This window comes from Ranitomeya imitator, chromosome 10 (genome assembly GCF_032444005.1).
Source record: "Ranitomeya imitator isolate aRanImi1 chromosome 10, aRanImi1.pri, whole genome shotgun sequence".
Classification (NCBI taxonomy): Eukaryota; Metazoa; Chordata; class Amphibia; order Anura; family Dendrobatidae; genus Ranitomeya; species Ranitomeya imitator.
In genome coordinates this window covers 137,819,213-137,885,272 of record NC_091291.1, presented here as the reverse complement: position 1 = coordinate 137,885,272, position 66,060 = coordinate 137,819,213, and the positions used below count along the sequence as shown (strand labels likewise).

Genomic DNA, 66,060 nt, shown 5'->3' with positions numbered 1-66,060 from the left:
TCATGCTCTTCCCTATCGGGAATCCCATCTTCATGCTCTCCCCTATCGGGAATCCCATCTTCATGCTCTCCCCTATCAGGAATCCCATCTTCATGCTCTGCCCTATCAGGAATCCCATCTTCATGCTCTGCCCTATCGGGAATCCCATCTTCATGCTCTGCCTTATCAGGAATCCCATCTTCATGTTCTCCCCTATCAGGAATCCCATCTTCATGCTCTCCCCTATCAGGAATCCCATCTTCATGCTCTCCCCTATCAGGAATCACATCTTCATGCTCTCCCCTATCAGAAATCCCATCTTCATGCTCTGCCCTATCGGGAATCCCATCTTCATGCTCTTCCCTATCGGGAATCCCATCTTCATGCTCTCCCCTATCGGGAATCCCATCTTCATGCTCTCCCCTATCGGGAATCCCATCTTCATGCTCTCCCCTATCAGGAATCCCATCTTCATGCTCTCCCCTATCAGGAATCCCATCTTCATGCTCTGCATTATCAGAAATCCCATCTTCATGCTCTCCCCTATCAGGAATCCCATCTTCATGCTCTGCCCTATCAGGAATCCCATCTTCATGCTCTCCCCTATCAGGAATCCCATCTTCATGCTCTCCCCTATCAGGAATCCCATCTTCATGCTCTGCGCTATCAGAAATCCCATCTTCATGCTCTCCCCTATCAGGAATCCCATCTTCATGCTCTCCCCTATCGGGAATCCCATCTTCATGCTCTCCCCTATCGGGAATCCCATCTTCATGCTCTCCCCTATCAGGAATCCCATCTTCATGCTCTCCCCTATCAGGAATCCCATCTTCATGCTCTGCCTTATCAGGAATCCGATATTCATGCTCTGCCCTATCAGGAATCCCATCTTCATGCTCTCCCCTATCAGGAATCCCATCTTCATGCTCTGCCCTATCAGAAATCCCATCTTCATGCTCTGCCCTATCAGAAATCCCATCTTCATGCTCTGCCCTATCAGAAATCCCATCTTCATGCTCTGCCTTATCAGGAATCACATCTTCATGCTCTCCCCTATCAGAAATCCCATCTTCATGCTCTGCCCTATTGGGAATCCCATCTTCATGCTCTTCCCTATCGGGAATCCCATCTTCATGCTCTCCCCTATCGGGAATCCCATCTTCATGCTCTCCCCTATCAGGAATCCCATCTTCATGCTCTGCCCTATCAGGAATCCCATCTTCATGCTCTGCCCTATCGGGAATCCCATCTTCATGCTCTGCCTTATCAGGAATCCCATCTTCATGTTCTCCCCTATCAGGAATCCCATCTTCATGCTCTCCCCTATCAGGAATCCCATCTTCATGCTCTCCCCTATCAGGAATCACATCTTCATGCTCTCCCCTATCAGAAATCCCATCTTCATGCTCTGCCCTATCGGGAATCCCATCTTCATGCTCTTCCCTATCGGGAATCCCATCTTCATGCTCTCCCCTATCGGGAATCCCATCTTCATGCTCTCCCCTATCGGGAATCCCATCTTCATGCTCTCCCCTATCAGGAATCCCATCTTCATGCTCTCCCCTATCAGGAATCCCATCTTCATGCTCTGCATTATCAGAAATCCCATCTTCATGCTCTCCCCTATCAGGAATCCCATCTTCATGCTCTGCCCTATCAGGAATCCCATCTTCATGCTCTCCCCTATCAGGAATCCCATCTTCATGCTCTCCCCTATCAGGAATCCCATCTTCATGCTCTGCGCTATCAGAAATCCCATCTTCATGCTCTCCCCTATCAGGAATCCCATCTTCATGCTCTCCCCTATCGGGAATCCCATCTTCATGCTCTCCCCTATCAGGAATCCCATCTTCATGCCCTTAAACTATATCACAGACAAGACTTAGATACACCTGTATATTTTGCTCTCCTCAGACTGTATCACACACAAGGCTTAGATACACCTGTACATTCTGGTCGTGTATCACACACAAGGCTTAGATACACCTGTATATTCTGCTCCCCTCAGACTGTATCACACACAAGGCTTAGATACACCTGTATATTCTGCTCCCCTCAGACTGTATCACACACAAGGCTTAGATACACCTGTATATTCTGCTCCCCTCAGACTGTATCACACACACTTGGCTTAGATACACCTGTATATTCTGCTCCCCTCAGACTGTATCACACACAAGGCTTAGATACACCTGTATATTCTGCTCCCCTCAGACTGTATCACACACAAGGCTTAGATACACCTGTATATTCTGCTCCCTCAGACTGTATCACACACAAGGCTTAGATACACCTGTATATTCTGCTCCCCTCAGACTGTATCACACACAAGGCTTAGATACACCTGTATATTCTGCTCCCCTCAGACTGTATCACACACACTTGGCTTAGATACACCTGTATATTCTGCTCCCCTCAGACTGTATCACACACAAGGCTTAGATACACCTGTATATTCTGCTCCCCTCAGACTGTATCACACACAAGGCTTAGATACACCTGTATATTCTGCTCCCTCAGACTGTATCACACACAAGGCTTAGATACACCTGTATATTCTGCTCCCCTCAGACTGTACCACACACAAGGCTTAGATACACCTGTATATTCTGCTCCCCTCAGACTGTATCACACACACAAGGCTTAGATACACCTGTATATTCTGCTCCCTCAGACTGTATCACACACAAGGCTTAGATACACCTGTATATTCTGCTACCCTCAGACTGTATCACACACACAAGGCTTAGATACACCTGTATATTCTGCTCCCCTCAGACTGTATCACACACAAGGCTTAGATACACCTGTATATTCTGCTCCCCTCAGACTGTATTACACACAAGGCTTAGATACACCTGTATATTCTGCTCCCCTCAGACTGTATTACACACTAGGCTTAGATACACCTGTATATTCTGCTCCCCTCAGACTGTATCACACACACTTGGCTTAGATACACCTGTATATTCTGCTCCCCTCAGACTGTATCACACACAAGGCTTAGATACACCTGTATATTCTGCTCCCCTAAGACTGTATCACACACAAGGCTTAGATACACCTCTATATTCTGCTCCCCTCAGACTGTATCACACACAAGGCTTAGATACACCTGTATATTCTGTTCCCCTCAGACTGTATCACACACACTTGGCTTAGATACACCTGTATATTCTGCTCCCCTCAGACTGTATCACACACAAGGCTTAGATACACCTGTATATTCTGCTCCCCTCAGACTGTATCACACACAAGGCTTAGATACACCTGTATATTCTGCTCCCCTCAGACTGTACCACACACAAGGCTTAGATACACCTGTATATTCTGCTCCCCTCAGACTGTATCACACACACTTGGCTTAGATACACCTGTATATTCTGTTCCCTCAGACTGTATCACACACAAGGCTTAGATACACCTGTATATTCTGCTCCCTCAGACTGTATCACACACAAGGCTTAGATACACCTGTATATTCTGCTCCCCTCAGACTGTATCACACACACTTGGCTTAGATACACCTGTATATTCTGCTCCCCTCAGACTGTATTACAAACAAGGCTTAGATACACCTGTATATTCTGCTCCCCTCAGACTGTATCACACACACTTGGCTTAGATACACCTGTATATTCTGCTCCCCTCAGACTGTATCACACACAAGGCTTAGATACACCTGTATATTCTGCTCCCCTCAGACTGTATCACACACAAGGCTTAGATACACCTGTATATTCTGCTCCCCTCAGACTGTATCACACACAAGGCTTAGATACACCTGTATATTCTGCTCCCCTCAGACTGTATTACAAACAAGGCTTAGATACACCTGTATATTCTGCTCCCCTCAGACTGTATCACACACACTTGGCTTAGATACACCTGTATATTCTGCTCCCCTCAGACTGTATCACACACACTTGGCTTAGATACACCTGTATATTCTGCTCCCCTCAGACTGTATCACACACAAGGCTTAGATACACCTGTATATTCTGCTCCCCTCAGACTGTATCACACACAAGGCTTAGATACACCTGTATATTCTGCTCCCCTCAGACTGTACCACACACAAGGCTTAGATACACCTGTATATTCTGCTCCCCTCAGACTGTACCACACACAAGGCTTAGATACACCTGTATATTCTGCTCCCCTCAGACTGTATCACACACACAAGGCTTAGATACACCTGTATATTCTGCTCCCTCAGACTGTATCACACACAAGGCTTAGATACACCTGTATATTCTGCTCCCCTCAGACTGTATCACACACACAAGGCTTAGATACACCTGTATATTCTGCTCCCCTCAGACTGTATCACACACAAGGCTTAGATACACCTGTATATTCTGCTCCCCTCAGACTGTATTACACACAAGGCTTAGATACACCTGTATATTCTGCTCCCCTCAGACTGTATCACACACACAAGGCTTAGATACACCTGTATATTCTGCTCCCCTCAGACTGTATCACACACAAGGCTTAGATACACCTGTATATTCTGCTCCCCTCAGACTGTATCACACACAAGGCTTAGATACACCTGTATATTCTGCTCCCCTCAGACTGTACCACACACAAGGCTTAGATACACCTGTATATTCTGCTCCCCTCAGACTGTACCACACACAAGGCTTAGATACACCTGTATATTCTGCTCCCCTCAGACTGTATCACACACACAAGGCTTAGATACACCTGTATATTCTGCTCCCTCAGACTGTATCACACACAAGGCTTAGATACACCTGTATATTCTGCTCCCCTCAGACTGTATCACACACACAAGGCTTAGATACACCTGTATATTCTGCTCCCCTCAGACTGTATCACACACAAGGCTTAGATACACCTGTATATTCTGCTCCCCTCAGACTGTATCACACACACAAGGCTTAGATACACCTGTATATTCTGCTCCCCTCAGACTGTACCACACACAAGGCTTAGATACACCTGTATATTCTGCTCCCCTCAGACTGTATTACACACAAGGCTTAGATACACCTGTATATTCTGCTCCCTCAGACTGTATCACACACAAGGCTTAGATACACCTGTATATTCTGCTCCCCTCAGACTGTATCACACACACAAGGCTTAGATACACCTGTATATTCTGCTCCCCTCAGACTGTATCACACACTAGGCTTAGATACACCTGTATATTCTGGTCGTGTATCACACTCTTGGCTTAGATACACCTGTTCATTCTCCATATTAATATAGCATCATTATGTATAATGCAGCATATTCACACCCGGTGCGGCTCTACAGGAGGACTACAAGTCCCAGACGCACACATCCACCAGCAGCGGCAGTCGGCTCCGTTCTCCGGCGGCGCTAGGACCTGTGGGAGCCTGGGAGAAGGAGGCGGGACTAAGGCGTGTAGGGGGCGGGGCCGTTGTCGTGACGTCATCACTGGTGCGACCGGGTCTCCGTAGATTCGGCGCAGGCGGTGGTCGCAGCCGGTGTCAGGGTCGCTCAGGTCCGTATACGGGGGGCACCGGGGAGAGCAGTGTCTGTGCCCCGTACTCTCTGCCATTAGTTTTCCTCCTGCTTTTATACCCAGGGAAACACATGGGAAGAATAAGAGCAGTGCTGCCACCTGCTGAGCAGAGCGGATACTGCACACAGGCGGCTCCATTGTCACTGCCCGCAGTGTCCTCCTGTAATTGTGTCTGCACCTTTATTTCATAGATGGAACAATGACGACGATCACACGGCAGGACCTGAACTTCGGGCAGGGTAGGTGCGGAGCGGGAGGCGAGGGGGCTGTCTGTGCTGGAGGCGGAGGGGGCTGTCTGTGCTGGAGGCGAGGGGGCTGTCTGTGCTGGAGGCGAGGGGGCTGTCTGTGCTGGAGGCGAGGGGGCTGTCTGTGCTGGAGGCGAGGGGGCTGTCTGTGCTGGAGGCGAGGGGGCTGTCTGTGCTGGAGGCGAGGGGGCGGTGTGTGCTGGAGGCGAGGGGGCTGTCTGTGCTGGACACGAGGGGGCTGTCTGTGCTGGACACGAGGGGGCTGTCTGTGCTGGAGGCGAGGGGGCTGTCTGTGCTGGAGGCGAGGGGGCGGTGTGTGCTGGAGGCGAGGGGGCTGTCTGTGCTGGACACGAGGGGGCTGTCTGTGCTGGACACGAGGGGGCTGTCTGTGCTGGAGGCGAGGGGGCTGTCTGTGCTGGAGGCGAGGGGGCTGTCTGTGCTGGACACGAGGGGGCTGTCTGTGCTGGAGGCGAAGGGGGCGGTCTGTGCTGGAGGCGAGGGGGCTGTCTGTGCTGGACACGAGGGGGCTGTCTGTGCTGGACACGAGGGGGCTGTCTGTGCTGGAGGCGAAGGGGGCGGTCTGTGCTGGAGCCTGGAGGCGAGGGGGCTGTCTGTGCTGGACACGAGGGGGCTGTCTGTGCTGGACACGAGGGGGCTGTCTGTGCTGGAGGCGAGGGGGCTGTCTGTGCTGGAGGCTGTCTGTGCTGGAGGCGAGGGGGCTGTCTGTGCTGGAGGCGAGGGGGCTGTCTGTGCTGGAGGCGAGGGGGCTGTCTGTGCTGGAGGCGAGGGGGCGGTGTGTGCTGGACACGAGGGGGCTGTCTGTGCTGGAGGTGAGGGGGCTGTCTGTGCTGGGGGCGGTGTGTGCTGGACACGAGGGGGCTGTCTGTGCTGGGGGCGGTGTGTGCTGGACACGAGGGGGCTGTCTGTGCTGGAGGCGAGGGGACGGTGTGTGCTGGAGGCGAGGGGACGGTGTGTGCTGGAGGCGAGGGGGCGGTGTGTGCTGGAGGCGAGGGGGCGGTGTGTGCTGGAGGCGAGGGGGCGGTGTGTGCTGGACGCGAGGGGGCTGTCTGTGCTGGACACGAGGGGGTGGTGTGTGCTGGACGCGAGGGGGCTGTCTGTGCTGGAGGCAAGGGGGGCGGTGTGTGCTGGAGGCGAGGGGGGCGGTGTGTGCTGGACGCGAGGGGGCTGTCTGTGCTGGACGCGAGGGGGCTGTCTGTGCTGGACGCGAGGGGGTGGTGTGTGCTGGGGGCGGTCTGTGCTGGACGCGAGGGGGCGGTGTGTGCTGGACGCGAGGGGGCTGTCTGTGCTGGACACGAGGGGGCTGTCTGTGCAGGAGGCGAGGTGGGCGGTGTGTGCTGGAGGCGAGGGGGCGGTCTGTGTGCTGGAGGCGAGGGGGCGGTCTGTGTGCTGGAGGCGAGGGGGCGGTCTGTGTGCTGGAGGCGAGGGGGCGGTCTGTGTGGTGGACGCGAGGGGGCGGTGTGTGCTGGACGCGAGGGGGCTGTGTGTGCTGGAGGCGAGGGGGCGGTGTGTGCTGGAGGCGAGGGGGCGGTGTGTGCTGGAGGCGAGGGGGCGGTGTGTGCTGGAGGCGAGGGGGCGGTGTGTGCTGGAGGCGAGGGGGCGGTGTGTGCTGGAGGCGAGGGGGCGGTGTGTGCTGGAGGCGAGGGGGCGGTGTGTGCTGGAGGCGAGGGGGCGGTGTGTGCTGGAGGCGAGGGGGCGGTGTGTGCTGGAGGCGAGGGGGCGGTGTGTGCTGGAGGCGAGGGTGCTGTGTGTGCTGGAGGCGAGGGGGCGGTGTGTGCTGGAGGCGAGGGGGCGGTGTGTGCTGGAGGCGAGGGGGCGGTGTGTGCTGGAGGCGAGGGGGCGGTGTGTGCTGGAGGCGAGGGGGCGGTGTGTGCTGGAGGCGAGGGGGCGGTGTGTGCTGGAGGCGAGGGGGCGGTGTGTGCTGGAGGCGAGGGGGCTGTCTGTGCTGGAGGCGAGGGGGCTGTCTGTGCTGGAGGCGAGGGGGCTGTCTGTGCTGGAGGCGAGGGGGCTGTCTGTGCTGGAGGCGAGGGGGCTGTCTGTGCTGGAGGCGAGGGGGCGGTCTGTGTGCTGGAGGCGAGGGGGCGGTCTGTGTGCTGGAGGCGAGGGGGCGGTCTGTGTGGTGGACGCGAGGGGGCGGTGTGTGCTGGAGGCGAGGGGGCGGTGTGTGCTGGAGGCGAGGGGGCGGTGTGTGCTGGAGGCGAGGGTGCTGTGTGTGCTGGAGGCGAGGGGGCGGTGTGTGCTGGAGGCGAGGGGGCGGTGTGTGCTGGAGGCGAGGGGGCGGTGTGTGCTGGAGGCGAGGGGGCGGTGTGTGCTGGAGGCGAGGGGGCGGTGTGTGCTGGAGGCGAGGGGGCGGTGTGTGCTGGAGGCGAGGGGGCGGTGTGTGCTGGAGGCGAGGGGGCGGTGTGTGCTGGAGGCGAGGGGGCGGTGTGTGCTGGAGGCGAGGGGGCGGTGTGTGCTGGGGGCGAGGGTGCTGTGTGTGCTGGGGGCGAGGGGGCGGTCCTTTATATAAAGGACTCTGGGTGGGGGTTACAGGGGTAAATCTTGGGTCTAATGGTAAATGTTAACCTTTTCATTGCTGCTCTCCTCAGTGGTGGCAGACATATTGTGTGAGTTTCTGGAGGTGGCCGTCCATCTAATTCTGTACGTCCGAGAAGTCTATCCCATCGGGATCTTCCAGAAGAGGAAGAAGTACAATGTCCCAGTGCAGGTACCTGATCCTCGGGGGTCATTGTGACATTGACCTTACAGCTGGTAAACTTCTGCTCGACCCTCCCCCGTCCTTCCTCCCCCTCCCCCGTCCTTCCTCCCCCTCCCCCGTCCTTCCTCCCCCTCCCCCGTCCTTCCTCCCCCTCCCCCGTCCTTCCTCCCCACCCCCCGCCCTTCCTCCCCACCCCCCGTCCTTCCTCCTCCCTTCCCCCGTCCTTCCTCCTCCCTTCCCCCGTCCTTCCTCCTCCCTTCCCCCGTCCTTCCTCCTCCCTTCCCCCGTCCTTCCTCCTCCCTTCCCCCGTCCTTCCTCCTCCCTTCCCCCGTCCTTCCTCCTCCCTTCCCCCGTCCTTCCTCCTCCCTTTCCCCCGTCCTTCCTCCTCCCTCCTCCCTTCCCCCGTCCTTCCTCCTCCCTTCCCCCGTCCTTCCTCCTCCCTTCCCCCCGTCCTTCCTCCTCCCTTCCCCCCGTCCTTCCTCCTCCCTTCCCCCCGTCCTTCCTCCTCCCTTCCCCCCGTCCTTCCTCCTCCCTTCCCCCGTCCTTCCTCCTCCCTTCCCCCCGTACTTCCTCCTCCCTTCCCCCCGTCCTTCCTCCTCCCTTCCCCCCGTCCTTCCTCCTCCCTTCCCCCCGTCCTTCCTCCTCCCTTCCCCCCGTCCTTCCTCCTCCCTTCCCCCCGTCCTTCCTCCTCCCTTCCCCCCCGTCCTTCCTCCTCCCTTCCCCCCCGTCCTTCCTCCTCCCTTCCCCCCCGTCCTTCCTCCTCCCTTCCCCCCGTCCTTCCTCCTCCCTTCCCCCCCGTCCTTCCTCCTCCCTTCCCCCCCGTCCTTCCTCCTCCCTTCCCCCCCGTCCTTCCTCCTCCCTTCCCCCCCGTCCTTCCTCCTCCCTTCCCCCCCGTCCTTCCTCCTCCCTTCCCCCCCGTCCTTCCTCCTCCCTTCCCCCCCGTCCTTCCTCCTCCCTTCCCCCCCCCGTCCTTCCTCCTCCCTTCCCCCCCGTCCTTCCTCCTCCCTTCCCCCCCGTCCTTCCTCCTCCCTTTCCCCCGTCCTTCCTCCTCCCTTCCCCCCGTCCTTCCTCCTCCCTTCCCCCCGTCCTTCCTCCTCCCTTCTCCCCGTCCTTCCTCCTCCCTTCCCCCCCGTCCTTCCTCCTCCCTTCCCCCCGTCCTTCCTCCTCCCTTTCCCCCGTCCTTCCTCCTCCCTTCCCCCCGTCCTTCCTCCTCCCTTCCCCCCGTCCTTCCTCCTCCCTTCCCCCCGTCCTTCCTCCTCCCTTCCCCCCGTCCTTCCTCCTCCCTTCTCCCCGTCCTTCCTTCCTCCCTTCCCCCGTCCTTCCTGTCCCTGCATATCTCACGGCTGTTAGACAGCAGCAACACATGCAGGCATTTGCTGTTTGTTAGGCGATCCCTGCATGTGTTGTGGATGTCAAACAACTGAGAGACATGGAGCCGCGGGGACTCAAAAATATTATTCGAGCATGTCAGTCACTCATTCACACCAAGCATGCTCAGATAACACCTTATCCCAGCACGTGTGCTCATCGTTAGTCCTAACGTCTGTCTGAGGATGGAGACGGTGAGAGTCCTGCTCCCACCCCAGTGATGGAGAAAACCTGCGAGTCCTGCCCCCCCACACTCATGTTTCTTTTATTAGAGGCCTCAGCTGCTCCCTCCCTCCCACATGCTTTATACTTCTGCACTTCTCTTCCCAGAAGCAGAGCTGATGCCTAAGAGGAAATGAAATGTATTCAGTTGTTATATTTTCCTGCTGTAGATGTCCTGTCACCCTGAGCTAAACCGCTACATCCAGGACACCCTGCACTGCGTGAAGCCGCTCATAGAGAAGGTGAGGACGAGCGTTCTCCGGGTTCCTGGAACGGTCTGTAGTTCCGTGTACTTCTCCTCCTCCCGACTGTCCTGTGGTTACGCGCTCTTCTCCTCCTCCCGACTGTCCTGTGGTTACGCGCTCTTCTCCTCCTCCCGACTGTCCTGTGGTTACGCGCTCTTCTCCTCCTCCCGACTGTCCTGTGGTTACGCGCTCTTCTCCTCCTCCCGACTGTCCTGTGGTTACGCGCTCTTCTCCTCCTCCCGACTGTCCTGTGGTTACGCGCTCTTCTCCTCCTCCCGACTGTCCTGTGGTTACGCGCTCTTCTCCTCCTCCCGACTGTCCTGTGGTTACGCGCTCTTCTCCTCCTCCCGACTGTCCTGTGGTTACGCGCTCTTCTCCTCCTCCCGACTGTCCTGTGGTTACGCGCTCTTCTCCTCCTCCCGACTGTCCTGTGGTTACGCGCTCTTCTCCTCCTCCCGACTGTCCTGTGGTTACGCGCTCTTTTCCTCTCGTCCGCCCGTCCTGTGGTTACGCGCTCTTCTCCTCCTCCCGACTGTCCTGTGGTTACGCGCTCTTCTCCTCCTCTCGTCCGCCCGTCCTGTGGTTACGCGCTCCTCTTTTCCTCTCGTCCGCCCGTCCTGTGGTTACGTGCTGCTCTCCTCCCGACTGTCCTGTGGTTACGCGCTCTTCTCCTCCTCCCGACTGTCCTGTGGTTACGCGCTCTTCTCCTCCTCCCGACTGTCCTGTGGTTACGCGCTCTTCTCCTCCTCCCGACTGTCCTGTGGTTACGCGCTCTTCTCCTCCTCCCGACTGTCCTGTGGTTACGCGCTCTTCTCCTCCTCCCGACTGTCCTGTGGTTACGCGCTCTTTTCCTCTCGTCCGCCCGTCCTGTGGTTACGCGCTCTTCTCCTCCTCCCGACTGTCCTGTGGTTACGCGCTCTTCTCCTCCTCTCGTCCGCCCGTCCTGTGGTTACGCGCTCCTCTTTTCCTCTCGTCCGCCCGTCCTGTGGTTATGCGCTCCTCTTTTCCTCTCGTCCGCCCGTCCTGTGGTTACGTGCTGCTCTCCTCTCGTCCGTCCTGTGGTTACGCGCTCCTCTTTTCCTCTCGTCCATCCGTCTTGTGGTTACATCCTCTTTTCCTCTCGTCCGTCCGTCCTGTGGTTACATCCTCTTTTCCTCTCGTCCGCCCGTCCTGTGGTTACGTGCTGCTCTCCTCTCGTCCGTCCTGTGGTTACATCCTCTTTTCCTCTCGTCTGCCCGTCCTGTGGTTACGCGCTCCTCTTTTCCTCTCGTCCATCCGTCTTGTGGTTACATCCTCTTTTCCTCTCGTCCGCCCGTCCTGTGGTTACGTGCTGCTCTCCTCTCGTCCGTCCTGTGGTTACATCCTCTTTTCCTCTCGTCCGCCCGTCCTGTGGTTACGTGCTGCTCTCCTCTCGTCCGTCCTGTGGTTACGCGCTCCTCTTTTCCTCTCGTCTGCCCGTCCTGTGGTTACGCGCTCCTCTTTTCCTCTCGTCCATCCGTCTTGTGGTTACATCCTCTTTTCCTCTCGTCCGCCCGTCCTGTGGTTACGTGCTGCTCTCCTCTCGTCCGTCCTGTGGTTACGCGCTCCTCTTTTCCTCTCGTCTGCCCGTCCTGTGGTTACGCGCTCCTCTTTTCCTCTCGTCCATCCGTCTTGTGGTTACATCCTCTTTTCCTCTCGTCCGCCCGTCCTGTGGTTACGTGCTGCTCTCCTCTCGTCCGTCCTGTGGTTACATCCTCTTTTCCTCTCGTCCGCCCGTCCTGTGGTTACGTGCTGCTCTCCTCTCGTCCGTCCTGTGGTTACGCGCTCCTCTTTTCCTCTCGTCTGCCCGTCCTGTGGTTACGCGCTCCTCTTTTCCTCTCGTCCATCCGTCTTGTGGTTACATCCTCTTTTCCTCTCGTCCGCCCGTCCTGTGGTTACGTGCTGCTCTCCTCTCGCCCGTCCTGTGGTTACATCCTCTTTTCCTCTCGTCCGCCCGTCCTGTGGTTACGTGCTGCTCTCCTCTCGTCCGTCCTGTGGTTACGCGCTCCTCTTTTCCTCTCGTCTGCCCGTCCTGTGGTTACGCGCTCCTCTTTTCCTCTCGTCCATCCGTCTTGTGGTTACATCCTCTTTTCCTCTCGTCCGCCCGTCCTGTGGTTACGTGCTGCTCTCCTCTCGCCCGTCCTGTGGTTACATCCTCTTTTCCTCTCGTCCGTCCGTCCTGTGGTTACATCCTCCTCTCCCGTCTTGTGACCCGTGTTTTCCTACCTATTTGCAGAATGATGTGGAGAAGGTGGTGCTGGTGATCCTGGATAAAGAGCACCACCCGGTGGAGAGATTCGTGTTTGAAATCGCGCAGCCGCCTCTGCTGTCCATCAGGTAACGGATCGAGCTTGAATGGCAATCGCTGAAGTCTGGGCAGTGGCCGTAATTCACATCACTGCGTGCGGGCGGCTGTGCTCAGGGTCTCCTCGAAAGCTTTACTCCAGAAGCCATTTTTGTATTTGCAGGGCAACGACTTAAAGGGGTATTCCCATCTCCAAGATCCTATCCCTATATGCACTAGTGGTAATATTAATAATTCACTTTCATAGCCAAAAATCATTTCTGATGACCTGAACTGGAATTGCTTTTTGGGCCTTGTATTATATAGTTGTATATTTAGAGTTTGCCTTGGTGTTGGGGCTTCATCGTGTGACCGGTCGCATTGAAGTCTATGGCATGTGATTGGTGCCTGATTGTACCCTGTGACATACGTGAAGCTTCTGGAGCAGGACGCAATGCGACTTATTAGGGAATCGTTAGATGCTTCGTCACAGTGTGTCAGCAGGATCGCGATGTCGCCGTGTATCCCTGATATTAGTCTTCTGCAGTGGGGGAGATTCATGGCGTCTTTGTTCTTGTGTCCTTACAGCTCGGACTCGCTGCTGACTCACGTGGAGCAGTTACTGCGGGCGTTCATTCTCAAGATCAGCGTCTGCGACGCCGTCCTGGACAACAACCCGCCAGGTACTCCTCATCCACTAGGTGGCGGTAATGGTGAATCTAGAGAGCGGTGCCAGCTGTTATCACCGGGGATGTGTGACAGCCGGCACCGGTCACTTGTAGCCTCTTACAGGAGTTATTCTCATTTTACGGAGTCATGACGTACTACTAGACTATGTCATCATTTAATGATTGGGGGGTCTCAACTCCAGGACCGCCATTGATCTGGTAACGGTGAGGCAGTAAAGCAGATTCAATGCTGTGGCGACTGTTCGACAGCTACAACACATGGCAGGAATAGGCCAACAGCCTGAGACATGCAGCCGCGGGGACTCAAACATAATATTCGAGCATGCCAAAGACACTTGGTTAGCACCCGAGCATGCTCAGATAACACCTTATCCCGGCACGTTCGCTTATCACTAGTTACTACGGGATTTTTACTGCACAGTGGACTCCATATTAACAAAACCCAAGGAGAAACTGCATTTTTTTTTTCTCACCATTTTATGTCACTTTTTGGATTTTAATCCGATTTTCCGTACATTATATGGTAAAGTTAATATTATGAATAGAAACTACAGATCTTCCCACAAAAAGAAAAGGCACAAAAGTGCTAAATGGCCACAAGAGGAAGGGGTTAATGTGTTGGAGTTCGGCCTCATCCGAGTTCTGCGCAGTCATCACCTTGTTGCTTTTGCAGGCTGCACATTTACTTTACTGGTCCACACCAGAGAAGCCGCTACGAGGAACATGGAGAAGATTCAGGTTATAAAGGTAAAGTCCGGTGCAGAAGTTTTCATCCCTCGGGATTAGAGTTGGTGCAAATCAATTCCCAGAACCTGGTCCAGCGGCCTCAATCTGTGGCTCCAGGACGGGAACCCTGAGAACGGTCTCCTACCTGACGCATCTATGGCTGCAGGACAGGAACCCTGAGAACGGTCTCCTACCTGACGCATCCATGGCTGCAGGACAGGAACCCTGAGAACGGTCTCCTACCTGACGCATCCATGGCTGCAGGACAGGAACCCTGAGAACGGTCTCCTACCTGATGCATCTGGCTGCAGGACAGGAACCCCGAGAACGGTCTCCTACCTGACGCATCTATGGCTGGAGGACGGGAACCCTGAGAACGGTCTCCAACCTGACGCATCTATGGCTGGAGGACGGGAACCCTGAGAACGGTCTCCTACCTGACGCATCTATGGCTGCAGGACGGGAACCCCGAGAACGGTCTCCTACCTGACGCATCTATGGCTGGAGGACGGGAACCCCCAGAACGGTCTCCTACCTGACGCATCCATGGCTGCAGGACAGGAACCCTGAGAACGGTCTCCTACCTGACGCATCTGGCTGCAGGACAGGAACCCCCTGAGAACGGTCTCCTACCTGACGCATCCATGGCTGCAGGACAGGAACCCTGAGAACGGTCTCCTACCTGACGCATCTGGCTGCAGGACAGGAACCCCGAGAACGGTCTCCTACCTGACGCATCCATGGCTGCAGGACAGGAACCCTGAGAACGGTCTCCTACCTGACGCATCCATGGCTGCAGGACAGGAACCCTGAGAACGGTCTCCTACCTGACGCATCTGGCTGCAGGACAGGAACCCCGAGAACGGTCTCCTACCTGACGCATCTGGCTGCAGGACAGGAACCCCGAGAACGGTCTCCTACCTGACGCATCCATGGCTGCAGGACAGGAACCCCGAGAACGGTCTCCTACCTGACGCATCTGGCTGCAGGACAGGAACCCCGAGAACGGTCTCCTACCTGACGCATCCATGGCTGCAGGACAGGAACCCCGAGAACGGTCTCCTACCTGACGCATCTATGGCTGGAGGACGGGAACCCCAAGAACGGTCTCCTATCTGTGGCTCCTCTTGTGAATAGGCGACGGCGAGGAGCGCCATGGACGCCGTCAGATAAGAGGCCGTTCTCGGAGCCTCCGTCTGCAGCCACAGATCACTGATTGGGCCGCCGGTCCGGATCCTGGGAATCCCTCAATGGGGAAATGTGATTATCTGACAATCAGGTACTCAACGTCACCTGTATAACTGACACCGGCACTTTACGGTCCTGTAATTCTGCTGGGTTGGCATGTAACCTGTCCCATAGTGAACATACAAGAAAAAGACCGGTGTGTGATCCGCCGATCCTCTCTCCTGGAGCGTGACTGGTGTGTGATCCGCCGATCCTCTCTCCTGGAGCGTGACCGGTGTGTGATCCGCCGATCCTCTCGCCTGGTGCGTGACCGGTGTGTGATCCGCCGATCCTCTCGCCTGGAGCGTGACTGGTGTGTGATCCGCCGATCCTCTCTCCTGGAGCGTGACCGGTGTGTGATCCGCCGATCCTCTCTCCTGGAGCGTGACCGGTGTGTGATCCGCCGATCCTCTCGCCTGGTGCGTGACCGGTGTGTGATCCGCCGATCCTCTCTCCTGGTGCGTGACCGGTGTGTGATCCGCCGATCCTCTCACCTGGAGCGTGACCGGTGTGTGATCTGCCGATCCTCTCCTGGAGCGTGACCGGTGTGTGATCCGCCGATCCTCTCTCCTGGAGCGTGACTGGTGTGTGATCCGCCGATCCTCTCTCCTGGAGCGTGACCGGTGTGTGATCCGCCGATCCTCTCGCCTGGTGCGTGACCGGTGTGTGATCCGCCGATCCTCTCTCCTGGAGCGTGACTGGTGTGTGATCCGCCGATCCTCTCTCCTGGAGCGTGACCGGTGTGTGATCCGCCGATCCTCTCGCCTGGTGCGTGACCGGTGTGTGATCCGCCGATCCTCTCTCCTGGAGCGTGACTGGTGTGTGATCCGCCGATCCTCTCTCCTGGAGCGTGACCGGTGTGTGATCCGCCGATCCTCTCGCCTGGTGCGTGACCGGTGTGTGATCCGCCGATCCTCTCTCCTGGTGCGTGACCGGTGTGTGATCCGCCGATCCTCTCTCCTGGAGCGTGACCGGTGTGTGATCCGCCGATCCTCTCACCTGGAGCGTGACTGGTGCGTGACCGGTGTGTGATCTGCCGATCCTCTCTCCTGGAGCGTGACCGGTGTGTGATATGCTGATCCTCTCACCTGGAGCGTGACTGGTGCGTGACCGGTGTGTGATCTGCCGATCCTCTCTCCTGGAGCGTGACCGGTGTGTGATATGCTGATCCTCTCTCCTGGAGCGTGACCGGTGTGTGATCTGCCGATCCTCTCACCTGGAGCGTGACCGGTGTGTGATCCGCCGATCCTCTCTCCTGGAGCGTGACCGGTGTGTGATCCGCCGATCCTCTCTCCTGGAGCGTGACCGGTGTGTGATCCGCCGATCCTCTCTCCTGGAGCGTGACCGGTGTGTGATCCGCCGATCCTCTCTCCTGGTGCGTGACCGGTGTGTGATCCGCCGATCCTCTCTCCTGGAGCGTGACCGGTGTGTGATCCGCCGATCCTCTCTCCTGGAGCGTGACCGGTGTGTGATCTGCCGATCCTCTGTCCTGGAGCGTGACCGGTGAGTGATATGCCGATCCTCTCTCCTGGAGCGTGACCGGTGTGTGATCCGCCGATCCTCTCTCCTGGAGCGTGACCGGTGAGTGATCCGCTGCAGGGTTTATTTGTGGTCTCCTTCCTCCCCAGGATTTCCCCTGGATCCTCGCTGATGAGCAGGACGTACACATGCAGGAGCCGCGCCTCATACCTCTCAAGACGATGACCTCCGACATATTAAAGGTCAGTAGCTCCACACAGGACATACACAGTGCGGACCCCCGGACTCTGCAAAAACATCTAAATGGCTAAGAAATGTTCCTATGCTGAAAAGGAGAACGCCGGTGTATGGTGACCGTCTGCGTACAGCGCCACGGGGTGTGTTGGCGCTATAGAAAGAACAGGACGTAACTCTTCACTATAGGACACTGACTTGCGAGCCATGTACAGCTCTGGGCTGCGGCAGCCATTGATTGACCCTAAAGGTCACGTGGATAAACTGCACATGATGAGATGTAAGGAAGTCACTGCGGACCACCACAATGGTGGTGCTGGAAATCTGAGCAATTATTTCCTTTTCTCACATGCAAAAAAATATATATATTTTATATGTCATGGAAAACCCCTTTAACTCTTCTTCTTGCCATCCTGAGCTGTACTTGGGCAAGGAGGGAAAGACGTGACAGTGCTGAGGGTACAGGAGCCGCCTTCTCCCCTCACTCACTATTAGTACTGATGGGACGGGAAAGTAACATCTTAGTTTGGGCAGAGCATTCCTGAAGAACCAGCCTCACCTTCCTTAGGGGTGAAGGTGCGTGCTGCGCGTCGGCCACCTGTCCTGCCTCAATCCTGAGAGTTCTGTGCCAGCAGCCACCACTAGGGGGAGCTGGTAATATACAGACCTATACAGTGAGCGCCCTCTAGTGGTGGATAAGTGATTGCAAAAGAAAAAATAAAGTATCATTAAGTCTTTAAGATAATTTCTTTGTAGAAAGGAAGGGGGAAATACCCTCACTGATGCGGTATATGCATTACAGGCTCCACAGCTGCTATATGTGGCATCAAGGGCCTAGACACAACTGCACTTTTCATAATTTTGCTTGTTCATCACGTTGTTGGTAACAATGGATCCTCTTTTGTGTTATAGATGCAGCTTTATGTAGAAGAGAGAGCCCATAAAAGTACTTGACATCTGTTTCCAGTTCTGTGGACTTATACGTCACTTACCAGGCGGTGATGTCTGACGCTCGACCCTCCTTATGCCGGACAATATACATGTTCTGATCGGCACAGAGGACTCGGCCACCATAGACTCGCTCCCTCTGGCCAGAATCTGCAGGATGAAGGCTCCACCTCTGTCTCCTTATTGTACATAGCTTTCACCTTGTGACTTTATATTTTACTGATATTTCTTATAATATATGCTAAATAAATGAGGAAAAGTACTGACTATTGAAGAGGTCACCACTAGTGTTGAGCGATACCTTCCGATATCCAGAAGTATCGGATTGGATCGGCCGATATCCAAAAAATATCGGATATCGCCGATACCGATACCCATGCAAGTCAATGGGACACAAATATCGGAATGTAAATAAGCCCTTTCTGTCCTACATCCTGTTCCGGAGGGGGGAAGGGTGTGGGCGGACACTGTGCGTGTCTGTCTGTGTGTGCGGGCGGGGTATGTGCGGACATCGGGTGATGTCACTGCTCTATAGGACCCTCAGTGACACACTGACAGGAGACAATGGCTCCTGCAGTGCATCACTGAGGTTACTATAGTTCAAAGTCTCTCTTTATGGCAATTGCTGCGTGGGAAAATTTCTCACACAGCAATGCCAAAAGTGAGACTAGGGACTTTATTTATTTTTTTTTATATAGCGGCAGCGGAATACAGTGAGGAAGGATACCTTCCTCTCATCATTGTGTTCCTGGAGCCCCTGGAGAGCGGTCGCATCAGCTGATGCTGCCGTTCTCCACGGGAGATCGTCGTGGGACACTCGTGGATTTCTGTGGACAGGGACTTGAAGTCCCATCGGACGATGCCTGCACACACGTACAGAGCCCCGGCAGGCACACACAGAACCCCCCACGGTCACGCAGACCCCGCCCACACACACACGGTCTCCGCCCACACTCCATTATAGTGCGTCATTGCACTATAGGAACTTCCGATTCCGATATCGCAAAAGTATCGGACGTCGGTATTGGAATGCTCAACACTAGTCACTACTTGTAATAGGGAAATGTATTCTTTCTATACAACTGTTTAATATCTTTAATCCAGAGCTTCATTGGCCAATAATCTGCAATTGCAGGTTTAAGTTCTAGACTTATATTTATCATGGATGAGTAAAGAGTGAACTGTTAAGTGCTGAGGACCAATACACACTTTACACCGATGGGGACAATCACATACCAAGCTAGACAGTGTAATAACATCAAGTGTAAAACCCAACTAAGCCAGAGATCTGTTTTGGTTTTTTTCACTTGCCTACATCACATATCCTGAGTTATATCCTGTATTATACCCCAGAGCTGCACTCACTATTCTGCTGGTGCAATCACTGTGTACATACATTACATCACATATCCTGAGTTACATCCTGTATTATACCCCAGAGCTGCACTCACTATTCTGCTGGTGCAGTCACTGTGTACATACATTACATTACTGATCCTGAGTTACATCCTGTATTATACTCCAGAGCTGCACTCACTATTCTGCTGCTGCAGTCACTGTGTACATACATTACTGATCCTGAGTTACATCCTGTATTATACCCCAGAGCTGCACTCACTATTCTGCTGGTGCAGTCACTGTGTACATACATTACTGATCCTGAGTTACATCCTGTATTATACCCCAGAGCTGCACTCACTATTCTGCTGGTGCAGTCACTGTGTACATACATTACATTACTGATCCTGAGTTACATCCTGTATTATACCCCAGAGCTGCACTCACTATTCTGCTGCTGCAGTCACTGTGTACATACATTACATTACTGATCCTGAGTTACATCCTGTATTATACCCCAGAGCTGCACTCACTATTCTGCTGGTGCAGTCACTGTGTACATACATTACATTACTGATCCTGAGTTACATCCTGTATTATACCCCAGAGCTGCACTCACTATTCTGCTGGTGCAGTCACTGTGTACATACATTACATTACTGATCCTGAGTTACATCCTGCATTATACCCCAGAGCTGCACTCACTATTCTGCTGCTGCAGTCACTGTGTACATACATTACATTACTGATCTTGAGTTACATCCTGTATTATACCCCAGAGCTGCACTCACTATTCTGCTGGTGCAGTCACTGTGTACATACATTACATTACTGATCCTGAGTTACCTCCTGTATTAAACCCCAGAGCTGCACTCACTATTCTGCTGGTGCAGTCACTGTGTACATACATTACATTACAGATCCTGAGTTACATCCTGTATTATACTCCAGAGCTGCACTCACTATTCTGCTGGTGCAGTCACTGTGTACATACATTACATTACTGATCCTGAGTTACATCCTGTATTATATTCCAGAGCTGCGCCCGCTGTGTACATATATATATTCTGTACATTAATGATTACATTTGGGACCAGGTGAAATATGAATTATCCTTCTGTATTTTCAGTTGTTTTTCTCCATGTGAATTTGGTTCCTTATTTCCCGGTCAGTGATTGGTCAGGATATCCCGCTCGCTTCGCCCCGGCTGCATTTTCAGTGATTGACATCGTCCTCATATCTATCCGTCTCGCACACGTTGGTCTTTGCTCACGGCGTTGCCCAGTACCGGGTCCTCTCTGCCGCCGCAGCCTGCGCTCCGGATCTCACACTCCTGCATTGTGCGTCCCCCTCCTCAGACTCCAGTCTTCACTGTCCGAAGGGAGACAACGGGAAGTAAAATCACAGCGCAGAACTTTTTGGGACCGTAACACGAGGAAAAGGAAAAACTTTAGTTTTTTTTTTTGTTATTTCATTGGCTTAAAAAAAAAAAAAAAAAACTTCTGAAGTTTGGAAGAAAAAAAAAGTGCCGCCATCGTCCTAGAACTTTACCACTTTATTTTTCTGTCTGTATACTTGTTTTTTTGCAGTGAGTTTTATTGGTTACATTTACTGGTCCATATTTTTGTTTTTTTAATCAGAAAGTTCAGTGACCAAAAAACAGAAAAGTTTTTTTTATCGCTTTCAGTCCGGTTTTTACCCAGCAGGTTACATTTTATAGATCTGACACGGAGATCCCAAATATGCGGATCATTAACCTTGCGATTAGGCACTTGTATTGTATCACGAGTATACGGCGGCATATCCTATAGTCTCGGTATATTGTGAAAATCTGTCTGGGCTCTGCGGGAGTACCAAGATGGCGGCGACGGAGGCCATAGTAACTCGTGGGCGGTGAATAATGCCCCAGCGCTGAGCGGGGATCATGTCCAGAGACAATCCGGGCAAAAACAGCTCGGGTCGTATATCATATTTAATGGCGGCCATGCCAGCAGCTGTACGGGGCACTGCCCAGTTTACAAGTAATAGAATATTTTCCAAATTGATAGACAGGAATCTTCAAAAAAAACAATAAGATTGTCAGTAATATAATACATCGTGGCCATATATATCACCATAATAAATAAATATCGTTTCCATAGCTGCAGTTTTAAAGGGACAGCAGATCTAAATAAAGTACCCGTCTCCAGGTCAAGAGGCCAGTTTTTACTTTTATTCCCACTATTTCTCAGCGTTCTATGCTTTCTTAAAAAAATAATAATAAATACATTTGCAGAGATACAGGCATTTTTATCTGGAGCTCATTTCTATGGTTCCTCGGGGGCGTGTCTAAAAATTACTCTTCGATCCGCCTCCTTGTAAAGAACAAAAGAAAAAAAAAATAACTGTAATAGAGGAAATCTAGGTAAAACTGGCCACTTTTGACCTGGTGACAAGTCCCCTTTAAGCCAGGAACTTATTAGGGTGCAGAAGTGTTATAAGAGGAGCGATTAGTAAAGGCCCAGTTATAGTAATATTAATTGGCATAGCTTCTATGTAAATGGAGGATGTGCTGCAGATGCTGAATTGTTTGGTCCCATACAGTTTCTGTCGGCCACTCTAAAATAAAGAGGCCATTAAAAACCCTGCTGTTGTCTTCGGTCAAAAACGACCGACCTTGAACTTCAATATTCTTTAAAATATTCAAGATGCGGCTCTGAAACCCGTGGCCGACCGACCCATCCTCATTTACGTCAATCAACCACAAGTTTCAGAACCGCGTCTTGAACACCCCAAAAATACCAAAGTTCAAAATCGGTCTCCCCAGACCGAAGACAACCGCAGGGTTAAGGAAGCACTGATCGACATGTATGTGGGCGATCTGCACTCATCTATGAGCAGAAATTGGCTTTGATACTCATAGGACACCTGTCAGTAGGTTCAGCCCCATCCTCAGCCGTCTGTGTGGGCATGTAGGTCAGAAGAAGCTGAATAAAATGACATTTTGACATCTGCGATCCGATGTCTCAATCCAGAGAAATAAGTGTTATTTCTTAATATGTATATAATCTGTTAAGATCTATGGGCGGGACACAGATCTCCACGTCTAGAGATGACGTTATATGAAAGGGGGCGTCCCCAATGTGAGACATGTAATAATGGATTGTCTGCTCTCTGGATATACATGTTTCACACTGGTAACGCCCCTGTTTCAGTTACAATAAGCTCAGGAAGATCTGTGTCCCGCCCATAGATCTTAACAGCTCATTTACATGTTAAGAAAAACGTGGCTTTCTCTGGAATAAGACATCGGATCACAGATATCAAGGTATCGGTTTATTCAGCTTCCTATGACCGACATGCCCATACCATCGGCTTAGGAAGGTTGATTCTACTTGCAGGTTCCCTTTAAGTATGTGAGGTCCAAAAGGCTTCCGAGAGTAAAGATCATGGGGTCGGGGAGGAGGAGACTTCCTGTCTCTCTATGTCTATGGGTGATAGAGGACAACAGGTTGCATTGAGCTGCCCAGTAAATGGTAGTCTTGAGGGTTATGGTCCCGGTGAGGATTTGGTGGTAGCCTTGAGGGTTATGGTCCCGGTCAGGATTTGGTGGTAGTCTTGAGGGTTATGGTCCCGGTGAGGATTTGGTGGTAGTCTTGGGGGTTATGGTCCCGGTGAGGATTTGGTGGTAGTCTTGAGGGTTATGGTCCCGGTCAGGATTTGGTGGTAGTCTTGAGGGTTATGGTCCCGGTCAGGATTTGGTGGTAGTCTTGAGGGTTATGGTCCCGGTGAGGATTTGGTGCAGTTGTATCGGGCGATCCCTGGTAAGATGACTCGTGTTTCCACTGTAGGACCAGATGAACGTGAAGCTTCCAGTCGTCACGCGCTGAGATTGCCAGGATCGATGGTCACACTGCTGTTCGTCACCCTAATACCATACCAGCCCGCCCAAAACTGGGTGTCTTGTCCACCATGTTGGAAATATATGTAACGAACCCCAGGCCCGTAATTACTGAAGGTGTATTCAATCTGTACAGAAGAACGAGAGGAGAAAAGCTTTAATATCCCAACGTTCTATACATATCCCATTAGTCCATACACCCCGTCCTTTATCAGCGGCCCGGGCCCAACGAGGGGGATTCATCACAACCAATCACATTCCAGCTTTCATTTCTCAGAGACAGTTTGGAGAATAAGAGCAGCAATGTGATTGGTTGCTATGGATCACTGCTCCCCGGTGACATCAGATAGTTACCTGGGCCCACTCCGCGTCACTCCATTGCTCTATAGTCACCGGTTCCGGCCGAAATTCCTCCATCACCGTCTTGTCTTGTGACAGAAGTTGTACAAGAATCTGGTACCGGCAGCCACAGTCATGTCTGGCGGCGTACCTGTGGTGACGGGGCGAGAGGCATTCATTACAGTGCTGTCATGGCGGCCGTATCAGTTGTCAAACAGATTCCTTAAAAAGAAAAAAAAAAAAAACAATGAAAAATAAAAACGACCACGTACCAGTCCCTGACGATTATACTGGGCTGCACGATGTCCATGAACTCCGCGGGGTAGCCTTCCTTCTTCAGATCGATGGTCTGCGACTTCAAACATATTCTGGAAATAATAATAATAATAAATAATAATAATAATGGGAGGGGCCAATGGGAAATTGACAAAGAGGAGGAGCAAGAAGTGAGAACATATTGCCAGGAAGCCTGGGTGACTGAGTATGCAGCCGCTCTCACATGGAGGCGACCACTGTCCGGCCTCAGGAATTTATAAATCCGCTCGTAACCACAATTACCGACAGCGGCAATAAAGAGAGAACAACTACACGTGTGATCTCTCCAGAGATCGCGGGGATCCGGTGGGTTGCCATGGCTGCTGGGGGCTAACTGAGGGTTCACTTTGCTGCCGCCATCTTGGTGCTTCCTATGAAGCTGAGCCTGTGGATTGGCTTCATCGGAGATCGATAACTTTACTATATCGAAAAGCAATAACGAGTAAAAACGATAGGAGGTTTATGTCCCCTCTGTAGGCCTAAAAAAAAAAAAAATCTAATAAAATAGAGGGAACACTAATATCCCACATCCTAGATATCACTGAATGAAATATTCCAGGTGTAAATCTTTATTCATTACATAGTGGAATGTGTTGAGAACAATAAAACCTAAAAATGATCAACGTAAATCACAACTAATATCCCATGGAGGTCTGGAGTTGGAATGATGCTCAAAATCAAAGTGGAAAATGAAGTTACAGGCTGATCCAACGTCAATGGAAATGCCTCAAGACAAGGAAATGATGCTCAGTAGTGTGTGTGGCCTCCACGTGCCTGTATGATCTCCCTACAATGCCTGGGCATGCTCCTGATGAGGCAGCGGATGGTCTCCTGAGGGATCTCCTCCCAGACCTGGACTAAAGCATCCGCCAACTCCTGGACAGTCTGTGGTGCAACGTGACGTTGGTGGATGGTGCAAGACATGATGTCCCAGATGTGCTCAATCGGATTCAGGTCTGGGGAACGGGCGGCCAGTCCATAGCTTCAATGTCTTCATCTTGCAGGAACTGCTGACACACTCCAGCCACATGAGGTCTGGTATTGCCCTGCATTAGGAGGAACCCAGGGCCAACCGCACCAACATATGGTCTCACAAGGGGTCTGAGGATTTCATCTCGGTACCTAATGGCAGTCAGGCTTCTTCTGGAGAGCACATGGAGGGCTGTGCGAACCCCAAAGAAATGCCACCACGCACCATTACTGACCCACTGCCAAACCAGTCATGCTGAAGGATGTTGCAGGCAGCAGATCGCTCTCCACGGCGTCTCCACACTACCTGAGCCACTTGTGTGGGTTGTAGAGTGTCTCGTGCTACCACGAGTGTGAAAGCACAACCATCATCAAAAGTGACCAAAACATCAGCCAGAAAGCATTGGTACTGAGATGTGGTCTGTGGTCCCCACCTGCAGAACCGCTCCTTTATTGAGGGGGTCTTGATAATTGCCAATAATTTCCATCTGTTGTCTATTCCATTTGCACAGCAGCATGTGACATTGATTGTCAAACAGTGTTGCTTCCTAAGTGGACGGTTTGATTTCACAGGAGTTTAATTAAGGCTACTTTCACACATCAGGCTTTCACTGTTAGGCTAAATCCGGCTAAATTTAAAAAAACCGGATCTGGCGAATGTTGCTGCCGGATCCAGTTTTTTTCCCATAGACTTGCATTAGTGCCGGATGACATTGCGTTTCGTCCGGCTTTCGCTGGATCCGGCAAATCTGCCGTTTCCGGTTTCTGGAATAAAAACGTCCACAGCAACGTTTTTTGTCTCTGGTGAAAAAGCCGGAAGCGTCGGATCCAGCGATTCCGGCTGTTTGTTAGAATGGAAGCCTATGGGAGCCGGAAGGTGCCGGATCCGGAAAATGACGATTGCAAAAAAACTTGAAGTGTGAAAGCAGCCTTACTTGGAGTTATAATCTGTTGTTTAAGTGTGCTGCTATTTTTTTGAGCAGTGTATATTAAAAATAGAGTTTAAAACCAATATTAAAAAAAAGGAAATTTTAAAAAGTAAAAGGCAGATCAAAATATAAGCTTTTTTAACCCTTAAAGTAACTCCCCCCCTCCCCCCCCCAAAAAAAAAAAAAAAAATGCAATACATTTTTAGGTCAAGTTCTGTTTGTTTTTTTCTTAACCTGTAAAATTATATTATACTGTATTTAAAAATGATATCTTATGTTTGGAATTGCTGTAATCGCACTGACCAGGAGAAGGCAGGTCTTTCCTGCACAATAAACAGTTGAAAAACAAAAATCCCCAAAATAATGGCAGAATTGCAAAGATAAAAAAACTGTCTTTCGTAACCATCTTAATCACACTAAGGCCGGAGTCACACTACGGCGTAATACGGACGAGTGCATAGCCGTCGGACCAGTATTCCTCTATGGGGCAGCTCCCATCACCATTTTTGTCCTCAGCCGTTTTCAGTGTGCGAGTGAAATCGCAGCATCACGGACACTCGGCCGAGTCTCTGCTCACTCGCACCTACATAAGCCTATGGGTGCGAGTGAGACGGCGCACATCACTCCGATATCATCCGAGTGTTGTGCGTTATACGCTGACCCCGGCAATGGAGGAGATGGAGAAATTCGTTTCTCCGCCTCCTCCGCCGCTGTGCTCGGATCCGCTCCCTGCGAGAGGCTCGGCACACAGACGCATGACACTCGATTCACGCTCGCAGCAGAGCAGGAGCCGGGGGTCATTAGCATATCGCACCCGATGCGCTCACATCACATGCCATACGCTAGTGTGACCCCGGCCTTAGGACTTTTTTCTACGTTTTTTCAGTACATTATACCTAAAAATGAAAGGAGTCGTACAAAACTACTACAACTCATCCTGCCAATCACCCCCCAAAAAAACTCCTAAAGTTCTTGGAGGCGGCAGGATAAGAGCGCAGTTTGCAGGGATTGGTGGAGCCGCCGGAGGATGTGGCGCTATGAACGTACCCGTAAGAGGAGACAAAATACTTGGTCACTTTATCATCTGGCAGCGGCCGGCCGTGGGTCCCAGGCAGCAACTCCACCTTCCATCGGTCTCCCCCATCTTTATCTTTTTTCCAGTGCTTGAAGTTTTCTGATAAGAAACAACATATAAAAGACGGTGGCGTCAGGAGGGAGCGGCAAAGACGGCGGCGTCAGGAGGGAGCGGCAAAGACGGCGGCGTCAGGAGGGAGCGGCAAAGACGGCGGCGTCAGGAGGGAGCGGCAAAGACGGCGGCGTCAGGAGGGAGCGGCAAAGACGGCGGCGTCAGGAGGGAGCGGCAAAGACGGCGGCGTCAGGAGGGAGCGGCAAAGACGGCGGCGTCAGGAGGGAGCGGCAAAGACGGCGGCGTCAGGAGGGAGCGGGAAAGACGGCGGCGTCAGGAGGGAGCGGGAAAGACGGCGGCGTCAGGACGGAGCGGGAAAGACGGCGGCGTCAGGACGGAGCGGGAAAGACGGCGGCGTCAGGACGGAGCGGGAAAGACGGCGTCGTCAGGACGGAGCGGGAAAGACGGCGGCGTCAGGACGGAGCGGCAAAGACGGAGTGGAAGACGGGGGCATCAGGATGGAGCGGAAGACGGCGGCTTCAGGACGAAGTGGCAAAGACAGCGGCGTCAGGACGGAGCGGCAAAGACAGCGGCGTCAGGACGGAGCGGCAAAGACGGAGCGGAAGATGGGGGCGTCAGGACGGCATCATCCACTTCCATCAGTCCTGGAGCCATAAGAGTGAAAGCTCCGGGTCGTTTCCTTTTGTGATTTTTTTGGTTTCACTGAGTGTATGAGAGGAAGAAGCGGAAACTAACAAGTCCCCAACCGGTCGTCACCCGCTTAGAAATCCGCCACGGCCTCATACTTAGAAATAATGACCGCTTCTAGGAAGATCCCGCGTGGCCGCCGCTCCCACACGATGGTCACCCGGGAATTACCCAACCTCTGTATGGATAATATGATAACCGGGGAGGAGGACGGATCGGATACATAGAACGGTGGCAGCTGCAGTAACCTGTAATGGCGGCCATATTGGCTGTCGCCCGCCTTTCCCAGAAACTCGGCGGTTTTAGGAAAAATGCCACTTGCACTGTATGGCAATATTAGACAACATACAGCAGCATTATTTGGGCACGGTTCTGTCAGTTTGCTCATATTTGGCTCTGGTACCATGGTATTTTCTGGATGCTCTATAGCAGTATTATTTGGGCTAATGGGGCACTGTATGGCGGTATTTGCTATTGTTTGACTGCCATAAATGCTCAGCCTCAGTTTATGGGGCTGCCGGCCACAGCATCCTACCGATAGGGGAATAACTAACAGTATTGGGAACAGCCCATTCAGCACAATATGGCCACGTTATACGAGCGATGCACGCAGGAACAGCTAAAGGCTAATGGGCTCGGTAAGTTAGTAGTAAAAATGGCTGTTCCATCACATACCGTATAATGCAGAAACCAATAACCCGCAATACAGTGCCGCACACAACACTTCTGCTACTGGAATGGCCCAGTTTAAAATAAAAAGAGGTTAAAAAAAAAAAAAATTTAGACCCAAGCCCAGAACCCCAAAACTAAATCTGACCCTAAAATGAATTTGGATCCTGTCTGGTGTAGCCTGTGCTGGGATGTGACATCTTTAAGTATCAAGAAGAGGTTTGTGGCGCATAAAACGTCCCGATGCTGAATACAGCCAACCCCCTTCCCACGCTATAGATCCTTCTGACCTGCAGCCAGCCCCCTCCTCACGCTATACATCCATCTGACCTGCAGCCAGCCCCCTCCCCACACTGTACATCCATCTGACCTGCAATCAGCCCCCTTCCCATGCTATACATCCATCTGACCTGCAGCCAGCCCCCTCCCCACACTGTACATCCATCTGACCGGCAGCCAGCCCCCTTCCCATGCTATACATCCATCTGACCTGCAGCCAGCCCCCTCCCCACGCTGCACATCCATCTGACCAGCAGCCAGACCCTTCCCCATAATATATATCCATTTAACCTGCAGACAGCCCCCTCCCCACTCTATATATCTATCTGACCTGCAGCCAGCCCCCTCCCCACGCTATATATCCATTTAACCTGCAGACAGCACCCTCCCCACTCCATATATCCATCTGACCTGCAGACAGCCCACTCCTCACCCTGTATATCCATCTGACCTGCAGCCAGCCCCCTCCCTATATTTCCATCTGACCTGCAGCCAACCCCCTCCCTATATTTCCATCTGACCTTCAGCCATCGGGTTCTTTAGCAAGTTCTTCTTCCACAGATGTAGAAAGTAGAACATCTTCCAGTCCGGCGGGTTACGGTTGCAGCGCCTTGATACAAACCCGTCCCGCTGACACTTCTTCTTCCATAGAGCGGGCGAGTCTATGATGTCTCTCCAGAGGGCGCAGACCGGGCGGCAGCGACGGATCACATCGGGCGCAGGGACGACAGACAGGATTTCTAGCAGGACTCCTTCCGGGATGGCGTCCATATTGCTCATCCTCCACCCTGGGAATGATAAATGGATAAATATGATATCTGATGTACGGTGGCGTCACTGCCCGCGATACAGTGAGCGGAACGCCTGCACCCCTTATAAGCCCCTTGTGGGCCTATTGCACGACTGTCTGCTCTTACAGGTCGTCCACAACTTTTCTGTCCTACAGCCCAGAAATGGTTAAAGAACAAGTCCAGCTCTGCTACATTCCTGCAACAAGTTGGCCCCCCCCCCCAGCCCCTGCAGGGTCTCACCTCTCCCAGACCCCCTGCTCTGCTCACACTCCCCCCTGAGCCACTGCAGGGTCTCACCTCCTCCCAGACACCCTGCTCTGCTCACACTACCCCCCCCCCCCCCCCGAGCCCAGCAGGGTCTCACCTCCTCCCAGACCCCCAGCTCTGCTCACACTCCCCCCTGAGCCCCTGCAGGGTCTCTCACCTCCTCCCAGACCCCCAGCTCTGCTCACACTACCCCCCCCCCCCCCCCCCGAGCCCAGCAGGGTCTCACCTCCTCCCAGACCCCCTGCTCTGCTCACACTCCCCCCTGAGCCCCTGCAGGGTCTCTCACCTCCTCCCAGACCCCCTGCTCTGCTCACACTCCCCCCTGAGCCACTGCAGGGTCTCACCTCCTCCCAGACACCCTGCTCTGCTCACACTCCCCCCTGAGCCCCTGCAGGGTCTCTCACCTCCTCCCAGACCCCCAGCTCTGCTCACACTACCCCCCACCCCCCCCCCGAGCCCAGCAGGGTCTCACCTCCTCCCAGACACCCAGCTCTGCTCACACTCCCCCCCCCCCCCCCGAGCCCAGCAGGGTCTCACCTCCTCCCAGACACCCAGCTCTGCTCACACTCCCCCCTGAGCCCCTGCAGGGTCTCTCACCTCCTCCCAGACCCCCAGCTCTGCTCACACTACACCCCCCCCCCCCCCCGAGCCCAGCAGGGTCTCTCACCTCCTCCCAGACCCCCAGCTCTGCTCACACTACCCCCCCCCCCCCGAGCCCAGCAGGGTCTCACCTCCTCCCAGACCCCCAGCTCTGCTCACACTCCCCCCTGAGCCCCTGCAGGGTCTCTCACCTCCTCCCAGACCCCCAGCTCTGCTCACACTACCCCCCCCCCCCCCCCCCCGAGCCCAGCAGGGTCTCACCTCCTCCCAGACCCCCTGCTCTGCTCACACTCCCCCCTGAGCCCCTGCAGGGTCTCTCACCTCCTCCCAGACCCCCTGCTCTGCTCACACTCCCCCCTGAGCCACTGCAGGGTCTCACCTCCTCCCAGACACCCTGCTCTGCTCACACTCCCCCCTGAGCCCCTGCAGGGTCTCTCACCTCCTCCCAGACCCCCAGCTCTGCTCACACTACCCCCCACCCCCCCCCCGAGCCCAGCAGGGTCTCACCTCCTCCCAGACACCCAGCTCTGCTCACACTCCCCCCCACCCCCCACCCCCCCCCCCCGAGCCCAGCAGGGTCTCACCTCCTCCCAGACACCCAGCTCTGCTCACACTCCCCCCCCCGAGCCCAGCAGGGTCTCACCTCCTCCCAGACCCCCAGCTCTGCTCACACTACCCCCCACCCCCCGAGCCCAGCAGGGTCTCACCTCCTCCCAGACACCCAGCTCTGCTCACACTCCCCCCTGAGCCCCTGCAGGGTCTCTCACCTCCTCCCAGACCCCCTGCTCTGCTCACACTACCCCCCACCCCCCGAGCCCAGCAGGGTCTCACCTCCTCCCAGACACCCAGCTCTGCTCACACTCCCCCCCACCCCCCCCCCCCCCGAGCCCAGCAGGGTCTCACCTCCTCCCAGACACCCAGCTCTGCTCACACTCCCCCCTGAGCCCCTGCAGGGTCTCTCACCTCCTCCCAGACCCCCAGCTCTGCTCACACTACCCCCCACCCCCCCCCCACGAGCCCAGCAGGGTCTCACCTCCTCCCAGACACGCAGCTCTGCTCACACTCCCCCCTGAGCCACTGCAGGGTCTCTCACCTCCTCCCAGACCCCCTGCTCTGCTCACACTCCCCCCTGAGCCCCTGCAGGGTCTCTCACCTCCTCCCAGACCCCCTGCTCTGCTCACACTCCCCCCTGAGCCCCTGCAGGGTCTCTCACCTCCTTGCAGACCCCCAGCTGCTCACACTCCTTCCTGTTAAGCCTGATTACATCATCAGTCAGGTGGAGGCCAGAACCTTCATAGGTCCTTAAAGGGGAAGTGAATGAAGAAGAAAACTCCCATCAGAGGCGGCCCAGGCCTGTATCCCCAATGGCTGCCCATCCAGGAGCGCTGTCATCTGTTGCCGGGGGCGATCACTTCCTCATATATAAATGGGCGAGGAGAAGTTCCGACACTTTTCTTTATACGCTTTGAGCGAGATTCATTATTGCATTTGTGACTTTTTTTTATTCTTCTTTTTAATTTATTCCTTTTTTTAAAGTCTATTTAATTTGCTTTTCATTTTTTTCGCGCTCGTCATCATGGACAAGATTTGGGATTTCCAGCCGCACGACGGAGAACGTGATCTGTGGCCGCACGACAGAGAACGTGATCTGTGGCCGCACGACAGAGAACGTGATCTGTGGCCGCACGACGGAGAACGTGATCTGTGGCCGCACGACAGAGAACGTGATCTGTGGCCGCACAACGGAGAACGTGATCTGTGGCCGCACGACGGAGAACGTGATCTGTGGCCGCACGACGGAGAACGTGATCTGTGGCCGCACGACGGAGAACGTGATCTGTGGCCGCACGACGGAGAACGTGATCTGTGGCCGCACGACGGAGAACGTGATCTGTGGCCGCACGACGGAGAACGTGATCTGTGGCCGCACGACGGAGAACGTGATCTGTGGCCGCACGACGGAGAACGTGATCTGTGGCCGCACGACGGAGAACGTGATCTGTGGCCGCACGACGGAGAACGTGATCTGTGGCCGCACGACGGAGAACGTGATGTGTGGCCGCACAACCTGCTGCTGTTTACTACGTCTGAACTGGTGTTTGAAAGCACAAAGACCCTCTCAGTCCCTTCCCCTGAGCCCCAGATTGGGTCTCTATTACTAATGTTACCCTGCTCTGAAGACATCAAGATCTACTTCCATTCAGCCCAGACCACCACAACCACTTCTTCCATCCATATCTCGTCTCTGCAAAATGAATCGCAGAGAAATCTTTGGCTTCCTGCTTTCCAGCCCCCTCCTCACAGTCCCCACCTCTGCAGAAGTCATAAAGTGCTATAACCAGTTCCCCAGATAGTAAAAAAAGCCCCTCTGCGCCCCACACAGATAAAACCCTCGCCTTGTACCTCCACGATAGCAGGGCCCCCATACACAGTTATAATGTTCCCTCTGTATTCTTTCAAATTAATAAAGCCCCCTGCGCCTCCTTACAGCATCCTATAGATAGATGTCCATGTGCCTCCTAATAATAATAATAATCCCCTGTAACCCCTAAAATAACAATCCCCTGTGACCTCTTATAATAATCCCCGTGACCCTTATAATAATAATTCCCCCTGTGACCCCTTATAATAATAATCCCCCTGTGACCCCTTATAATAATAATCCTTCCGTGACCTCTTATAATATTAAGGCTATGTGCAAACGTTGCGGATTTGACTTAGGAATTTCTGGTGCGGATTCTGCCTCTCCTGGCAGAAAACGCACCTGCGGATTTGTCGCGTTTTTTGTGCGGTTCCGCAGCGTTTTTTGTGCGTTTTTGCTGCGGTTTTCTTGCGGATTTGCTGCGTTTTTTACCCCTGCGGTTTTCTATAATGGAATGGGTACAAAAACGCTGCAGATTCACAAAAAAGAAGTGACATGCTACTTCTTTAAGGGTATGTGCACACGTAGAAAGCTCCTCTGCAGATTTTTCCGCAGTGGATTTGATAAATCCGCAGTGCAAAACCGCTGCGTTTTTTCCTGCGGATTTATCGCATTTTCTACTGCGGATTCCGCTGCGGTTTTACATCTGCAGTTTTCTATTGGAGCAGGTGTAAAAACGCTGCGGATTCCGCACAAAGAATTGACATGCTGCAGAAAATAAAACGCTGCTTTTCCGCGCGTTTTTTTTCCGCAGAATGTGCACAGCGTTTTTGGTTTCCTATAGGTTTACATTGTACTGTAAACTCATGGGAAACTGCTGCGGATCCGCAGCAAAATCCGCAACGTGTGCACATAGCCTTAAACCACAGCGTTTCCGCAGCGGATTTTCCGCAAAGTGTGCACAGCATATTTTTTTTCTCATTGATTTACATTGTACTGTAAATCACTTGCGGATCTGCAGCGTTTCTGCACTGCAAAAAACGCTGCGGATCCGCAGAGAATCCGCAACGTGTGCACATACCCTAATAATCCCCCTGTGACCCCTTATAATAATAATCCCCCTGTGACCCCTTATAATAATAATCCCCGTGACCCTTATAATAATAATCCCCTCATGACCTTTATAATAATAATAATCCTAAAAAAACAAGAATATATTACCGCGCTGCTCCATACATGTGTAAAGCCAAATTGTGAAGATATTAAATATGTAAATGAAGAGAAACTTACTGCGGTTATGCCAAAAGGACGGATCTGATGAGTGGCACTGTTATTCAGAGGTGGATATAGAATCCTGTTAGGTTGCCCCTAGTAACAGCACAGTAGGTATTCGTAGTGAATTGTCTGTATAAAATATGGTGGACTCGGTGGTTAATATCCGTGGGAGGATCTAACAGGCTTTGATGGCGGTAACCTCGTGTGGTTAGTCAGGTTTCAGGCGGTGCTCACTGTGTTGATCCAGGGTGTGGGAACGACAAGCGGTGCGCCTGCGTCCGGAAGAATAACCGCTGTGCTGCAGAGGGTGACTCAGTATTCTACTCTCAGTACAACCACATATCACTATATCCACACCAATATATCGTTACCATCCACCTTTAACCCTATTCAAGAATAATCAAACTCCTTTAAAGCATTTGAATGCATGGTCACAAAGGATATCAAAAAACGCACACAATAGAACTCCAAAATACACTCCTTGTAATGTAAACCCCCAGGAGAAAAAGGCCATAATTGATCTTCAAGAAAATAACAAAATCATAATCCGTCCCGCGGATAAAGGAGGCGGGATAGTGGTGATGGACAGCGTAATGTATCACGAGTCACTAAGACTCCTGGATGACACCATCACATACACTAAAATCAATTCAGACCCCACTGCACATTACTTAGCCTAAATAAATACACTAGCCAATGCCGACAAATCATCAGGCATCCTTACTATGAAAGAATTTAAATTTATCAATAATAAAACCCCAAGAATGGCAATTTTCTACCATATTCCCAAGATACACAAAAACACGTACGTGGATTCTCATTTACAATAATGCATGCCTCTAATACAGCATACCTCAAGGACACCAATCACACTTTACAAATTTTGGATAAAATGAAATGGGAACAAAATTTAATCATAGGTACGCCTGACATAAAATCGCTATATACAGTCATCGACCATGGTAAAGGGTGTCAAGCAGCGGATTTCTACTTACATTTATTGAAGCCCTATAAAGAACCACAAATTGAATTCATCATAAAAAGTATTGAATTTAAATTAAAGCACGGCTATTTCAAGTACGGCAACCAACATTACCTCCAAATGCATGGGACCGCGATGGGTACGCGGTTCACGCCCAGCTATGCAAACATTTATGTAGGCAAGTGGGAACATGACCACATCTATGTAAGGCTACTTTCACACTTGTGTCGTTTGGCCTCTGTCGCAATGCATCGGTTTGGGAAGAAAACGCATCCTGCAAATGTGCCCGCAGGATGCGTTTTTTTCCCTTAGACTTGGATTGCAACGTATGGCCATACGTTGCGTCCGTCGTGCACTGGTTGCGTCGTGTTTTGGTGGACCGTCGACACGAAAAAACGTTCAAGGGAACGTTTTTTCGTACGTCGGGTCCTGCATTTCCTACCGCGCATGCGCAGCCAGAACTCCGCCCCCTCCTCCCCAGGACTTTAGAATGGGCAGCGGATGCGTTGAAAAACTGCATCCGCTGCCCACATTGTGCCGAATTTTCACAACGTCCGTCGGTGCTTCGCGCCGATGCTTAGCGATGGCCCCGTACCGACGGAAGTGTGAAAGAAGCCCAAGAGGTAAACTACGTGCAGGATTAGTCCTGTGGCATCGTTTTATAGACGACATTCTTTTCATTTGGAATGGCCCTTCGACTACCTTAAAATCTTTCATCTCCAACTTAAATAATAATGATTATGGGTTGGAATCTACACCCACCACTAGTAGAACTAATGTCAATTTCTTGGACCTATCCATCTACGTAGAGAATGATAGACTAACTACAAAATGTTACCGCAAAGATATTGATTCAAATAGTTTCATACACATAACCAGCTGTCACCTACCTAACTGGCTCACGTCGATCCCTAAGGGACAATTCATGCGTATTAGACGCAATTGCACAAATAATGAAGACTACCTAATGGAAACTGACCAACTAAGGGAAGAATTCGCAGCAAAAGGGTCTGATCCATCGGCTCTAAAGAAATCTAGACTAGAGATTACCCAACATCACCAGAGAATCCATGATACACAAAACTGGAGTAAACCCCCACTTCCCCACCCTACAAGAACAAATATCCAGACTACCAATCATAACTCAGTTTCATTCTAATGATAGAAAATTCAGAAATATAATTTACAAACATTTGCCAATCCTGCAGGGTGACAAGTATATCGGTAACCCATTACCACACCAACCCAAATTTGTATATACTAAAGCTCAGAATTTGGGTTTAATACTTGCTCCAACAACAAAACCATTAGCCACAAATAAAAACCAAAATACCAAACAACCATTACCTAAAACTACGGGCTGTATATCATGCGGTAAATGCCTGTGTTGCCAGCGCACTAAATGTGGCAGGAAAACCCAGACTTCCTTTAAAAATGCGGAGGGCACTCAACAATACCAAATCAGGTCAGCTAATACCTGTGAATCTTCGGGGGTTATCTACATCCTGATATGCCCATGCAACAAGTTCTACGAGGGTCGCACTAAAAGACGACTGAGGGTCCGTAATAAGGAACATTTAGATATCAGGAAAGGGTTCAAAGGTCATCCTCTTTCGCGACATTTTTGTGAAAACCACAATAACTCTTGTTCAGAGATCATTTTTTATGGCATCCAACTAGTCCCTCCAAATTGGAGGGGGTGCGACTACATTAAACTAATGTCCAGGGCGGAATCCAAATGGATTTTCACTCTAGACACCCTGGCACCTAAAGGATTAAATCAGGAAATAGAGCTTTACGCATTTCAATAAAGCAATGCTAGAAGTATATGAATGTTTTTTTTTTCTCTTTTTGCACCAGAATTGGAATGCAAACAGACGCATATCCCCCCCATTTTTTCGATGTAAGAACATATATTCTAACATACATCTGCTCTTTTGATCACTAACCGAGATATCTGGGGACCATGAATATAATTCATGTTTAATTTCGTATATAACTCTCCTAGGAGAATCAATATATATCGCCAATAATGGAAATGATTCTGTCATTCTATTAATATTGCAATACAGCTTTGGGACCAAAGAGAAACCCCCCCAAAGCCCCCTGTATATGCGCATGATATTAATCCAATACATTTTGCTATATATTTTAGCATCCTATTTTTTACGCATGTAAATACACACGTAGGATCATTATTGATTTTTACACTGTCTAATGACAGCTTTCCATTTTAATTTTTTCTTTTAATAATATGCTGCAACATGTTTTTACACGTTTTTATCGCAAAGTTTTTGATTTTATACTGCCCAGTTTATTTGGACAACTGTAAACAAGCACCATATGTATCGCTCCGATCAGTCCACTAACTTTTCTTTATTTACCCTCATTGATCATTGATTGGACTCCAAACACTTTATACCAACTAACCGCAGCTGTGCTCAATAAAGGGAAAGGAGAAGAAAGAAAAAAAAAAGTTGACCCTGAATCTATTTAAGGACGTTGTAAGTCGCAGGCAGCAACTCCCCTGATGAAGAGGGTTGCTGTCCCTGGAAACGCGTTGGTTTCTTGTTCCTTCTGCGCACCCGTCCTCTCAGTCGGTGATGTCTCTCCGCAACCCGTCCATCCCATTTCCGCCGCATACACCGTGCGTCCGGCCGAGGCACCTGTGACCATTGTCGGCGTCCAGTGTACACCGGCTGCGGTCACCCTCTGCAGCACAGCGGTTAGTCTTCCGGACGCACTATTATAATAATAATCCCCCTATGACCCTTATAATAATAATTCCCCTGTGACCCCTTATAATAATAATTCCCCCTGTGACCCCTTATAATAATAATCCCTCTGTGACCCTTATAATAATAATCCCCCTGTGACCCTTATAATAATAATCCCCTTGTGACCCTTATAATAATAATTCCCCTGTGACCCCTTATAATAATAATCCCCCTGTGACCCTCATAATAATAATCCCCCTGTGACCCCTTATAATAATAATCCCTCTGTGACCCTTATAATAATAATTCCCCTGTGACCCCTTATAATAATAATTCCCCTGTGACCCCTTATAATAATAATCCCCATGTGACTCTTATGATAATAATCCCCCTGTGACCCTTATAATAATAATTCCCCTGTGACCCCTTATAATAATAATCCCCCTGTGACCCTTATAATAATAATCCCCCTGTGACCCCTTATAATAATCCCTCTGTGACCCTTATAATAATAATCCCCCTGTGACCCCTTATAATAATAATCCCCCTGTGACCCTTATAATAATAATCCCCCTGTGACCCCTTATAACAATAATCCCTCTGTGACCCTTATAATAATAATCCCCCTGTGACCCTTATAATAATAATTCCCCTGTGACCCCTTATAATAATAATCCCCCTGTGACTCTTATGATAATAATCCCCCTGTGACCCTTATAATAATAATTCCCCTGTGACCCCTTATAATAATGATCCCCCTGTGACCCTTATAATAATAATCCCCCTGTGACCCTTATAATAATAATTCCCCTGTGACCCCTTATAATAATAATCCCCCTGTGACCCTTATAATAATAATCCCCCTGTGACCCTTATAATAATAATCCCCCTGTGACCCCTTATAATAATAATCCCCCTGTGACCCCTTATAATAATAATCCCCCTGTGACCCCTTATAATAATAATCCCCCTGTGACCCTTATAATAATAATCCCCCTGTGACCCCTTACAACAATAATCCCTCTGTGACCCTTATAATAATAATCCCCCTGTGACCCTTATAATAATAATTCCCCTGTGACCCCTTATAATAATAATCCTCCTGTGACTCTTATGATAATAATCCCCCTGTGACCCTTATAATAATAATTCCCCTGTGACCCCTTATAATAATAATCCCTCTGTGACCCATATAATAATAATAATTCCCCTGTGACCCTTATAATAATCCCTCTGTGACCCCTTATAATAATAATCCCCCTGTGACCCTTATAATAATAATCCCCCTGTGACCCCTTATAATAATAATCCCTCTGTGACCCTTATAATAATAATCCCCCTGTGACCCCTTATAATAATAATTCCCCTGTGACCCCTTATAATAATAATCCCCATGTGACTCTTATAATAGTAATCCCCCTGTGATCCTTATAATAATAATCCCCCTGTGACCCCTTATAATAATAATCCCCCTGTGACCCCTTATAATAATAATCCCTGTGACCCTTATAATAATAATTCCCCTGTGACCCTTATAATAATAACCCTGTGACCCCTTATAATAATAATGATTCTGTACCACCTTATAGTAATACAAACCCCCTGTGCTTTCCCTATAGTGAGTGATCCCCTCATTGTGCCTCCTTATAATAATCCCCCCAGTGCCTCTTTAGTGTAATGATGCCCCTGAGCAGGAGCGTATATAGAAATCACAGGGCTCCTCAGTTCAGTAATGGCACACAGCTGAGGGACATGTATTGCGGCACTTCCACACTTATTTTGCTCTTACTGAAGCCCCTTAGTGTTCTCACCCACTATGATACCCCTTTCACGACCTCCAATAGAGTATGATGCCCCCAAAATGTCCCCACACACTACGATGTCCCCACACTCCTCCACGTACACAGTATAATGGCCCCAATAGACCCTCACATGGTATGCTGATATAATGGTCACCACAACCCCCCACACAGTACGGTGACCACAGCCCACCCTACAGTATGATGGCTGCAGAGCTCCTTATATATTGTATTATGTCCCCCACAGCCCCCCGTACAGTATGATGTCCCCAACCATCCAACCCCCAGACCCAATAATATAAGAAAATGTAAAAAAAAGAAACTATTAGTTATAGGTACTCCTGATGCCCGTCCACCGCAGCCACAGTGGGCCTGCATGGGCAGTGATGTCAACACCCCACCCAGAAGAAGGAAGCCTCAATCCTGCCGGAGTAAGTGACAAAACCGGGAGCCAACGGCCCTTTGCTCCTCCACAGCTGTTAATTTTTGTCTGTTAAGTGTCACAATCAATATAACTCATGGCCGGTGCAGCCCATCTGGAGTTTGCCCGATTTGCCGACGGCCAGTCCAGCCCTGGGTCTAAAAAACCTGCAACATTTTTCTATTCATTCTCCTTGGCTGCCACCTTGTGGCCAAACCTGTGTATTGTCTGAGCTGGCCAATCATAACCAAAGCTATGTGCCAGATACTACTGTTATTGACCCTTGATAGTTGGGGGGCTTCGCGTTACGCCACTTTTGACATCGAACATGGCCGACGTTACAAAATTGATGACCCAACTTTTTCAGAGTTAGGAATGGCGATTCTTTTTTAGAGGTGAACAGATAAATCACTTGCATCAGCATCACTAGTCAGTGGGACCCCTGGTGGGAGCTGGATCGGGGGCCATGTTGCTTGTTGGCCGATTATTCGGGGTGAGCTGAAGGTTATTAGGCGGCATTCATTTATTTTGGCATTCCGTAGTCCTATCTGGTTTCGGAGAGAACAGGATTTTCAGATCAGACGTGGTCTCCGCTGCCCGTGGTGGCGGCTGCTGCATTTTTCTTGGCCGGTGATTTGTCGGATCAATATGAGGACGGGGTCCGCAGCCCTGCCGGGCCACGCCTGCGCAGATGCTTTGTCTGCAGGATGGTGCAGGGAGGAGGTTGGCAGCTTCCGATGTCACATTACGGTGCAGCCTCCAGACTGTCGAGTGTAAAGTCCTGGGAAGACGGCGCAGGGAGCCGCTCCGGACGCCCTTCAGCTCGGCCCGTCTGTCCTGCCAGTGAGTAGATCCTGCAGATCAATCATTGCATGTACAGATGTAGCAGAGACGAGTTTGTCATTTACTTATTTCGTGCATATTTGAGATAAAATAAAGCGGTACGCAAACCTGCAGTCCTATGTAAAGTGTCCGATCAATTAATCTCTCTGCTACTTCTGCTCTAGTTTGTCATCTCTGTAGATTTGCACAGGACTGCCAGTTTTCCTGCTGATAGTTAAGACTTTGAGAGCAGTTTCAGCTCTGCTACATCTGACGCCGGATCCTGCGTACACACATGCCCTTCTGTTACGGGTTTTCCGCCAGTCTTGGGGCAATTCTATATAATAGTTGTTGTTGCTGCAGATGTTGGGGGTCAGGGGGGTCGCGCCTCATTATTTCCAAAATCTCTGGTTGCTGTCAGTGATTTGAAACCTTCTTATTAGTATCTAAAGTGTTAAAACCGTTCCTGGCTGCTTCGTCCCGCTGTGAGTTTGGTGCAATGTATCTGGGTGGGCCGATGACCTCCGCTGATACATTGTAACGAAGCGAGAATTTCCATTGTAACACGTCCTCGGGGTGGGATCTGCGCAGACCGTCAGCCCCCGACAGCGCTCGAGCTTCGCTGACAGCGTTAACCCTTTCTTTCCACGCCGTTTAGATAACGCCGCAGTCGAGAATACCGAAAAATGGCGAAAAATCTCATTAAAAACCCGTGCGGAGAAGGTAAGTGCAACACTAAAAAATGCGGAAATATAAGAAAAATAAGACATTTCATAGCCCAAATATCCATCTCGTAGCCCCCCAGGCCACATACAGGGGTCCGGCATGCTGAGATACACTGAGCTGCTAGTAGGGTCCTCACCTCATTCTCAGTCCTCATCGTGGAGACTTTACCGGAACTTTACAAGATCAAACATCATAATGGTCAATAATCCCAGAAACACGAGACCTAAGAACGATGAAGGAGGTCGCTCCGTGTCGGGCTCCAAACGTTCCGCCATGACATGAGGTGGAATATTAGGTCGGCCATTCCTTAAACTTGGGCCCCTTTTTACCACCCGGGTGGGCCGCACTGACTGACAGCAGCGGTTACTATTCCCCCCATACAAGAAGACCACGTATATAACTTCTTACCTGACGCTTCCATTCTTCCACACCCTTACCTTTCATTATATATATACATTCTAGTCGCCTGACCGCTGCAGCCAATCCGTCACCATGTGACTGTCATAGGGGCTGCCGTCACTCCATGCTGCAGTGATGAAGATCTACTGGGTCGAGTGCGCCGGCAGTTGGTATTTTATCGAACTTTGGTTCAAAATGTTTATAAGATGGACAACCCCTTTAAGTAATATATATATATAAGACCCCAAACAAATAAAGCTGGCGGACCCCCTAATCTATCATATTCCTGTACCTGCCGCCCTGCGCATTGTGTGTTCTCTGTGTACAGAGGGCCTGGAGCATTGGGAACTAGTAGAGAATGGAGGAGACGAGTGGAAGGTGGAGGACCTCCCGGGGGACTGCGGGGCGCCGTTTCCGTCTGACGGGGTCTCCAAGTACTTTGTTACGTCCTTTGAGTAAGTGACCGACTAAGAATTAAAGGGACTGTACAGGAACAGCGCCACAGTCGTCCACAGGTTGTGTCTGGTACTGCAGCGCTGTCACGTTCAGTTCAATGCTGCTGAGCTGCGGTACCAGATACAACCTGTGGACACGTGGGGGCGCTGTTTTTAGAAGCAAACTGATCTTTTTTTTCCCCTGTACAATCCATTTGATGGAGATCTTCTCTTCTCAGGTTGTGCAAAAAATCCCAACTGATCGATCTCCTTCAGGAAGGATTTACCGAGGAAGTGTTGGACGCCCAACCCAACATTGTGGTCAGCGACTGGTGAGATGATTGGTGTCCAGGAATGCCGCCTGACTGCTGTCTGCTATGTATGGGGAGGGGTGTATTACTAGGCTGGCCACTCAGGAGCCTGGGAAAGCTGAGTGCCTCTGCTTGCAGGTATGGGGCGCGGACTGACTGTGGATGCTGCTATGAGCTGAGAGCGCAGCTCTTGTCCGACAGCCGTGATGTCATCAGTGAATACTGCAGTGAGAACATCACCGTCCCCGAGAACACGGACGGCGCCTGGAACCAGGTGAGGAAATGGCGCCCACCCGTCAGCTCGGGCACACGCCCGGTGTTCACGTACGAGCGCTGTCTGAGACATGTCCGCTTTTGAGCTGATCGCAAGTCAATGGGTCTGAGAAAAAAAAATCAGACGACATCTGAATACGATTTTCACGGATTGTCACTTAGGAGAAGGCGGAGAACTTTTTCTGCACATACGAGAATAACGGACCAAAGTCTGATCAAAATAACGGGCTCATTTTTCTCACACATGAGAGAATCGGACATTGAATGAGGCCTTAATGTGCGGGGAGGTATCACACAACAGCTTAGATACACAGACCCCACAACACTGCACCCCAGAAGCATCAAGGTAGAAAAGTGTACAACAGCGACACCTAGTGGAAGAATGTCATTATCGCATCGTCCCGTAGAAATCACACAGGTTTATTCCAGCCAAAGTGCAAGTCTAATAAATAGGAAGTTGGGAGATTTTTTTAATGAGTTCTGCAGATATTTTCCTTCCCTGTTCCCACAGTCGGGATCCGGGGAGATTTCATTGCTGCAATTTCCGCCGTTATCGGCCGATCAGTGATTCATCTCCATCGTGTTTCAGCCTCTTTTCTGACGTCAGGATTTATATAAAGGATGAATCTTACACCGGAAGTACCCAAAGTACTCCACAAGAAACTGTGCTGAGATACACGGCCCAGCTGTCAGTATCAGATGATTGGATTAGATACACAGCTCAGCAGACAGTATCACACAGGATAGGATTAGATACACATCTCAGCAGACAGTATCACACAGGATAGGATTAGATACACGGCTCAGCAGAGAGTATCACACAGGATAGGATTAGATACACAGCTCAGCAGACAGTATCACACATGATGAGATTAGATACACAGCTCAGCAGAGAGTATCGCACAGGATAGGATTAGATACACGGCTCAGCAGACAGTATCACACAGGAGAGGACTAGATACACGGCTCAGCAGAGAGTATCACACAGGATAGGATTAGATACACGGCTCAGCAGACAGTATCACAGAGGATAGGATTAGATACACGGCTCAGCAGAGAGTATCACACAGGATAGGATTAGATACACAGCTCAGCAGAGAGTATCACACAGGATAGGATTAGATACACAGCTCAGCAGAGAGTATCACACAGGATAGGATTAGATACACGGCTCAGCAGAGAGTATCGCACAGGATAGGATTAGATACACGGCTCAGCAGACAGTATCACAGAGGATAGGATTAGATACACGGCTCAGCAGAGAGTATCACACAGGATAGGATTAGATACACAGCTCAGCAGAGAGTATCACACATGATGAGATTAGATACACAGCTCAGCAGAGAGTATCGCACAGGATAGGATTAGATACACGGCTCAGCAGACAGTATCACACAGGAGAGGATTAGATACACGGCTCAGCAGAGAGTATCACACAGGATAGGATTAGATACACGGCTCAGCAGAGAGTATCACACAGGATATGATTAGATACACGGCTCAGCGGAGAGTATCACACAGGATAGGATTAGATACACGGCTCAGCGGAGAGTATCACACAGGATATGATTAGATACACGGCTCAGCAGACAGTATCACACAGGATAGGGTTAGATACACAGCTCAGCAGTCAGTATCACACAGGAGAGGATTAGATACACGGCTCAGCAGACAGTATCACACAGGATAGGATTAGATACACGGCTCAGCGGAGAGTATCACACAGGATAGGATTAGATACACGGCTCAGCAGACAGTATCACACAGGATAGGGTTAGATACACAGCTCAGCAGTCAGTATCACACAGGAGAGGATTAGATACACGGCTCAGCAGACAGTATCACACAGGATAGGATTAGATACACGGCTCAGCGGAGAGTATCACACAGGATAGGATTAGATACACGGCTCAGCAGACAGTATCACACAAGATAGGATTAGATACACGGCTCAGCAGAGAGTATTACACAGGATAGGATTAGATACACAGCTCAGCAGACAGTATCACACAGGATAGGGTTAGATACACAGCTCAGCAGTCAGTATCACACAGGATAGGATTAGATACACGGCTCAGCAGAGAGTATCACACAGGATAGGATTAGATACACGGCTCAGCGGAGAGTATCACACAGGATAGGATTAGATACACGGCTCAGCGGAGAGTATCACACAGGATATGATTAGATACACGGCTCAGCAGAGAGTATCGCACAGGATAGGATTAGATACACAGCTCAGCAGACAGTATCACACAGGATAGGATTAGATACACATCTCAGCAAAGAGTATCACACAGGATAGGATTAGATACATGGCTCAGCAGAGAGTATCACACAGGATAGGATTAGATACACAGCTCAGCACAGAGTATCACACAGGATAGGATTAGATATACGGCTCAGCAGACAGTATCACACAGGATAGGATTAGATACACAGCTCAGCAGACAGTATCACACAGGATAGGATTAGATACACAGCTCAGCAGAGAGTATCACACAGGATAGGATTAGATACACGGCTCAGCAGAGAGTATCACACAGGATATGATTAGATACACGGCTCAGCAGACAGTATCACACAGGAGAGGGTTAGATACACAGCTCAGTAGTCAGTATCACACAGGAGAGGATTAGATACACAGCTCAGCAGACAGTATCACACAGGATAGGATTAGATACACGGCTCAGCAGAGAGTATCACACAGGAGAGGATTAGATACACAGCTCAGCAGACAGTATCACACAGGATAGGATTAGATACACGGCTCAGCAGAGAGTATTACACAGGATAGGATTAGATACACGGCTCAGCAGAGAGTATCACACAGGATATGATTAGATACACGGCTCAGCGGAGAGTATCACACAGGATAGGATTAGATACACGGCTCAGCGGAGAGTATCACACAGGATAGGATTAGATACACGGCTCAGCAGAGAGTATCACACAGGATATGATTAGATACACAGCTCAGCAGACAGTATCACACAGGATAGGGTTAGATACACAGCTCAGCAGTCAGTATCACACAGGATAGGATTAGATACACGGCTCAGCAGAGAGTATCACACAGGATAGGATTAGATACACGGCTCAGCGGAGAGTATCACACAGGATATGATTAGATACACGGCTCAGCAGACAGTATCACACAGGATAGGGTTAGATACACAGCTCAGCAGTCAGTATCACACAGGATAGGATTAGATACACAGCTCAGCAGACAGTATCACACAGGATAGGATTAGATACACATCTCAGCAAAGAGTATCACACAGGATGGGATTAGATACATGGCTCAGCAGAGAGTATCACACAGGATAGGATTAGATACACAGCTCAGCAGAGAGTATCGCACAGGATAGGATTAGATACACAGCTCAGCAGACAGTATCACACAGGATAGGATTAGATACACATCTCAGCAAAGAGTATCACACAGGATGGGATTAGATACATGGCTCAGCAGAGAGTATCACACAGGATAGGATTAGATATACGGCTCAGCAGACAGTATCACACAGGATAGGATTAGATACACAGCTCAGCAGACAGTATCACACAGGATAGGATTAGATACACAGCTCAGCAGAGAGTATCACACAGGATAGGATTAGATATACGGCTCAGCAGAGAGTATCACACAGGATAGGATTAGATACACAGCTCAGCAGAGAGTATCACACAGGATAGGATTAGATACACGGCTCAGCAGAGAGTATCACACAGGATATGATTAGATACACGGCTCAGCAGACAGTATCACACAGGATAGGGTTAGATACACAGCTCAGTAGTCAGTATCACACAGGAGAGGATTAGATACACGGCTCAGCAGAGAGTATCACACAGGAGAGGATTAGATACACAGCTCAGCAGACAGTATCACACAGGATAGGATTAGATACACGGCTCAGCAGAGAGTATTACACAGGATAGGATTAGATACACGGCTCAGCAGAGAGTATCACACAGGATATGATTAGATACACGGCTCAGCGGAGAGTATCACACAGGATAGGATTAGATACACGGCTCAGCGGAGAGTATCACACAGGATAGGATTAGATACACGGCTCAGCAGAGAGTATCACACAGGATATGATTAGATACACAGCTCAGCAGACAGTATCACACAGGATAGGGTTAGATACACAGCTCAGCAGTCAGTATCACACAGGATAGGGTTAGATACACAGCTCAGCAGAGAGTATCACACAGGATAGGATTAGATATACGGCTCAGCAGAGAGTATCACACAGGATAGGATTAGATACACAGCTCAGCAGAGAGTATCACACAGGATAGGATTAGATACACAGCTCAGCAGAGAGTATCACACAGGATAGGATTAGATACACAGCTCAGCAGAGAGTATCACACAGGATAGGATTAGATACACGGCTCAGCAGAGAGTATCACACAGGATAGGATTAGATACACGGCTCAGCAGAGAGTATCACACAGGATAGGATTAGATACACGGCTCAGCAGAGAGTATCACACAGGAGAGGATTAGATACATGGCTCAGCAGAGAGTATCACACAGGAGAGGATTAGATACATGGCTCAGCAGACAGTATCACACAGGAGAGGATTAGATACACAGCTCAGCAGAGAGTATCGCACAGGATAGGATTAGATACACAGCTCAGCAGACAGTATCACACAGGATAGGATTAGATACACATCTCAGCAAAGATTATCACACAGGATAGGATTAGATACCCGGCTCAGCAGAGAGTATCACACAGGAGAGGATTAGATACACAGCTCAGCAGAGAGTATCACACAGGATAGGATTAGATACATGGCTCAGCAGAGAGTATCACACAGGAGAGGATTAGATACATGGCTCAGCAGACAGTATCACACAGGAGAGGATTAGATACACAGCTCAGCAGAGAGTATCGCACAGGATAGGATTAGATACACAGCTCAGCAGACAGTATCACACAGGATAGGATTAGATACACATCTCAGCAAAGAGTATCACACAGGAGAGGATTAGATACACAGCTCAGCAGAGAGTATCACACAGGATGGGATTAGATACATGGCTCAGCAGAGAGTATCACACAGGATAGGATTAGATACACGGCTCAGCTGAGAGTATCACACCGGATAGGATTAGATACACAGCTCAGCAGAGAGTATCACACAGGAGAGGATTAGATACACGGCTCAGCAGAGAGTATCACACAGGAGAGGATTAGATACATGGCTCAGCAGACAGTATCACACAGGAGAGGATTAGATACACGGCTCAGCAGAGAGTATCACACAGGAGAGGATTAGATACACAGCTCAGCAGAGAGTATCACACAGGAGAGGATTAGATACACGGCTCAGCAGAGAGTATCACACAGGAGAGGATTAGATACACGGCTCAGCAGAGAGTATCACACAGGAGAGGATTAGATACACAGCTCAGCAGAGAGTATCACACAGGATAGGATTAGATACATGGCTCAGCAGAGAGTATCACACAGGAGAGGATTAGATACATGGCTCAGCAGACAGTATCACACAGGAGAGGATTAGATACACAGCTCAGCAGAGAGTATCGCACAGGATAGGATTAGATACACAGCTCAGCAGACAGTATCACACAGGATAGGATTAGATACACATCTCAGCAAAGAGTATCACACAGGAGAGGATTAGATACACAGCTCAGCAGAGAGTATCACACAGGATGGGATTAGATACATGGCTCAGCAGAGAGTATCACACAGGATAGGATTAGATACACGGCTCAGCTGAGAGTATCACACCGGATAGGATTAGATACACAGCTCAGCAGAGAGTATCACACAGGAGAGGATTAGATACACGGCTCAGCAGAGAGTATCACACAGGAGAGGATTAGATACATGGCTCAGCAGACAGTATCACACAGGAGAGGATTAGATACACGGCTCAGCAGAGAGTATCACACAGGAGAGGATTAGATACACAGCTCAGCAGAGAGTATCACACAGGAGAGGATTAGATACACGGCTCAGCAGAGAGTATCACACAGGAGAGGATTAGATACACGGCTCAGCAGAGAGTATCACACAGGAGAGGATTAGATACACAGCTCAGCAGAGAGTATCACACAGGATAGGATTAGATACACGGCTCAGCAGAGAGTATCACACAGGATAGGATTAGATACACGGCTCAGCAGAGAGTATCACACAGGATAGGATTAGATACACGGCTCAGCAGAGAGTATCACACAGGATAGGATTAGATACACGGCTCAGCAGAGAGTATCACACAGGATAGGATTAGATACACGGCTCAGCAGAGAGTATCACACAGGATAGGATTAGATACACAGCCCCTGAGGTCCCAGTCTTGCTGCTCTCCTCTCATTTCCAGGACCCTCAGACCTGGACTATATCACAGCTCATAATAAATGGAGGGTTATTGGGGTCTATCAGCTCAGTGAGTCCGGCTCGGGGGGGTCAGTGTCGTCTCACACTCTAAAATGTCATAAAAATGAAAACATCCGATAAATGTATTTTTCTGGATAGAAATATTTTCTGATGAAGAGCAATAATCTGCTCCAGCCAGAATATATAGAAAACAATGGTTCACATTCGGGGCGCCGATCCGCAGTAGAGACCCCTACACACGGACACTGGCGGGGGTAACAAGGCGCCCCCACCGGAGCCGCGGCAGGGTACATGCCAGCCTCCTCACCAGATCTTCATCAGATACAGTCATTTCTATTCTGTCGAATACATTTTTCGGGTGTTTCAGGTCACGTGGGTTATTTATCGGGGTCTATCAGGAGCTGAGAAGACTTAGGAAGCAATGATCTGCAGCATCCTGGGGACATGGATGAAATATTCACGCCCCTGCATTATTTATGGCGCCCTGTGTCTTGTATTACCTGTAGGAATACTAATCCTGGTGCTATCAGGAGCCTCGATGGCAGCACTGGCGGAGATTAGACAACCAGACATTGAAAACTGAAGAATAAGTCACATTAGAAAGTTGCTGAACTTTTCATTATATAGGCATGTTCACTGTCTTACACAAGCAGCGCCATCCGCGTCCACAGGTTCTGTCTGGTCCTGTAACTAGAAGAACATGTGACTGAGCTGCAGTATCACAGCCAACCTGTGCACAGGAGTGGCGCTGTTTTGAAAGATGACAGCCATTCTTTTTGTGATTTCTCTCAACCTATGGTCACTGACTGATGATTATTCTGCAGATCAGCCATACCTTCTCAGAATATGGCCCCGGAGTGCGTTTCATCCAGTTCACTCACAGCGGACAAGACGCGGTTTACTGGAAGGGCTGGTATGGAGCCCGGATGACCAACAGCAGCGTGACGATCGAAGTCTAGGAATCCAAAGAAGAATAGTGTTATTTCTGTGTCACATGGTCAGATCTGCCTACATCTCTGTGGACTAATAAAGATATTGCTGCAAGACTGAGGATTCAAGGGTGATTTATCGGCACAGCTGTTGTGACCCGCTATGTATCTGTGAGAAAAAGCAATGGGGGGTCACTAGGGACGTTCGGAGTAGTGCCATGTAATTACCAGTGCAGCTCTAGGCAGCATGCAGCAGCATCCCCCCACCATCCCTAGTCCTCCATGCAGACTTGGTCTCTCCTTGTTCATGTCTGGTCAACACTTGTTGTGACATGCTTTAAGGCACATTATCATTTATAGGGGTTCTTTATCACTATATAACTCCTTCTAGCAGCCTGGGGTGGCAATGGGGCAGTTAAGTAATGACCCTATAAGCTGTATGGCCATATTCCCACTTGGATACCCTGAAAGCCACAGGCAGTCAGGAGATGTACTGGAGACCACATGCATAGTTACTTAAAGCCACAGACAGACTGGAGACCGCAGACAGGTAGCAGAGTTACTGGAAGCTGCAGGCTGACAGGACACGTCCTGGAGACCACAGACCGGTAGCAGAGTTACTGGAGGCCACAAGCAGACCGGAGACGTCCTGGAGACCACAGACAGGTAGCAGAGTTACTGGAAGCCACAGGCAGGAGACATTCTGGAGACCACAGACAGGTAGCAGAGTTGCTGGAAGCCACAAGCAGGCAGGAGACATTCTGGAGACCACAGACAGGTAGCAGAGTTACTGGAGGCCTGAGGAAGACAGAAGACATCCTGGGGAACAGAGACAGGTAGTAGAGTTACTGAAAGTTACAGGCAGACAGGAGACGTCGTGTAGGCCACAAATAGGTATCAGAGTTACTGTAAGCTGCAGGCAGTCAGGAGACATCCTAGAGACAACAGACAGGTAGCATAGTTACTTGAAGCCAAAGGTAAACAGGAGATGTCCTGGAGACCACAGACAGGTATCAGAGTTAGTGAAGTCTACAGGCAAACAGGAGATGTCCTGGGGACCACTAATAGCTAGCAGAGTTCCTGTAAGCTGCAGGCGGTCAGGAGACATCCTGTAGACCCCAGACAGGTAGCAGACTTACTCGAAGCCAGAGGCAGACAGGAGATGCCCTGGAGACAGCAGAGAGGTAACAAGAGTTACTGTAAGCTGCAGGTAGACAGGGGATGTCTTGGAGACCGCAGACAGGTAGCAGAGTTCTGGAAGCTGCAGGCAGACAATGGACATCCTGGAGACCACAGACAAGTAGGAATGTTACTGCAACTACAAGTGGCTAGGAGACATCATGAAAGCCACAGGCAGACATGTAGCAGAAGTCCTGGAAGCCTCAAGCAGACAGCAGATGTCATGAAAGGCACAAGACGGACAATTAGCAGAGAAAAACTAAAAGTCTTAATGAGGTCCTGGAATATGCAAGCAGACAGGAGTTATCCTGGAGACCCCCGGTAGGTAGCAATATCACTGGAAGCCGCAAGTGGACAGCAGACATTCTGGACGCCACAGTCGTACACATAGCAGAAGTCCGGGAAGCCACAGACGGACAAGTATCAGAAGTCTTGGAAGCCAGAAGCGGACAAGTAGCAGATCGTGGTGCATAGAAAAACTTAGAAAAATACGAAGACACGTGTGTGTCCTTGTGAGTCCAATATAGGCCCAGGCAGATGATCACATAGAACACGCCGGGTCACCTGCAAAGCCTGATGTGGAGCACAACAGAGTCCAGCAGATCGGAGTGAGGGAAACACAGCTCGGACCTGCAACAGGTGAATAATACCTTTAATGATAAGCCATATGGCAAATATCAGCTGCTACCCAGATCATTGCTGGACGCTCCACGGATATGAAGAGCGTGACGTTCCTTAATGCAGGAACAGGCCGGCTACAGACGAGCATATGAAAAATGGTCCAAGTTTCATCTAGAAAAATCAGACTTTTTTTCATCTGATTTTTATCCGTCTGTCCGTTTTTACCGTCTGTGTACGATCTGTCTTCATGCATGTATATTAAAAAATGATCAAATACAGTTTCCTGGGTTAATAGGAGAAATGTATCTGTAAATATCGGATGCCAGTGGGATGTTCTGTGTCGAATCCAATTTTTTTTTTTACACATCCATAGACTTGAATGGGCGACTCTCATCCAAAACTCGCAAGAGGATAGTCCGTGCTGAGATTATTGTTTCTCACTGACCGTCGGGCGTGAGGAAAGTCATCCATTAAACAGCACTAATGAATAACACGGGTCAGTGTGCAATCCAACCACAATTAGACGCTGAGTAGTGACGTCATCGCGCCCGCTGTCAATGGTGGGAAAGGGAGTGGGACGCTCCCACTCTCATCAATGCGGTCAGCTGTATCGGCACCCAGCTGATACAGTTGCATCGGCACCCAGCTGATACAGTTGCATTTGCGATGACGGGTGTGGGCCTACTCCTGGCACTGGGCCGCCCTCCTGCTCAGGGGCCCCATAGAGGCCAGGTGGCAGAGCAGGAGATCTGCCGCAGAGTGTAGCTGTATGGGCGCGCTGTGCATGCCAGTACAGTTACAGTAGCTCTGGGTGGCCCCCTCAGAGCACGAGGCCCGGGGTGCCTGCCCCTCTGCCCCCCGGTAGCTATGCTACTGGCACAAGGTCTCAGGTGTAAATGGGGAGCAGGGGTGTAACATTTGGTGTTATCGCTCTCACACTCTCTCATACTGGTCAATGGAAGTTCAGCATGGCTCCTCATTAGGGTTGAGCGACCTTGACCTTTTTAGAGTCGAGCCGTGTTTCGCGAAACCCGACTATCTTAGAAGTCGAGTCGAGTGGAATCGGCCGATTATCGCGAAAAGTCGGGTATCGCCCGAAACACGAAACCCAATGCAAGTCAATGGGGGAGCATAGTCGGCAGTGAGTGGAGGCCAGGAAAACACCTACACTGCCCATTTTAATGGCAAAAACATCCATTCTTGTTAAAGAAGCTTGTCAATCGTAATTTACCTTATAATAATTGGAAGGCATTTGAAATTGGGGGTCATTTGGCTAAAGTTGTGGGGGGTAGGGCTGGTTCAAGTAATTAGTGGGCCCAGTAAATCTGGACCACGTCACGGCAGTGGAGCAGGGAGAGGTAAGTATTTCAACTTTGCAAGTGCTGTGAACCTGAGCAAGCAGGGGGGCCCACTCGTTGGCATTGGCACTGGCACAGGGCCCCTCAAAGTACAGCGGTGTGTTTGCACGGCGGGGGCGCCTCCCACCGGCAGCAACACTTTTGCGTACTATGAGAGGCCCTGTGCCAGTGACGTCGCCAACTAGTATTCCTCCCCCCACCTGATGAAGGAACCTGCACTTTCATCTGCACCTTCCTCTTTGTCCCCGTGTAAGGTGGTATGGTATGCGGGAAGAGCAACCTGACTTTCAGCAGGGTCACAATCTTGCTGTGTAGCGTGCACGGGGAATTTTGCATTATGGGTCAATGTACCAGCAGACTCATCTATCACTGGCTGGGCAATGGGCAGGATGAGGAGGAAACACAGATATAGGCCCAAAGAATAAAGTTGGCTAAATGCAGTTCAAAATTGGTAACACAGGACTAACCAGGGGGCATTGCAGTGGAGGACAACTGGAATGAGAGGCTGACACAGAGAGTAGGCCCAAATCAGTAAGTAGTCGAAATGCAGTTCAAAATTGGCAACCGTAGTAAACAGGCGGCACAGCTTTGTTCAGTGGAGGAGAACAGCAAGGAGTGGCAGACACCGATAGTAGGCCCCAAACTAACTAGTACGCCAAATGCAGTTGTTCCATTTAACCACAATTTAATGAGAGCCTGAAGATAGAAGCTCAGGAAAGGCAACCTGGAGAACACCTTGGAGTGTAACACACCATCTCTCTACACCCCATACCCAATTTGTAGGCCTAATGCAGCGTAGTTTCCAACAACTACTAAACGAGAGCATGAAGATCGAAGCAATGGAGAGGAAACCTGGGGAACACCTTGGAGTGGAACACACCATCTCTCTACACCCCATACCCAATTTGTAGGCCTAATGCAGTGTAGTTTTCTACAACTACTAAACGAGAGTCGGAAGACCGAAGCAATGTGGACGAAACCTGGGGAACACCTTGGAGTGGAACACACCATCTCTCTACACCCCATACCCAATTTGTAGGCCTAATGCAGTGTAGTTTCCAACAACTACTAAACGAGAGCCAGAAGATTGAAGCTCAGGAAAGGCAACCTGGAGAACACCTTGGAGTGGAACACACCATCTCTCTACACCCCATACCCAATTTGTAGGCCTAATGCAGCGTAGTTTCCAACAACTACTAAACGAGAGCATGAAGATCGAAGCAATGGAGAGGAAACCTGGGGAACACCTTGGAGTGGAACACACCATCTCTCTACACCCCATACCCAATTTGTAGGCCTAATGCAGTGTAGTTTTCTACAACTACTAAACGAAAGTCGGAAGACCGAAGCAATGGAGAGGAAACCTGGGGAACACCTTGGAGTGGAACACACCATCTCTCTACACCCCATACCCAATTTGTAGGCCTAATGCATTGTAGTTTCCAACAACTACTAAACGAGAGCCAGAAGATCGAAGCTCAGGAAAGGCAACCTGGGGAACACCTTGGAGTGGAACACACCATCTCTCTACACCCCATACCCAATTTGTAGGCCTAATGCAGCGTAGTTTCCAACAACTACTAAACGAGAGCATGAAGATTGAAGCTCAGGAAAGGCAACCTGGAGAACACCTTGGAGTGGAACACACCATCTCTCTACACCCCATACCCAATTTGTAGGCCTAATGCAGCGTAGTTTCCAACAACTACTAAACGAGAGCATGAAGATCGAAGCAATGGAGAGGAAACCTGGGGAACACCTTGGAGTGGAACACACCATCTCTCTACACCCCATACCCAATTTGTAGGCCTAATGCAGTGTAGTTTTCTACAACTACTAAACGAGAGTCGGAAGACCGAAGCAATGTGGACGAAACCTGGGGAACACCTTGGAGTGGAACACACCATCTCTCTACACCCCATACCCAATTTGTAGGCCTAATGCAGTGTAGTTTCCAACAACTACTAAACGAGAGCCAGAAGATCGAAGCTCAGGAAAGGCAACCTGGAGAACACCTTGGAGTGGAACACACCATCTCTCTACACCCCATACCCAATTTGTAGGCCTAATGCAGCGTAGTTTCCAACAACTACTAAATGAGAGCATGAAGATTGAAGCTCAGGAAAGGCAACCTGGAGAACACCTTGGAGTGGAACACACCATCTCTCTACACCCCATACCCAATTTGTAGGCCTAATGCAGCGTAGTTTCCAACAACTACTAAACGAGAGCATGAAGATCGAAGCAATGGAGAGGAAACCTGGGGAACACCTTGGAGTGGAACACACCATCTCTCTACACCCCATACCCAATTTGTAGGCCTAATGCAGTGTAGTTTCCAACAACTACTAAACGAGAGCCAGAAGATCGAAGCTCAGGAAAGGCAACCTGGAGAACACCTTGGAGTGGAACACACCATCTCTCTACACCCCATACCCAATTTGTAGGCCTAATGCAGCGTAGTTTCCAACAACTACTAAACGAGAGCATGAAGATTGAAGCAATGGAGAGGAAACCTGGGGAACACCTTGGGGAGGCAGACACCGTTAGTAGGCCCTACCAAAGTTGTACACCCAATGCAGTTTTAAAATTCCTAGAGGCTGAAAACAAGACTATTGACGCTCAGCTTTTTTCAAAGGAACACAGCTGAATTGAGTGGCGCAGACAGACACAGGTAGTAGGACTCAAACCAAAAATGTGGCTCACTGCAGCAGAAAAAAGTTACAGGGGTACACAAGCTGCAGTGCTCTGGGCAGTGGAGGACAAGTTCAATAGTGAACCGCAGACAGACTTTGTACGCCTACTATTAAAAAAAGGATGCTCTATGCAATTATAAATAGGTTCTATGGGTACACGGGCAGCAGTGGTGTGGTCAGTGGAGGCCTAGTGGAAGGAGGGACCGCAGACAGGCTTCGAAGGCCTAAAATAAAAAAATTGGGCTGGCTGTAGGCAATTTTAAATTGGTTCCAGGGGTACACGGGCAGCAGTGGTGTGGTCAGTGGAGGCTTAGTGGAAGGAGTGACCGCAGACAGGCATCGGAGGCCTAAAATAAAAAAATTGGGCTGACTGTAGGCAATTTTAAATTGGTTCCAGGGGTACACGGGCAGCAGTGGCCTGGTCAGTGTAGTAGTAGTAGAAAGAACGCACCGCAGACAGGCATCGAAGGCCTAAAATAAAAAAATTGGGCTGGCTGTAGGCAATTTTAAATTGGTTCCAGGGGTACACGGGTAGCAGTGGTGTGGTCAGTGGAGGCATATTGTAAGGAGTGACCGCAGACAGGCATCGAAGGCCTGAAATAATAACACATGGCTGTAGGCAATTTTAAATTGGTTCCAGGGGAACACGGGTAGCAGTGGTGTGGTCAGTGGAGGCCTAGTGGAAGGAGTGACCGCAGACAGGCATCGAAGGCCTAAAATAATAACACATGGCTGTAGGCAATTTTAAATTGGTTCCAGGGGTACACGGGCAGCAGTGGTGTGGTCAGTGGAGGCATAGTGGAAGGAGTGACCGCAGACAGGCTTCGAAGGCCTAACATAACAAAAATGTCAATACAATGGTATTGTCAGTGGCAGGCATTGAAGGATGTCAGCGCATAGACTAAACATTGGTGGAGCTGTGAGATAATTTTGCAATTGGTAGAGCACTGTTTGAGCTGGGGGGGGGGAACTGTCTTGTGGCCGGCGGTACAGGCCCAGGGCCCCTCATATTACAACGGTGTGTCTGACGTTGGGTGCGCACCACCACCGCCAGAGACACTTTATTGTACTAGGAGGGACCCAGTGGCAGTGCCGTCGACCAAAAGCGGGCACACCCACCTCTTCAGACAAACAGCACTCTCACGGGTGCTGTCGCCAAGTGTCGATACCACGGCCCCGTGTGGGGAGTTTGGCCATTTAGTGAGGTGTAAACATGTCGTATGCTGGACAATCAGGTGCAGAAAATTACGAGATTGGAAAAGGCATTCAGAATAGTCCACAGGCAAGACCTTTTCATAGGAAAGCTAGGTGTCAGCCGGGCAAGGTGGGGCAAAAGATTTCGAAATCCAGTTGTGGTTCATTTTAATGAAGGTTAGATCATCTACATTTTGGGTAGCCAGACGAGTCCTTTTTTCTGTTAGTATTGAACCTGCAGCACTGAATACTCTTTCTGATAGGACACTAGCTGCCGGGCAAGCAAGCTCCTGCAATGCATATTCTGCCAATTCTGGCCATGTGTCTAATTTTGATGCCCAGTAATCAAATGGGAATGACGTTTGAGGGAGAACATCGATAAGGGATGAAAAATAGTTTGTAACCATACTGGACAAATGTTGTCTCCTGTCACTTTGAATTGATGCTGCAGTACCTGTCCTGTCTGCGGTCATAGCAAAATCACTCCACAACCTGGTCAGAAAACCCCTCTGGACAACGACACTTCTGATTTCTGCCCCTCTAACACCTCTGGTCTGCTGGCCCCTGCAGCTCGTGTTAGAACGATCACGGGCGCTGTGTGCAGGGAATGCCAGAAGCAAACGGTCAACAAGAGTTGATTGTTTGGTTGCTAATATTAGTTCCAAGTTCTCATGTGGCATTATATTTTGCAATTTGCCTTTATAGAGAGGATCAAGGAGGCAGGCCAACCAGTAATCGTCATCGTTCATCATTTTAGTTATGCGTGTGTCCCTTTTGAGGATACGTAAGGCATAATCCGCCATGTGGGCCAAAGTTCCAGTTCTCAAATCTGCGGTTGTGCTTGGTTGAGGGGCAGTTTCAGGCAAATCCACGTCACTTGTGTCCCTCCAAAAACCAGAACCCGGCCTTGCCGCGCCACCAATTTCCAGTGGCCCCGGAAAAGCTTCCTCATTAAAAATATAATCATCCCCATCATCCTCCTCGTCCTCCTCCTCTTCGCCCGCTAACTCGTCCTGTACACTGCCCTGGCCAGACAATGGCTGACTGTCATCAAGGCTTTCCTCTTCCTCAGCTGCAGACGCCTGATCCTTTATGTGCGTCAAACTTTGCATCAGCAGACGCATTAGGGGGATGCTCATGCTTATTATGGCGTTGTCTGCACTAACCAGCCGTGTGCATTCCTCAAAACACTGAAGGACTTGACACATGTCTTGAATCTTCGACCACTGCACACCTGACAACTCCATGTCTGCCATCCTACTGCCTGCCCGTGTATGTGTATCCTCCCACAAAAACATAACAGCCCGCCTCTGTTCACACAGTCTCTGAAGCATATGCAGTGTTGAGTTCCACCTTGCTGCAACGTCTATGATTAGGCGATGCTGGGGAAGGTTCAAAGAACGCTGATAGGTCTGCATACGGCTGGAGTGTACGGGCGAACGGCGGATATGTGAGCAAAGTCCACGCACTTTGAGGAGCAGGTCGGATAACCCCGGATAACTTTTCAGGAAGCACTGCACCACCAGGTTTAAGGTGTGAGCCAGGCAAGGAATGTGTTTCAGTTGGGAAAGGGAGATGGCAGCCATGAAATTCCTTCCGTTATCACTCACTACCTTGCCTGCCTCAAGATCTACAGTGCCCAGCCACGACTGCGTTTCTTTCTGCAAGAACTCGGACAGAACTTCCGCGGTGTGTCTGTTGTCGCCCAAACACTTCATAGCCAATACAGCCTGCTGACGTTTGCCAGTAGCTGCCCCATAATGGGAGACCTGGTGTGCAACAGTGGCAGCTGCGGATGGAGTGGTTGTGCGACTGCGGTCTGTGGACGAGCTCTCACTTCTGCAGGAGGACGAAGAGGAGGAGGAGGGGGTGCGAACGGCTACAGCCAACTGTTTCCTAGACCGTGGGCTATACAGAACTGTCCCAAACTTGCTGTCCCCTGTGGACCCTGCATCCACAACATTCACCCAGTGTGCCGTGATGGACACGTAACGTCCCTGGCCATGCCTACTGGTCCATGCATCTGTTGTCAGGTGCACCTTTGTGCTCACAAATTGCCTGAGTGCATGGACGATGCGCTCTTTAACATGCTGGTGGAGGGCTGGGATGGCTTTTCTGGAAAAAAAGTGTCGACTGGGTAGCTGGTAGCGTGGTACAGCGTAGTCCATCAGGGCTTTGAAAGCTTCGCTTTCAACTAACCGGTAGGGCATCATCTCTAATGAGATTAGTCTAGCTATGTGGGCGTTCAAACCCTGTGTACGCGGATGCGAGGCTAAGTACTTCCTTTTTCTAACCATAGTCTCATGTAGGGTGAGCTGGACTGGAGAGCTGGAGATCGTGGAACTAGCGGGGGTGCCGGTGGACATGGCAGACTGAGAGACGGTGGGAGATGGTATTGTTGCCGCCAGTGCCCTAGATGCAGTGTTTCCTACTACGAAACTGGTGATTCCCTGACCCTGACTGCTTTGGCCTGGCAAAGAAACCTGCACAGATACTGCAGGTGGTGCGGAAAATGGTGGCCCTACACTGCCGGAAGGAATGTTGCGTTGCTGACTAGCTTCATTGGCCGAGGGTGCTACAACCTTAAGGGACGTTTGGTAGTTAGTCCAGGCTTGCAAATGCATGGTGGTTAAATGTCTATGCATGCAACTTGTATTGAGACTTTTCAGATTCTGTCCTCTGCTTAAGGTAGTTGAACATTTTTGACAGATGACTTTGCGCTGATCAATTGGATGTTGTTTAAAAAAATGCCAGACTGCACTCTTTCTAGCATCGGATACCTTTTCAGGCATTGCAGACTGAGCTTTAACCGGATGGCCACGCTGTCCTCCAACAGGTTTTGGCTTTGCCACGCGTTTTGGGCAAGATACGGGCCCGGCAGATGGAACCTGTTGCGATGTTGATGCCTGCTGCGGCCCCTCCTCCTCCGCTTCAGAACTGCTGCCGCCTGCACCCTGTTCCCCCAATGGCTGCCAATCGGGGTCAAGAACTGGGTCATCTATTACCTCTTCTTGTAGCTCGTGTGCAACTTCGTCTGTGTCACCGTGTCGGTTGGTGGTATAGCGTTCATGATGGGGCAACATAGTCTCATCAGGGTCTGATTCTTGATCAGCACCCTGCGAGGGCAATGTTGTGGTCTGAGTCAAAGGACCAGCATAGTAGTCTGGCTGTGGCTGTGCATCAGTGCACTCCATGTCAGATTCAACTTGTAATGGGCATGGACTGTTAACTGCTTCACTTTCTAAGCCAGGGACGGTATGTGTAAAGAGCTCCATGGAGTAACCCGTTGTGTCGCCTGCTGCATTCTTCTCTGTTGTTGTTTTTGCTGAAGAGGACAAGGAAGCGACTTGTCCCTGACCGTGAACATCCACTAACGACGCGCTGCTTTGACATTTACCAGTTTCACGAGAGGAGGCAAAAGAGCTAGAAGCTGAGTCAGCAAGATAAGCCAAAACTTGCTCTTGCTGCTCCGGCTTTAAAAGCGGTTTTCCTACTCCCAGAAAAGCGAGCGTTCGAGGCCTTGTGTAGCCAGACGACGAACCTGGCTCCACAGCTCCAGACTTAGGTGCAATATTTTTTTTTCCCACGACCAGCTGATGCTCCACCACTACCACTACCCTCATTACCAGCTGACAATGAACGCCCCCGGCCACGACCTCTTCCACCAGACTTCCTCATTGTTTTAAAAACGTAACCAAACTAACGGTATTTGTTGCTGTCACACAACTTACACGGTGAGCTATAACTTCAGTATGATTTAGCTACCCCTTTACAGGTGAGTGAGACCACAACGAAAATCAGGCACAATGTTACACACTCTGTTGTTGGTGGAAACAAATGAGAGACATGCCACACACGCAGGACTGTCACTGAAGCACAAATGTAAATATTAATCTCCCACTGATTTGATTTTTTTTTTTTTTTTCAGGGAGACGTTAGGAAAAAAAAATAATAGAATAAAATGATTTTTTCAGGAAGAATTTAGAAACCAAATAAAATAAAATGATTTTTTCAGGGAGAATTTAGAAAACAAATAAAACAAGAAAAGGCTTTCTATGGCCCACTGAGTGAGAGATGACGCACACAGGAGTCAGGAGTGGCACACAAGCCCAGAGGCCAATATTTATCTCCCACTGATTGATGTAGTGATTTTTTCAGGTAGATTTTGGAACCCAAATCAAGCTAAAAAAATAATAGGCTTTCTATGGCCCACAATTGGAGAGAGAGAGAGAGATGGCACACCCAGGAGTCAAGACTGGCACACAAGCAGAAAGGGCAATATTAATCTCCCACTGATTTTTTTTATTTTTTTTTTTTCAGGGAGACTTTAGGAAAAAAAAAAAATAGAATAAAATGATTTTTTCAGGAAGAATTTAGAAACCAAATAAAATAAAATGATTTTTTCAGGGAGAATTTAGAAAACAAATAAAACAAGAAAAGGCTTTCTATGGCCCACTGAGTGAGAGATGACGCACACAGGAGTCAGGAGTGGCACACAAGCCCAGAGGCCAATATTTATCTCCCACTGATTGATGTAGTGATTTTTTCAGGTAGATTTTGGAACCCAAATCAAGCTAAAAAAATAATAGGCTTTCTATGGCCCACAATTGGAGAGAGAGAGAGAGATGGCACACCCAGGAGTCAAGACTGGCACACAAGCCCAGAGGCCAATATTTATCTCCCACTGATTGATTTATTGATTTTTTCAGGTAGAATTTAGAACCCAAATCAACCAAAAAAATAAATAGGCTTTCTATGGTCCACTATTTGTGAGAGAGATGGCACGCTCAGGACTGGCACACAAGCCCAGAGGCCAATATTAATCTCCCACTTTTTATTTTTTTTCAGGGAAAATTTATAAACCCAATAAAAAAAATAATAAATAGGCTTTCTATGGCCCACTATCTGAGAGAGAGAGATGGCACGCTTAGGACTGGCACACAAGCCCAAAGGCCAATATTAATCTCCCACTGATTGATTTATTGATTTTTTCAGGTAGAATTTAGAACCCAAATAAAGCAAAAAAAAAAAATGGGCTTTCTATGGCCCACTGAGTGAGTGATGACGCACACAGGAGTCAGGAGTGGCACACAAGCCCTGAGGCCAATATTTTTCTCCCACTGATTGATGTAGTGATTTTTTCAGGTAGATTTTATAACCCAAATCAAGCAAAAAAATAAATAGGCTTTCTATGGCCCACTGAGTGAGAGATGACACAGACAGGGATGGCACTCTAGCAGAAATGCCAATCTTAATCTCCCACAAAAAAAAAACAAAACAGGAACTGTCCTTCAATTACTATCTCCCTGCCTGCAGTAATCTCAGCCAGGTATGGCAGGCAGCAATAAGGAGTGGACTGATGCACAAATTAAATAAAAAGTGTGGACAAACCAAAAAGATAGCTGTGCAGAAAGGAAGGAACAAGAGGATTTGTGCTTTGAAAAAAGCAGTTGGTTTGCACAGCGGCGTACACACAGCAATGCAGCTATCAGGGAGCCTTCTAGGGCAGCCCAATGAGCTACAGCGCTGAGGAAAAAAAAAATGTAGCTTCCACTGTCCCTGCACACCAAAGGTGGTGTTGGGCAGTGGAAATCGCTACAGCACAAGCGGTTTGGTGGTTAATGGACCCTGCCTAACGCTATCCCTGCTTCTGACGAAGCGGCAGCAACCTCTCCCTAAGCTCAGATCAGCAGCAGTAACATGGCGGTCGGCGGGAACGCCCCTTTATAGCCCCTGTGACGTCGCAGACAGCAAGCCAATCACTGCAATGCCCTTCTCTAAGATGGTGGGGACCAGGACCTATGTCATCACGCTGCCCACACTCTGCGTTTACCTTCATTGGCTGAGAAATGGCGCTTTTCGCGTCATTGAAACGCGACTTTGGCGCGAAAGTCGCGTACCGCATGGCCGACCCCGCACAGGGGTCGGATCGGGTTTCATGAAACCCGACTTTGCCAAAAGTCGGCGACTTTTGAAAATGAACGACCCGTTTCGCTCAACCCTACTCCTCATAACAAACACCTCTCTGACGATCCTAAAAAAGAATTGGTGTTGTACATGAAAATGGCCGAGGTTATATGAAAATAGCCGGCACTCCGACACTGAGCTGCAGCCAAACGGCCAAGACCATCCAGCAGGGTACAAGACCGGGTCCACTCAGGACTGACCTCGCCATGACCGACCACAGAAGGGATCGTGCTCAGTGTCTCATCCAGAAGTCGTCTGGTTCTTCAGGTGTCACAAGCAGATCAGTAAGCAGAAAAGGAAGTTGGGCAATGAATATTGTTTCATATTTATCTTTTATCAGATGTAAATAGAAAAACTCAACATCTTATGACAGAGAGCAGCTCTCTAATTTCTTAGGAAAAGATGTAGAAAGAACATTCAGTGTTGCTCATTCATTTTCTGGTCGGAGTCGGATGTTGGAGTCGGGGTTGTGGCTGCTTCAGATTTGGTGCAGATTTCGCTATTTGCATTGCACCAATTCATTTACAATAAATGTATTTCTATGGGATGTTTCTAATGCAGTGAAATCCGCAGAAGTAAATATATCATTGTGAAACTAACAGTAACATCTGTAGGAGAAATCGACAGCTGCACATCGCACACAATCTTCATCACATCGCACACAATCTCCCGCACATTGCACACAATCTCCAGCACATCGCACACAATTTCCTGCACATCGCACACAATCTCCAGCACATCGCACACAATCTCCAGCACATCGCACACAATCTCCTGCACATCGCACACAATCTCCAGCACATCGCACACAATCTCCCGCACATCGCACACAATCTACCGCACATCGCACGCAATCTCCCGCTCATCGCACACAATCTCCCGTACAGCGACGCAATCTCCCGCACATCACACACAATCTCCCGCACATCACACGCAATCTCCCGCACATCGCACACAATCTCCCGCACATCGCACGCAATCTCCCACATATCACACACAATCTCCCACATATCACACACAATCTCCCGCATATCACACACAATCTCCCGCACATCGCACACAATCTCCAGCACATCGCACACAATTTCCTGCACATCGCACACAATCTCCAGCACATCGCACACAATCTCCAGCACATCGCACACAATCTCCCGCACATTGCACGCAATCTCCCGCTCATCGCACACAATCTCCCGTACAGGGACGCAATCTCCCGCACATCACACACAATCTCCCGCACATCACACACAATCTCCTGCACATCGTACACAATCTCCCGCACATCACACACAATCTCCCGCACATCACACACAATCTCCCGCACATCACACACAATCTCCCGCACATCACACACAATCTCCAGCACATCGCACACAATCTCCCGCACATCGCACGCAATCTCCCGCACATCGCACGCAATCTCCCGCACATCGCACACAATCTCCCGCACATCGCACACAATCTCCCACATATCCCACACAATCTCCCGCATATCACACACAATCTCCCGCACATCGCACACAATCTCCAGCACATCGCACACAATCTCCTGCACATCGCACACAATCTCCAGCACATCGCACACAATCTCCCGCACATCGCACACAATCTCCCGCACATCGCACGCAATCTCCCGCTCATCGCACCCAATCTCCCGTACAGGGACCCAATCTCCCGCACATCACACACAATCTCCCGCACATCGCACACAATCTCCCACACATCGCACACAATCTCCCGCACATCGCACACAATCTCCCGCACATCACACACAATCTCCCGCACATCACACACAATCTCCCGCACATCGCACACAATCTCCCACACATCACACACAATCTCCCGCACATCGCACACAATCTCCCACACATCGCACACAATCTCCCGCACATCACACACAATCTCCCGCACATCACACACAATCTCCCGCACATCGCACACAATCTCCTGCACATCGCACGCAATCTTCCGCACATCGCACACAATCTCCCACATATCACACACAATCTCCCGCATATCACACACAATCTCCCGCACATCGCACACAATCTCCAGCACATCGCACAAATCTCCTGCACATCGCACACAATCTCCAGCACATCGCACACAATCTCCCGCACATCGCACACAATCTCCCGCACATCGCACGCAATCTCCCGCTCATCGCACACAATCTCCCGTACAGGGACGCAATCTCCCGCACATCACACACAATCTCCCGCACATCACACATAATCTCCCGCACATCGCACACAATCTCCCGCACATCGCACACAATCTCCCGCACATCGCACACAATCTCCCATACAGGGACGCAATCTCCCGCACATCACACACAATCTCCCGCACATCACACATAATCTCCCGCACATCGCACACAATCTCCCGCACATCGCACACAATCTCCCGCACATCCCACACAATCTCCCGCACATTACACACAATCTCCCGCACATCACACACAATCTCCCGCACATCACACACAATCTCCCGCACATCGCACACAATCTCCCGCACATCGCACACAATCTCCCGCACATCGCACGCAATCTCCCGCACATCGCACGCAATCTTCCGCACATCGCACACAATGTCCCGCACATCTCACGCAATCTCCCGCACATCGCACACAATCTCCTGCACAGAAAAGTACGCTAATTTGAACCCGAACTCCATTCAAATGAATAGGGGGCCCAAACTATCAGTGTTTCCCACACTGTCATCTGTGTGATAGTGCGAGAAACATCAGCTCTGATAGGCAGTAAGTTTATTACCGCCGGTCAGAACGCTGCGGTTCCCAAACTATCACATTTGAGAGCGTGTGAGCCAGCAGCTGTGACTGGCGGTAAAAAGGTTACCACTGGTCACAGGTGTCGACTGATGAGAGGACTACTTTCATCATGCGCCTGGTCTCGCTGATAGCAACAAGAGCAGGCATACGATGATGAGAGTATTCACCAGCCATTGTCCGTGCAATAAACAAATAAAATAAAAAAATGTCATGGGGTACCCGCTATTCTTACTAACCAGCTCAGGCAAAACCGACAGCTGCAGGCTGCAGCCTCCAGCTGTCAGCTTTATCTTGG

The 66,060-nt window shown here is 50.2% G+C and overlaps 3 protein-coding genes across 4 annotated transcripts; 2 read left to right on the top strand and 1 right to left on the bottom strand.

The window, feature by feature from the left end:
* Positions 1-5,390: 5,390 nt before the first annotated feature.
* MAD2L2 (mitotic arrest deficient 2 like 2) lies at positions 5,391-18,174 on the top strand. Its single transcript, XM_069740931.1, has 9 exons — positions 5,391-5,482; positions 5,695-5,742; positions 8,355-8,473; positions 10,225-10,296; positions 12,554-12,654; positions 13,190-13,284; positions 13,964-14,037; positions 16,872-16,964; positions 17,869-18,174. The coding sequence occupies exons 2-9, from the start codon at positions 5,703-5,705 to the stop codon at positions 17,908-17,910; spliced, it is 636 nt and encodes a 211-aa protein (XP_069597032.1). The 5' UTR covers positions 5,391-5,482; positions 5,695-5,702; the 3' UTR covers positions 17,911-18,174.
* A 4,773-nt stretch (positions 18,175-22,947) lies between these two features.
* Positions 22,948-31,423, bottom strand: LOC138651011 (F-box only protein 6-like). The gene is made up of 6 exons (XM_069740930.1): positions 31,328-31,423; positions 28,978-29,244; positions 26,722-26,848; positions 23,734-23,829; positions 23,477-23,612; positions 22,948-23,250 (listed from the first exon to the last, which is right to left on the bottom strand). Exons 2-6 carry the CDS (start codon positions 29,234-29,236, stop codon positions 23,101-23,103), a joined length of 768 nt encoding a protein of 255 aa, XP_069597031.1. The 5' UTR covers positions 29,237-29,244; positions 31,328-31,423; the 3' UTR covers positions 22,948-23,100.
* A 5,711-nt stretch (positions 31,424-37,134) lies between these two features.
* On the top strand, positions 37,135-50,076 carry LOC138651091 (F-box only protein 2-like). 2 transcript variants are annotated; one of them, XM_069741076.1, is made up of 7 exons: positions 37,135-37,458; positions 39,579-39,680; positions 41,151-41,215; positions 41,946-42,072; positions 42,291-42,383; positions 42,501-42,636; positions 49,855-50,076. In XM_069741076.1, exons 3-7 carry the CDS (start codon positions 41,179-41,181, stop codon positions 49,987-49,989), a joined length of 528 nt encoding a protein of 175 aa, XP_069597177.1. In that variant the 5' UTR covers positions 37,135-37,458; positions 39,579-39,680; positions 41,151-41,178; the 3' UTR covers positions 49,990-50,076. The 2 variants fall into 2 exon arrangements, with proteins under 2 accessions (XP_069597177.1, XP_069597176.1); XM_069741075.1 differs by lacking the exons at positions 37,135-37,458; positions 39,579-39,680 and adding an exon at positions 39,714-40,513.
* The last annotated feature ends 15,984 nt before the right edge of the window (positions 50,077-66,060 follow it).

Coding starts and splice junctions, on each gene's coding strand:
- MAD2L2 (XM_069740931.1), top strand. CDS start 5,703: ATGACGACGATCACACGGCAGGACCTGAACTTCGGGCAGG. Junction 14,038..16,871: donor AGAAGATTCAGGTTATAAAG/GTAAAGTCCGGT, acceptor CTTCCTCCCCAG/GATTTCCCCTGGATCCTCGC. Junction 16,965..17,868: donor TGACCTCCGACATATTAAAG/GTCAGTAGCTCC, acceptor TTTGTGTTATAG/ATGCAGCTTTATGTAGAAGA.
- LOC138651011 (XM_069740930.1), bottom strand. CDS start 29,236: ATGAGCAATATGGACGCCATCCCGGAAGGAGTCCTGCTAGAAATCCTG. Junction 23,830..26,721: donor TATTTTGTCTCCTCTTACGG/GTACGTTCATAG, acceptor TATTATTTCCAG/AATATGTTTGAAGTCGCAGA. Junction 23,251..23,476: donor GTGACGCGGAGTGGGCCCAG/GTAACTATCTGA, acceptor TCTTCTGTACAG/ATTGAATACACCTTCAGTAA.
- LOC138651091 (XM_069741076.1), top strand. CDS start 41,179: ATGGCGAAAAATCTCATTAAAAACCCGTGCGGAGAAG. Junction 42,073..42,290: donor TACTTTGTTACGTCCTTTGA/GTAAGTGACCGA, acceptor TTCTCTTCTCAG/GTTGTGCAAAAAATCCCAAC. Junction 42,637..49,854: donor CGGACGGCGCCTGGAACCAG/GTGAGGAAATGG, acceptor ATTATTCTGCAG/ATCAGCCATACCTTCTCAGA.